General features: G+C 41.9%; 6 protein-coding genes, 1 long non-coding RNA gene and 1 other non-coding gene across 11 annotated transcripts; 3 read left to right on the top strand and 5 right to left on the bottom strand.

Annotated features, from left to right (window-relative positions):
* Window positions 1-13143: 13143 nt before the first annotated feature.
* LOC122526909 lies at window positions 13144-24427 on the bottom strand. The gene is made up of 2 exons (XR_006306240.1): window positions 23906-24427; window positions 13144-13277 (listed from the first exon to the last, which is right to left on the bottom strand). It is a non-coding gene; the product is annotated as an uncharacterized LOC122526909 (long non-coding RNA).
* A 5353-nt stretch (window positions 24428-29780) lies between these two features.
* LOC122526907 (cyclin-H) lies at window positions 29781-31649 on the top strand. The gene is made up of 6 exons (XM_043650560.1): window positions 29781-30013; window positions 30416-30640; window positions 30710-30883; window positions 30955-31180; window positions 31251-31362; window positions 31488-31649. The coding sequence occupies exons 1-6, from the start codon at window positions 29897-29899 to the stop codon at window positions 31627-31629; spliced, it is 996 nt and encodes a 331-aa protein (XP_043506495.1). The 5' UTR covers window positions 29781-29896; the 3' UTR covers window positions 31630-31649.
* Window positions 31650-32016: 367 nt separating this feature from the next.
* Window positions 32017-39251, bottom strand: LOC122526908 (homeobox protein ceh-19-like). The gene is made up of 5 exons (XM_043650561.1): window positions 38473-39251; window positions 38275-38394; window positions 34306-34529; window positions 32427-32563; window positions 32017-32368 (listed from the first exon to the last, which is right to left on the bottom strand). Exons 1-5 carry the CDS (start codon window positions 38645-38647, stop codon window positions 32155-32157), a joined length of 870 nt encoding a protein of 289 aa, XP_043506496.1. The 5' UTR covers window positions 38648-39251; the 3' UTR covers window positions 32017-32154.
* Window positions 32774-32846, bottom strand: Trnam-cau. The gene has a single exon. It is a non-coding gene; the product is annotated as a tRNA-Met (tRNA).
* Window positions 39252-40482: 1231 nt separating the features above from the next.
* Window positions 40483-43660, bottom strand: LOC122526935 (UBX domain-containing protein 4). Of its 3 annotated transcripts, XM_043650621.1 has the most exons (8): window positions 43573-43660; window positions 43250-43335; window positions 42936-43070; window positions 42387-42799; window positions 42036-42311; window positions 41665-41964; window positions 41354-41583; window positions 40483-41291 (listed from the first exon to the last, which is right to left on the bottom strand). In XM_043650621.1, the coding sequence occupies exons 2-8, from the start codon at window positions 43329-43331 to the stop codon at window positions 41156-41158; spliced, it is 1572 nt and encodes a 523-aa protein (XP_043506556.1). In that variant the 5' UTR covers window positions 43332-43335; window positions 43573-43660; the 3' UTR covers window positions 40483-41155. The 3 variants fall into 3 exon arrangements, with proteins under 3 accessions (XP_043506556.1, XP_043506557.1, XP_043506555.1); XM_043650622.1 differs by lacking the exon at window positions 43573-43660 and having other exon boundaries at window positions 40483-41282; window positions 43250-43504; XM_043650620.1 differs by lacking the exon at window positions 43573-43660 and having other exon boundaries at window positions 43250-43493.
* Window positions 43661-43972: 312 nt separating this feature from the next.
* LOC122526934 (partitioning defective 3 homolog) lies at window positions 43973-48025 on the top strand. The gene is made up of 2 exons (XM_043650619.1): window positions 43973-47771; window positions 47853-48025. The coding sequence occupies exon 1, from the start codon at window positions 44445-44447 to the stop codon at window positions 47316-47318; it is 2874 nt and encodes a 957-aa protein (XP_043506554.1). The 5' UTR covers window positions 43973-44444; the 3' UTR covers window positions 47319-47771; window positions 47853-48025.
* On the top strand, window positions 47496-48629 carry LOC122526925 (39S ribosomal protein L10, mitochondrial). The gene is made up of 3 exons (XM_043650608.1): window positions 47496-47544; window positions 47853-48359; window positions 48418-48629. The coding sequence occupies exons 1-3, from the start codon at window positions 47496-47498 to the stop codon at window positions 48627-48629; spliced, it is 768 nt and encodes a 255-aa protein (XP_043506543.1).
* On the bottom strand, window positions 48409-54996 carry LOC122526933. 2 transcript variants are annotated; one of them, XM_043650617.1, is made up of 10 exons: window positions 54490-54996; window positions 51154-54407; window positions 50787-51028; window positions 50512-50689; window positions 50296-50447; window positions 50041-50225; window positions 49863-49974; window positions 49609-49791; window positions 49276-49518; window positions 48409-49172 (listed from the first exon to the last, which is right to left on the bottom strand). In XM_043650617.1, the coding sequence occupies exons 2-10, from the start codon at window positions 54284-54286 to the stop codon at window positions 49092-49094; spliced, it is 4509 nt and encodes a 1502-aa protein (XP_043506552.1). In that variant the 5' UTR covers window positions 54287-54407; window positions 54490-54996; the 3' UTR covers window positions 48409-49091. The 2 variants fall into 2 exon arrangements, with proteins under 2 accessions (XP_043506552.1, XP_043506553.1); XM_043650618.1 differs by having other exon boundaries at window positions 50041-50216; window positions 51154-54996.
* Window positions 54997-70144: the final 15148 nt, after the last annotated feature.

Raw genomic sequence — 70144 nt, 5'->3', positions numbered from 1 at the left:
GCTCGACGCCGTGAAAGGTTTCCAAGGCACTCCTACTTAATTGTTGTTTATATCAAGCAATTCTTTCAAGCCTCGTCGGCCCGGTGCGTACACGCATGCGAGAGGAAAGCATGCGTCTCTTTGGATTGTGCGTTTGTAAAAGCTCTCTCTCTCTTTCTCTCTCTCTCTTGCTTTCAGGCGTCGGCAGAGATTCCCTTTTGTCGCGTACGGCCGCATTTTTAACCTTTGAACCCGGTCGCTGACGGTCACCGCCTCTTTTGCATCTCGACGTTTGCAAACGGCCGCACTCTGGCTTCCATAAGATTCACGTTCACAGAAGCGAATGAAGTGTTTTTCCTTTCTCCGCGCCGCGATGCTCGCCCTTTGTCTGCCTCTTTGTTCGCTCGATTCGATATTAAACCTCCTCGTTAAGTTCTCCTTTCCAACTCTACTACGAATGTATACGTGCTTCCAATTATCTTTCCGCGGGATATAAAAGCAAACGTAAAGAACGCTGATTATCTTCTTTGTGCCGATGACAACGAAATTTACTTTCCTCTCCCTTTCGCCCGTTTGAATGAAGCGAGATCATTCGACGAGGAACTACGCGCGTATACTAAATTGACGGATCTGTCTTTCGTAGAGTGAACCTGTAGCAAACCTGTTCTCTCCGAGTACAGGATAAAACAGATTGGCCCAGAAAGATCGAAGAAGCAGATACGCTTTGGAATTCGTCGAAACGGAAGCGCGTTCCTTCTTTCACCGGATTGCCACCGAACAGAGGTGAGAAGAGCCCCCTGCTGCGTGTTGTCGGCTACTCGGCTACCTACCCATTCCGCTGGTGAAGTCCGCCTAAGGCCTCGCATTTATCATCGCGGACCACCTCCGGTGACATTCGTCGCCATTCGAGATTAACGTTAGATCTCACGAGATCGCGAGACAAAGAACCGTGAATCGTACCAGTGCCCACTCCGATGCTCCCGGATATTTTTAACATTGCATGTGAAAAACATCAGCGATCGGGAGGGACGTGTCTTTTTTCAAACGACACGTTCTAACAGCGTTTAATAACATTGTCGCCTCGCTTAAAAAACCTCCGGACGGAACAGAGGCAGAGATTGATGCCCGACAACGTTGTTAATTCTTCGTTTTTCACACCGCTGGTATCGTGTATCGTGCCGTGTACTTACATACACGCGTAATTTCTAATATGCATAAACAAGATTGATGGGTTCCACGTGCACGCCGGAATTCCGATGGGACTTCCGCGCGCGTTGCACACCGCTCGTCCCATGTTCTTTCCCCTCTGAAGGGAAGAACGCGAAGCTCCACCGAGGATCCTATCTATCCGTGGCGGTGCCGCGAGCCTGGAAATTAATCCTTCTTCCAGGATTTTTCATTGTCGACACCGACCGTCTCTCGTTCAGCGAACCCAATAATTACCAGGCGCTCGATCGACTCGACCTAGCCAGTCGAACGACAGACGTTACGTTCTTCTTGTCCTTTTGTTCCATTTCCCGTGCCTGCAGCGCGTCGCCGATTCACGTAAGGATACTCCAGAATAATGGAGGAACTGCGAATGCTCGCCGCGTGATTCGCCGAGTCGAATCCGAGCCCGTAGTTAATTCCAAGGCTCCTTTGGCCACCGTGTCCGCGGGAAAAATGTTATTGCAGTAATTAAACGTCGTTAATGTCGCTTTATTAGAAGCTCCCGGACGGAACGATATTTTAATATACTTTACGTAGAATCCTATATCCGGAGGTGATAGTTAGTCCAGTTCTAGTCTGTTGTTATTTTTAGTCCAGTGGAATTTTCTTCTTGCTCTGTTACTGTGACTTCTTCCGATAATCATCGGCCTTTCTTCAGTCTATACTTTTTGTTGACTAGAGTCTACTTTTAGCGTTACGAAACAGCATACAAATCGTTTCGTGAAAGTCCGGCAGATGTCGAGAACTCTCTACGTTTCTGCGTGCTGTCGAACATGCCTAAATAGGAAATATTATACATAGGCACTGGTCCGTCGATCTCGAAATAGGAGGGTGGTCTTGCGCTTAAAATCCATCGTACGTACAATAACGAACAGCGAGAGGAAAGAGTGCAAGAGCTGCCATTACACCGACATTTTTTCCATCCTTTTAAACGACGAAAGGGAACGGTAATGTCTTCGAACGCGGCGCATGAAATCGTTTCTTTCTCCGGGCGAGGAAGTAATTGCAAAGGCGCGGATCGGCCTCGAAAAGAACGGCGACACGTGGTGGCAGCGATCGAAAACCGCTAACCCCTGTCTGGTAATAAACACAATTACGAATTTAACACGTTCTGTCGATGACCGTAGAATCGAACGTGTACAACGAGCTTTCCTCTCTTTCCTTGCGGGATCGTCCAACAGAGAGATACCATACGCAAATGAACCGCGACGAATCGCGAAAGAATCGAGCCCCCTGTCGCGGTATCGACGAGGAGGAAGAAGAAGAAAAGAAAAGTAGAAAGGAGTGGGGAGAGTAGGGTGGATGCTCTTTCGGAGGTAAATAAAAAAAAAGAAAGAAAGAAAAAATGGAAGAGGAGAAGCAGCAAGTCTGGTAGGTGGCTACGATGGTCCAGCAACGCGAGAACAAAAGGACGACGACTTAGTTCCGCATGGACCTTTCACGAGGCACCTCGAACGGTGACGCTCGTTCTTCATCCTGTTCCCTTTCCTTCTTCTCCTCCTGTTTCGACTCTCCGGGTCTATCATCCCGCGCTTCCGCCGCGAGCCAGACGCGCTGCCCGCAAAGATACGCCGATGATGATGATTAATCGTCCTACCTTTGTCTCGCGATAATGAGATTTTCGTTTGCGCAATGCGTCCACCTGTGAAACCCTCTCCTTTGATCTGACACTCGTCGTCTCGCTCTCTTTTCGCGTTGACCGTGAATTTACCGGCACCATTTATAGCTGCGCTCTATCACCGAGGAATCGTAATTAAAGGGAGCCATTGCACGGAGCTTCATCACTTTCGTCAATAAAGCGGGAAAACACAGGAAACGTTTCGAACTGCAGGTAAAACAGCTCTGAATTTTACAGACGAGGAGAAGTAATTAATAAATCGGTCTATTAATTTCGGATTGATCATTTCGATTTCGCAAAACGAAGACAAAGTATTGAATATTGAAATTAATTACTTTCGCCAACGATAAAAATGAGAACAAAGTGGAAATATTTTGTAGCAGTTAGGTTGCAGAAAAAAACAATTAAATCGTTCCATTATTGGGGTTAACAGTTTCGATTGAAGAAGCGAAAACAAAGACTACCGTGTAAATGTCATGGCGAATAATTTCGAGGCAAAGGCAGCCAAATATCGTCATGATTTATGGATGACCAAGGATAAGCAGGTTGGGGCCGACGATTTGACAAAACGAAACGAAAACAAAGAAAGGAACAATGGAACGAATGATTCCGAGGTAAAATCAAATTCATAGCGCGTGAAACGAGTGAAAGGCGGCAGTTTAGCAGCGACACGTGTACTAGACGAGACGAGACGAAAACGAGAAGTTACTGTTAGGGAAGCAGGCATATGCGTACACAGATACAATGGCGGCGTATAGAGGAGAACGCAAGGGAGCGTGGAACATTTGACTGCGGGCTGTCAGAGTGTCAGCCAAGCCCATCCTCTTTCACAACGTAGGAAATATTGTAATTGCCCGTGCGAAGAGTTTCCTCTGCGACATAGTACGCCACTCGAACGTTATTCGATTCGATTCCCAAGGGGTTCAGAAACCTCGTGACCTTGGCCAAAAGTAACTCCACAGCTACTTAATACAACGTCCTCGTCGTCGTTAACGTCCTCTCATCTCTCATTTGTAACAATTTCAAATACATGTATGTACAGAAACAGTGTCCCAGAACGACAGAAAAACACGAGCGTATAGGAAAGTGTAAAAAATCGACATACTGCGGTGAGAAGATCATTTTCATGTTACTCAGATGGTGGGTGTATCGAGGCAACAAATTGTTTTTAGATTTCTAGCGAAAGCGCGCGTTCTGTTGGTTCCCATAGGCACGAGTGTCTCGGGAGAAATGAGTCGTACAAAAACGGACAGTGAACAAAGGGGGGAGGGGGACGAGAAGAAGAAAGAGAGAACGGGGAGACACGAAGAACACGGAATCCGCTTGTAGAGGCATGTCGCAGGTCCGATTGTTCTCCTCTTCCCGGCCCTTTCCTGAATCGGGGCTCGCGAAGTTAAGAGATTTGCCGACTTGGCGGGCGCGAGCAAAGCGATTCCTTCAGCCTGGCAATCGATTGTCCGATAATATCGGCCTCATTTGTCAACCGTGGCGAGCCGTTTAAATGCAAATAGAGCAAGGCGACCTGACCACTGCGAACGTCCACGAAAATCCGCTGGATGGAAATTAGAATCGTACCTGACAGCCGATCGTTTCGTCTACAGCGTTGCGCAAAAATTACGGGCCGCCTGGATTTCAAAAAAAAAAAAAAAAATATATAAGGTTGATTTTAAGACAGGAGTGATCCGTGAGAGTAATCGAAATCTTAGAAGCCAGCAAATTAGTTAGATTCGTGTTGGAAAGGGATTCTAGCGGCTTTTGTGAAACGTATTTCCTAGAGGAAAGAACGAATTAGTTCTTCCTCCTTTCACACTTGAAGAACCAAAGAGATTTATGGAAAATCTAACCGAGAGATTAACGTGATTTCTTTTTTTCTTCCACGGGATGCTTTATAAAAGAATTTCTGAGCTATTACACGATCTAACTCGACATTTAATTATTACACCCTTCTTTCTCATAATAAATACCAAGATACCGAGAGATAGTTTCTTTCTGCGGAAGAAGACAATTAGGCTTCTCCGCGTCAAATCTCGACACCTGTTCTCTCTCTTTCATCCACTGTGGGTGATCCGACGACGGCGTAGGAACCTGCGCGGGCAGAGGCCGCGGCCATTGATGAATAGCTCCCTATAAAAATAATAAATTATCGCCCCCGGAGGGGGCCTCTCTTTCAAAGTAGAGCCGGCAATTGTTGCTCGGCATGTGTACACGGCTACTGTTAATTACATTGTGCCGGTGCTGTGAGTACCGCTGCGTGGAACACCGTCGTTATTATTCGACTCTGTGATTCAAACGTTCAGCTTAATTATTCTGCGAACAACGTATCGCGTTATCTTCCAGATAACGAATCATCTTTTTGATAGAATCTTTCCTGCGTCTCCTTTTGTTGAAAAGAAAAATAATATCGAATCTCAAATGGAGAGAAAAAAAACACGAAATTTTACTTCAACTGTTACTTCGATTGAACCATGTCAACTGTTAGCCAGAAAAAGAAAAAAAAAAAGAAAAAAACTACGATGACCCGGTCGCTGAAACAGGAAAAGTCGAAAGCGTGACTCTCGGTCCTGTCATCCATCGTTTGTCTTGTCTTCGTCGGTTGCCTCCCGGTTCTATTGTCTTCTATATTCAGAAAGTAGGATCCAAGAAACGGCCGATAGGTATGCAGATTCTGACCTGTTTGAATTTCTGGTCCGTTGCGAATTTCTGGTCTTCTGGAGCACCCTCCGAGGGCGTAAAAAATGTTGAATATGGAAGATGCAAGGCACGATGCAATGACGAAAGTTTTCGTCGTTGATTCGGTAGAATCGTCAAGGCCACGGTGGTTCTTTCGCTGGTTCCTCACCGCGAGGAAAAGAAATTAAGAAGCCTTGCGTAACTCTCTTCATACGTGACACACACGAAGCGCACTCTTTTACGTGCACAGCAAAACACCGGTACCTGTTTTGCGCTAAAAACTTGTACAACGAGCTCCGCGATTCGAGTCCGCCTTCAGGAGGACCATGTCTTTCCCATAATGAAATTATGTATTCGCGAGTTGCCATCGTAATCGTCGCACTTGACTCGAGTATGAAATCTAAGATCCGTTAACTTCTATAAAATTCTACTATCTCTCGGCCCTTCTATCATTTTATATTCGTAGTGTCTCGAACTTTCAAGACCTTTGATTTTTTACAATCAATACTACTAACATTTAGAAATATAGACACGTATATACTATATGATTTCTAAGGGATTGACATCTCGATTGTCACGAGTACGTCACATTCATGATATTTCGAATACCTAGTGTCTCAGATCTCTTTCCATCAAAGACCCCATCAAAGTATCGTCGTCCTCCGTAAGAAAAAAATTGCCAAGTACGTTTCAAGAGGTTCAACTCACCTGTGTAGGTGGATAACGTTGGTATTATCGAAAGTGAAGGACGGAAAAGACGAAGTTGAAGGGAAGATGGGAACGAAAGGAGGAATAGAAACTGGCAACGGCGGTTGCGGCGGCTCGATTGATTGTGTTGCAAGAAGTCAAGACTTGCCTTCCCACCGACGGTACGGGTGGACAGATGGACGCACGGTTACGTGCTACAGGTGCTGACCAAGGAGTCGTCCTCTTCCCTGATCCCGCAGGAACGCGAGCTCCGCGATATCCTCGTGCTGCTCCTATCGGCACCGCCAAAGCGGGGTAAAGGGACGTCACCACTTTTTCTACGTCCCACATTCCGGCCACGTCGGGCATCGCCGAGGATTTTGCTTTCCGTCACTCTTTCGTGCTCCTTTGATCGACGTGTCGATACGCACTCTGCAACCGTTTTCTCTCCTGTCCGAACTATATCTCCATCCAGAAATTAGGGACATCATCTGCAACAATGAATGAAATCCAGGTCATTTTTTTTCTTTCTTTTTCTATTTTTTAGTTGAATTTTCTTGTGCTTTTAAAGGATAAAGATATTAATAAAGAATTTGACCGAGTAAAGAGTAAAGCATTGACTTTTTCATATCAAGCAGAGGTTACTCTTTCTCAATTAAATTTCTTCCAAATTCTAGATTCCTATCATCGCCAGGAAATAACAATTATTCCGAGATTATCGCGGCCAGATTCCGCAATTTCTCTTTCCTAGAAATCTACGAATCCTCAGCTTTTCTCCGCCCGAATCGAAAAAAGACCGAGACGGGGGAATTGATCGTGTCACGAGGCAGGTTAGAGCATGGTCGCACTCGGCTATCTCGACAGGGGGTGAAGTTCAGTCCGCGAGGACACCGAGATGAATTGCAGAACGAAGTCGAGAGCGTGGTGCGGCCACAGAGTAGGAGAGAGAACGAAAGAGGGACGAAGCGACGCGGTAGGACAACGTAGGAAGGAAAGAAGGAGAGCCAACAGAGCGGGATATAAAGGTATTCAGGGTGGCGAAGGTAGCAGCGGCGGCGGCCACATCAAAGCGTCCACCGACTGCTGGGCTTTGGCTCCGACTTTCCGCGCGTGTTCCCGGCTGCGTGTGCGTGCGTTCATGCACGCGCTCACGGCCTTCTCGTGAGAGATCGAGCCGCGGAGGCTGGCTGGGCTTCGACGGAGCTTCGATTCCGGTCGGACCGGTGCGCACTCTTGGCCGCGTGCGTGCGAGATCCCCACGTGCGTGTGCTACGCCCATCTCTGTGTACGCGTGCAAATGTACGTGTGTTCTACACGCGCGCGTTCCCTCCGTGCATTCGTCGTCGGCTGCGCTCGCTACATGGAAAGGATAATGTCGCAGCATCCTTCCAAACACCGTGGAACGACCGTGTCGCCGCGCCACCGTCTCCACAGAACGTTTCTTCCCCTTTTCTTCTTCCCCTTCTTTTTCTTACTCCATCTCTCGTCTCTTCTTTTTATTCATCTTCTCTTAGACTCGGAAGATCGAGCAAAGTCTCACGACTTAGCCAAGAGCCGAGAGACATCCAGGAAGAAGAGCGCATTCAACCGAAACACAATGAATCCGGACGAAATGTTCTTAGTATTATCAACCATCGCGTACTCGTTGATTCTTAGCGACGTTGATTCTGTAACGAGTCGGAAATTGTCGACTGGGCACAAAATTACGGGCAATCCCTGTCACACACGTGAATATTGAACTCACGGTTGGGGAAGGGGGGGGGGGGGAAAAGCAGCCAGTCGTGGCAGCGCTGGCTGAAAAATATTTTGACAGCGAGATTTCTACGGTTGTCAACGCGTATCAGGAAGTACGCGGCCGCGCTCGCTCGCTCGTGAGAGAGCGTCACGGGATAATACATTAAAGCATGGCTAATTTGAATTTCAGGCGAATTGAAAGGCACCGGTGTGTCGCGCTTCGTGTCAAAAAGATTACGGCAACGCGCGGCCAGGGAAGTCGTAACAATAGTAATTTACCGTAATAACTCATCCGCGTATAGAAACACTTCAAATAATGCCAACCGTGGCCGCACGATTGTTGAGAATCCTAGAATTTCCGTGGTGCACTAAGAGCACCGCAGCGCCACCAGAAGCGCCATATTTTCTGCCCTACTAACGATTAATGACGGGGTAAACTCCACCGAAATTGTCACAACTCTTTCACTTATGATTCACACGCGTCTCATCGCCTCTTTCATATTACAAAAATGTTCATTGCTCGGAACAATTTCATTTAATCGTCTGCAAATATCACATGGCGCCTTGTAAAATCACTCGGTTTCTGTTATTATTGGAACTAGCAATTTCGCACCAATTTCCAATTATAATTCCACTCTAACTCACTGCGAGTATAAGATAATTTTGAACTTAGAAACTAATTAGATACATCTCGATCAATGGAAACTGGAGATTAGATAACGAAAATGCAGTCGAACGTAAACTCCATTGTTAATCAATTAGCCTCGTGGTGAACACCGTAGGTAACGATTTATAAGTTTACTCTAACTCGACAGGGGCGAGTGGCTGTCGTTAATTTCACGAAACGTGGAGAAAGAATAGTCAAAGGAACGAAGGAGAGAAAAAAATTAGCAAAAGGATGTAGGAGAAGGTCTGGCGGATAGAGATTGACGAAGATGACACGATCCTGACTACCGCGCTGGGTTACTCCCGATCGTAAAGTAACCGAGGCGCAGAAACCCGACGAAACGTGCAATTGAAGCGTCGAGCGAGCGTGATTACCGTCATCAGCGAAGTTCAAATACCGGTGTAAACGCTTCGCACTTTCGACTCCCTTGGATATGCGATTGTGCGAGATCGTGAGCGGCTTTACACTTTGATCGGGGACCCGTATTACGAGAAATCATTCAGCAACGTCGGTGCCAAGAGGGGGAAAGAAGAAGAGAAATTGAAATCACTTCGCAGTGTAAAATCATTCGCTACGACGTCTCGTCGATGAACCTTGGGGAAAGTACGTACGTACATAGGCGTAGTCTGCTTAATGTTCCATCTTGGAAACCTTGGGCTAATGTTTCTTGACGTGTTGCGGGCATCGATGAGCCCGGCTCGGGGAAAAACAGGTTTCATTGCGCGGCATTATCGAAATTCTAAATTCGAGATTGCATGTTGCGCCGGCGAATAAGCGTTTTCACTCCGTACGTGTTAGTTTAACAAGGATAACGTAATGGATCCGTTAAGAGCGTGGCGATCAACTTAAACGCCGTTCTAAATTACACGAGTTAATTTTTCAGTTACTCTGCTATAATAGCGGCACGATAAGTAATAACGGTAGAAGTGTAAAAGAACCGTTCATTTGCTAAATAGAAGACATTATTGTTTCTCATTTTCTTGTTCTTTTCAGTATAATCGACATTCATCAGGCGGCAATTTTCTATATATATATAGAATTATTATTCGATATTACAGTGTTTTCTTCTAAAATTATCGATGCGCGAAATAGCTACACGTTTGTTCCTCTAGTTAATCGGAAGTGTTAGAAAATTTGTTATATTTTCGGCATAATTGGTCGATGTCTGTTGATATTTGATAAAGGCGTATTTTCAATCTACGATACTGCCTCTGCCATCTGTCCGTAAGCTGACTAACTTTGCGTTTCAGACATGCATCGTGGCGTCCTCTGAAAGATTCATCCTGAAACTTCTTGCCACCAATGATGGGAAAATTATTGACCACGTTGGACTTAAGACCATCTTCAACAGCCTTGTTCTATGCAATTTCTTAAACTTCTTAATGCCTTTGATTAAACACGAGAAAAATTCATTTATGGCAATGTCTTGTAGCAAAATCTTCGCTATGTAATCTCCTTTGTAGTTTTTGTTCGATCATTCGTCATCTAATAGGCCAAGATTCTATCTCGTATCTATATAGTTAATGAACCAATGACTACAAAGTAACAGTGGATGCAGAACACTTTAAAATCAATTAGACAAAGCTGTAATCGAAGTTTTAGCACAGTATGTTTCTTATTTATCCTACAAACGAAGCTCAAATACTCATAGCAATCTATGATTCGAAATGATCAAGCGTTCATTAATCATTTACAGTCATCCACTTGCTCTCGTTCAAATGATTCACATGAGTCACGTAATTGGCGTTTATAAGCTGTTTAATAATATAACGATCAATTTGTCACAATTAGCTACTGTAATGATAGTTTCCGTGAATAATTTATTGTTAATTATTCCCTCAACCGTTGCACGTATATAAATGTATCCAATGTACGTCCATCAGGCGACGACAACTAAATTGACAACTAATGGAAATATTGCACGTGCCCATAATCAGTGGAAAAATTATCCCACCGCCGTCGCGCTGGTGCTAAAGTCTCGGCTGTACTTAAACTTCCCCTCCTTCCTTACCAGCACATCGTAACACAACAGCTCTGCCTGATATTATGTAGTAATTAGGTTATCTCTGCGATCGTCAGTAGCAATTTGCTGCCAGCGTTAATTGTAGTAAAATTTAGTGGCCCCGGAATGGAAAAATTGTAGTCTTTAATGCAAGGCGCCACTACAGATTCCATCTATCCGCGAGCGGATGACAATCTTAAAACATACAAAATCATGCTGTAATAATGTATATATAAAAAAGCTTGACCGATCTTATCCGGTAACTAGCCGTTTAATCTCTCGATCAAAGGTTATGCAATTTCATAGCGTTCCAAAGACTGCGATACATAGACCGGATGATATTTCATCCTGATATTCATACTAAATTAACCACAATGATTAACGTGCGTTAAATACGACGTACATAATACGACCCAGTATATAAACGTAGTATAAAAATATATATACAAAATCGAGGACCGGTTCGTTCATTTTCTCGCGTTTATTTCATTACGTTATGGTAGCCTGGCGAGGCGACTTACACGCTAGCCGGTCCGTCTTTTCTGCTCACGGATTTTCAACGGCAGTTCACCTTGAAAACTACCACCCATGCGATTCTTTAGGCTCGTGCAACACCGCGGCTCACTATGCCGCGTCATGACGATCGAACAAGAAAGAAGAAGAAGAAGAAATAAAAAGGAACTGGCATTACACGAGGTGCGCATAAAGTTCCATGAATTATCGCGTGGCTCGGCGTGCCCCGAGAGCGGGACTTACGTGTTCGGGGAAGCAATGCTCCTGGTATGGCCGCAAGATGGGCTAGAGCTGCCCATCTAACCTATACTTACCGTCACTGAGATAATCTAGCGCTGGTCTAACCCACTGTAATCCGGCGAAGTCGTGTCGAGGACTCCTCGATCTCCTCTTCCTCCTCCATTTCGCTAAGCGTGCTTCTAACACGTGTATTGAGAAAAATTTCGCCAACTAGCATTCTCATACCGGCCAATTGATCCGACCGAATTCAATCGGCACTCGTGAAACCCGTCTGAACTCGTGCTTTTAACGTTGAAGTTTAAAGTCTTGCTGTCCGACGAATATTTCCCATTGCGTTCTGTTTCATGGGATTTCTCAGTAGCTTTTTTGAGAGATGATGCGTTGTAGGATTCAGATTCAATTCGAAAAGCATTTGAAGTTTGTGTATCAGGGACACCCTATAGAGACCTGGTAGTGACCTGTACGGGGTCCGTAGGCCGTGGGTGGTGTGGTATCTTATGGGTGAGGACGGCTCGGCCAATGGGAGTCAAACGTGGGTGGTTGTGTTGGTCCAAGTTTTCTTAACGGCTTTACCTTTGCGTGGGTGTAGGTTGCACGGCTTGCAGGATGCACCATCTTTCAAAATGGTGGCCATGCCCCCTGCGTCTCGCGGATTGATATGGCCGTCGTTTCTCAAATTCGCGACGGTACGAAGATACGAAAGTGATCGATAAATTACTTCTTACGCGTAACGTAGCAGAAATGGTTAATGTTGCGCTCATGGGAGAAAATTGGTTTCTAAGAAGCAATATGGTATCAAGACACGATATGCGCCGTCTCGGCCCGACGATTTGCCAACGAGACTTGTTTACGGTGCAAAAATGGAAAAATATGTTCTCCGACGAGTAATATTCCATTCCGGGAAACACGGCGGTGTTATTACCGTGCTATCGATTATTGATTTTTTTCTGGCGTGAAGCGAAAATTGCAATCACGATGGACGCGACAATGGAGCCAGCACACGAAGACATCAGTCACGAGCACTCAGCGCTCGATCACATTGTTCCACGCTATGCGCATGGTATAAAATTGATGCATTTCTAAATACAAATTGACGTTCAGCAAGCCGAATCGTAAACATTAACGTGTTAGAACAACGTGGTCAGTTCACGTTGATTGCAAAATTACACTTTGCGAACAACAATTTACATACTTTTACGAATATCAATCTATATCAAGCGGAACCGCTTTTTCGTTTTTATTTCGTTATCACTAGGCTAACAATTGTCGCGATCAGATGGTTGATTAGTACCTATCTGGCTGTTTCTCATACATCATGCGCGCAGTTCTACACACAATCGATTAATTTCATCGCTTGGAAAATCAAGATAAATCATCGATCGACGACGAATAGGAAATCCAGGTGAATAACTAAAGATAAAATAACTAGTAATTAAACGGGATCATCCTGAATCGATCGACGTCTATGCGTCGCCACCCCATAGCGAAATACTTCAATCGAGCTGAAACTGGTTTCCAGGAATTTTTTCGAATTTTAATTGCAGCTCGTACGTATCACAGGTAGAGACGAAGAATCAGGGTTCGTTATAGATAGACTCCCTATCTAGTGTGATCATGATGTAATAGGTTCGCGGTGCAGTGTGTAATAGGCATGCCAAGATTAAACCAAATTGCCGTCATTTAGCCGTTGGCGGCCTAAATTTTTTGTCAAATATTCATCACATTCTCCGTGCATCTTCCGTTACTCTAACGTGTAACAAGAAGAAGAACCGGAAGAGACAACGTCGGAAAAATCTTCCAGTCGATAATGATAAATATCGTGGGTACGAGAAACGGACACTCGTTTATTATTAAATAAATCCAAAAACATCGAATCGATATTACAGGTCTCATTGCTTTTTCTTCGTTCGCCGTCAGATCCTGGAGAACGCCGTCATGAACTCATGAATGATGAACACCTGAAACAGAAGGAACGATATCAGCGAAACTCTAATGGTGATCTTATGAAACCAAGTGGCCGAAGGCGCGCGTGCACGCGATTTTTACGCGCACACGAGAGGGAAAAAATGCTACTTCTAATTTTCAATTCCATATTTTACCGCGGACTATCAAGCTAACGGCGAATTGTAATTTATCTAATCTCGATCTACGCTCGACACACGTTCGCTGCAGTACCACTGGTATTCCCTAAGTTTATTCATACGCCAGCTTTATTGCACGCCGACAGAACCGTCGCGCCGGTAAAGTTCGCGGTTCCTCCGCATCGAAAGAAACATTAGAATTAGTCGACATGGTCGTGACTAGCGGCACTATCGATGGAACGTCCTGTAGAAGGTTGCCAACACTTCGACGTTCCCAGGCAAGGTCTTCGCCATGACGGTTCCTTGGAAACAATTACGTGGCTTATAATAACGAACCGTTCTTCTGGAATCGTAGATACATTTGTGTACGTACAATGCACGCACGCACACACAGGAGTAAGCTTTTCTCGAGAATATGTGCAGCAAGTGCGTGCTACAAAGATGGATAGGCTCGTAAATTTATTGGCGGAACGTATCTCTCGTTTTCGCATTCTGCTTTTCTTTTTCATTTCTTTTTGATACCCCGGGGCCCACTAGATGTTTCGAGATTTATCGCTTGACGTCAAAGCAGAAAGGAATTCCATCTAGGGTGATCCAGAATAGAATTTTAGGGGGTTTCGAACTTTCTAAATAGGTTTTCTATTATTTATTTTCGATTATACCTTTTTCCTTCCACTTCACAAAGTACTTCTTTTTAACGACAAAATGATATAATAGCCAGAAAATCAACAAACAGAATTTATAGTACTAAGTGGTCTTCAATTGTTCAGGATTCTACCGATATAGTAGGATCCTAATGATATAGTAGGATTCTATCAAACATAACCTGCCACACGATACGACAAATCGCATTAGGCAAATGTATAACAGAAAACGTCGACTGTCATTTCTTATCTACAATTTCGAACGACCAGCGTTTCAAAACAATCATGGGATCGATAATATGCGACGTGAACTGGAAGTGGACATGAAAGTAAGTACAAGATTAGCATCTACCATGAAACCATGCATCTTTTATGTTTCGACTCTGTATAACCTAAGAATGAAAAAAAAAAGAAGAAGAAAAAATACCACTTTCGACACTATCATAGAATAATCGATTAATTTTTTATGCTCCCACGCCACATTGAGCTGCTATGTAGATACTAGAACGGTCAAAGAAATCCATATACCACGCGGGTCGAACTTTCCTTACGCAGGATCTGTAATAACCCAATAAATCAGAGTAGCCTGCCGGTGCAATTACGTCCCATGGTTGGAACTCGCAAGAACCCAACCCTTCTCGTAAATATTGCCCTCCACAACGGAGCAGTATCTTTTCTGGTCTGCTTTTTCTTTTCTCCCGGGCCTTTTTTCTCGCTGCTCTCACGACCCCGACGTAACCAGAGGAACTTCGCGTACAACGTTCACCGGGGTTGTCGATGATGTCTGTCTTCTCTCTCTCCCTTCCCCGCCGCCCCTCCCGCCGTAACCTCTTCGAATCATCGCCATGTTTCCTTCATTTCGGCATGGTCCTTTTTTCGCTGACCAAAGTGCCGGGGCACATAGTGCAACCATGGGAACCAAACGAGTGGAGAGTTAGACTTTGGGGGGGTTTAATTGCCACCGAGCGATCTGTTAATTCCTAAGTGTCAGCTTGAGAAAGCAGGCTGAGAAAGAAATACGAAGGCATGCAATAAAAGAGCGATTTCGTGGGGTCCCGTACCCCTGACACGGCCACGGATATATCATGAAACGCGCGTTCCGTTGAACATGATAGATTACGAAAATGTCCGGCGATGAGTAAGATACATCGGGTAACACCTCGTATCTAAATGGAAAATGCAATAAATATCGCACGTTATCTGGTCAACCTGTTACCACACTGGTAAATGAAGATCGACAACGTGGCGCTCGCATGTCTATAACTGAAGGTATAACGCCGGTTAAGTGACCAAAATTACAGAGTCATTACGCTGCATTGTGACATTTATTACCATCGGATAATACCGTGTCATTTAACTGCCAATATTACCGTGCATCTTCTTTAGCGTCTCGCTACGTTAACTAACGATTTATCGTGTACCAATATTGGCTGGCTAACGAGAAGAAGATACGCCGCGTCGATTCGACACGCATTATGCATTTTGATCATTCGGACGATGACTTCGAGTTAAGAGTGAGTACATCATCGTTGCCTGGCTAAACACACAAAAGGTAAGGTTGAACATTGTACTTTTCGTCGAGTTCCTCTAACGTCTAACCTAAACCCAACCTAAATTTTCGTTGCATCGACGTTGTTTCGCCGACAAACGAGAATACAATCGAATGGAATCGCTAAAGTACGCGCACCATCAATGCCGGTCAACCTAGCCTCAAATCATACTGCGTACGCCTTCGCTTTTGCACGCGGCAAATAAAACAAGCCGGCAGTCGACATCGAAATTATACGTATAGATGGCATTGATGTATAGCCGAGCGGGTTTTGATAGACCGGACGGCCCTCGCGGCCGAGTATAATCGCGCCGCAGCGCATCGTTTTCTCGCCGTGTCGGGGAAGTCCTCCATTTTGAGTCTGGACTTGGTAACCTCGGCATCATGGTCATAAAAGTAGCTGATTATCAGCGACGTTATTCTATCAAGCCTTCATAAATGAATTTCATCCCTTCATACATCGTTACAATCATCCCTTATACTTCTTCCCTTTTAGACCTTCATCGACAAAAGATACATAGACAAGCAACAGTAGATTTAAGGAGAAGTGTCCGAAAAATATTCAGCAACATAAAAGAAGAACCTAGATTGAACCTTTGATTCCACGATGGAAAAGATGAATAAACAAACGTTGCAACAAGCGTTTTTCACGCTTAGTCCGTCTAGGAAGTAGTTCCAATTAGTTAATGGCTTGATACTTCAATTATTGATATAGCAAAAGGATTGAACGATACTTCAAACGATACATTTTCTGTTGGCGTGCCTAGCACAGATAATGCCACAACGGGTTAACTCCGTGGAGGAACTTCGGCCTCGGGATATAAATCTTCCGCCGACAGATGCGCCGCCCTCAACGTTCACCATCGACCAACCAACCGACCAGAATTTCCAAGGGTAACGCCCTGAAAAACCAGACTCGCCTTGGATGCCCATTGCATTTGCATGTCATTTCGTAAGCGATTGCACCCATCTCAAATCCATCGTAGCACACTCGAGTAACGTAGGGATCCTATCCCTGTACGAAGACTCTGCGCATCGTCTATTTTGTCGCATCATATTAGATACAGAATGATCCTTTCAAGAGTATCGATTTTCATACGGTAGATATGTTAAAAAGTATGGGAAATAGTAATACGTAAGTTCTTTAGCTTGAAATCGTAAAAGTCGTATCTCTTCTCATCCGCTGAGATCGCGTGCTACCTAGGCGTTCACGAATCCACAAGGGAGGAGAAGTTGAATGTATGTATACAGTGGCGTGCGTATTACGTGATGATGCTTCAGCGCATAACGCGAACAGACAGTTTCTTCGATAATTTTTCTGTATCACGGTGTACACACGCATCGCAGCAGCTCGGTTGTCACGAATGGGAACGGAACGAGGCTCAGCCTAACCGCAGGGAATTCACGAATCACGCGATTCTTTCCGGGGTTAATCTCCTCTCACACTTGCGATAATTTCATTAACTTGGTCGGAGAAGACACACAGTGTGAATTTATAAGAAGTCTTACAAAGGAAACGCAGGATGTTCTTCATTATATCCACGAAGAACTACATTTCATTGAAACAGCGTTAAATTCTATTCTCGGGTTCTTCATAGAATTAAAGAATCACATCTGTATCAACGATTGTTATCCCACACAATTTCTTTTTTTACTCGACCCTTCAACCCTGCTATTGTACTTATGATCAAGCCACCGACCAATGAATATTCAAGAGACTCGATCTCTCTTTCTCGAGCAGGTCTTAACTTACGTACACTGTCCGATTTTTCATTATACCGTTCTGTCCGAGATAAAACACGAACGTACAACTTCTTGGCGTCATAATTCTCTCTCCTTCCTCGTCGTGACTGTGTATATTACTTTTGCATCGATCTCTGATTTATACACGCTGCTGCATTTTCATACTCGTGCCTTCCTACTTCTTCCGATTTCTTATATTTCGATGATCGATCTTTTCCATTTTTCTCCGATGTTAAACGACAGCACGGTTCAATAAAATAAATCAACAAAGATATTGGAACGTTGGAGGTAATCTTCACGAATGGCTCCCTGCAACATTTGAACGAGAGGAGCAAACTTTCTTCGGGTGATCACCATTTCACTTCTGCCGGTTTGTATGCAGTCGCGGAATTTTCGTGCGGCGGGCGATCGCTCAGCGGCAGCTTAAGGTCCAGCGTCGGCTTGGAGGTCGTGCATCACCAGAGTCTGGCAGGATAATAGCTCTCTCCTTCGAGAAGTCTTATTGCCGGACCATGCGCCAAGTGATTGATAGGCACCGAACTATAGAGCCGGGCAACGTGATATTTCGAGACTTTATACACGCGGTCGGGAAACCAGTCGAAGACGCATAGCGTAAAAATGCGCGCGGCCTCGCGACTTCCTTCGCATGCGGAAATTTGCGTGAGAAATCAGCCACATTCAAACCGACTCCGCACTTAAATTTGCCTCGACTAGAAACACGAAGTTCTTCTTTGTGTAATCGAAAAATTTGCATGTCGTTCCCTCACAAACGGTCTATCGATGTGATTCTCTAACGTAGACTAGTATTGCATTAAGACACAGCAAGTAGTAATTTTCTCCCTAAAAGAAATTTGTCTTCGAGCGAGTAACGATCCTTTTGTTTCTACCAACGAGTAGAAGAAAAGGGGAAGACACGACACGTGAAATATCAATGTCAAGTGCAATTGTCACAAAAGAATATAATCCGGAGCTGCAATCATTTTGGTAGGAAAGAGTACGAACTTGAAAATATATAATATTGAGTGGATTAGTCAGCTGGTACCTTATTTCGTTCCGTGCGCCAGGTGGAGCCACGCAACAGACTGTGAATCCCACAAACATTTCGCATATCATTATTAAAATTGTATTCAAATATGTAACTTGCAACTACAGTGACAAATTGTGCATATTCGAGAAACGCATCAACGACACTTGACGCATGATTCAAAAGGCAATGAGAAAACGTTGGAATCAGAGAAAACTAACATCTATTTTATCTGACAAAGTAGCATGAAAGCAAATTCTGTTGATTATCTTATTTACAGCGGTTCCGAAGATCTTTACTTTTAGTTTTTAAACTAAAGTTTGAACTAAAATTTGCTTGGTAAAATCAGCTAGTTATCATTGCTATTTCAAGCTGGCACGCGTATCGACCTGGATGTAGGTGTAGGTTCTAAAGCTAGAAGCTATAGCCGGAAACCATTCTTCGACCAACCGCCCTCTTGGTACCCTTTCCGGTGTGGAGACTGTAAATCTTTTCCAGCACGCCAACCGACACGAGGCCCGCCCGAGTCCTCGAAACTGCCCTATTTCCATCGTTCTATCGCCCTTTCTACCATCCAAGTACTTTAGATCGCAACAACGATCAGTGAAAGGTTAGCAGATACCGCGAAGGACTACGCCCTTCGAATGAAACCAAGGTGTTCTTGTCAGTCTAGGGTAAACTATACCGTGGTTAGACTGTTTCGACCGGGTAGTTATGAATATATTATTTTGTTTCGCTTTCGCTTCGATGGATCAGTTAATGTTAGGTATCACGTATCAGTAAGGGCATTTCTAATTACACACAAGACCGAGAGACAGCGTGTCTTATACTCTAATTGCGAAAGTTCACCGAACACTTTCCCGCTTAATGCTAACATGCATGATCGATTAATCGGTCGTTCTTTCGCTAATTTATCGTTAAACGAAGGTATCCAAAGTACAATAGACAGAGCGAATTCGACACTTCAATGGTGAAAATTCATTTCTAACGGTTTCCTCCTGGCTCTCATTACCACTCGACCTCCTTCCACCGTGATTGCATTAGTGGTATCCGATCTGCGGTCACGGAAATAATCGTGCATCAACCCTTCACGGCAAATCAGTCGCATGCCTTGCGGTCGTGCAGTTCGCGAGAAAGCACACAACCCAGAAAACCGAAACGTGCCGAGTCGATTTGTGTCTGACGCCAGACGCCATATAATAGATCAGTCCGTACATACAGACACACCGAAAAGTCTCTTTCCACCGAGTACGCCCCTGCTGCTCTTTGTCTCCTGTTTCTTTAGGGGTTTACGTGGACGTTTGGGTCGCGATGCCTCGCGGTGGCTCTCGCGCGCCTCTTGGCCCGGAGGGGCCCCGAAAACCTAACCTCAAAACGCACACGGATAATTGGGGATAATGTCGGGGTTGCCGAGGCCCCGTAATTGCACGAGGCCAGGCCCTTTCCAGGCTTCCCTTCCTTCCCCATCCCTGAATGCCCCCCTCAACACACAGTTCCTCGTTCTTCGCCACGCTGGGCCCTTTCGCTAGCTGTCTGTCCATCCGTCCGTCCTGCTACGTCCGTCTGTCGACCGCTTTCGCAGAACCCGATAGTACCTAATTCGTCGGTTTGTTTCGTGCTGCCGTGTTATTACGCGGTCCTGGCCCGTGTAGCAGACTTGTGCGATCCGCTCGCCATCCATGATCCACCGCGAAAGAAGATAGTCGGCCGTGACCTCGAAAATGGAGCTCTGAGACACTTACGCTTGGACATCGACGCTGGCCCAACTGCCTCGAGCATCCTTGTTCATTTTAACGCGTTAGCTTCTACTACTTGGTCTAGAGCTAATAGCTTACAGAAATGACTAATCCATCGTATCGAAAGAAAATCGAAGAGTTTTCTGAATTTTTAGAATTATGCAGGTTCTGGAGAATTTGAACTTGATTTCTGATACTACCGATTCTTTAGACACATTGTCAAGCATGAATAACTGTTCTCGTTAATCGAGCTGAAGTAATATATTCCATGGTTAAATGTGCCTCGAAGTAAAAACAAGTTGCCGCATGCAACTGTCGAATCGATAACGTGATTATTATCCTGAAGCATCGAATCCATTGTTTTGTTACGATTAGTACATGGTGCCAAGATTACACTCAACGATCTCGAATTATCTTGTTTCCATCGGATTAAGCTTGATACAATTATCCAATCCGCGAACAAGACGAGGGCAAACATTAAGCCTTCTCTAGTCTACCAAAGGACTACCATCGACACGACTGTAATGCGATTTATTAGCGAGAAAAAACTTTTAATTTGTGCCTTCCGTAAATTTGATTAGTCGTTTCCAATACCCGTGACGCAAGAATAGAAAAAGCGTGAAATGTCAGACAATGGAAAGAGAAGCGAAACCAATTGAACTTTGAAATTTAAAAATTCTTAGCATCGAGTAGAAGCGTGAGGAAAATAGTATTGCATCGATAGTATCGGAAATTGTCTGTGACACCATTTAATAGCGAATGTTACAAATTAACAGATATTCAATTAACTGGAACTTCCGGCAAGCTTGAACCATCGAAGTTAGAAAAACAGAAGTAAACGCTGTGGCTTGTAAAATTTTTTATGATCAGAGATTTCAGAGGACAGCAAATTAAATTATTTGGATTTTTAAGGACTGAAATTATTCGAAGTAATTCAAAACAAAATGAACTTTAATTTCACTATGAAATACAAAATTGTTTCGTAAATCTACTAGATGAGATCTCTCGATTAAAAATTTTCTGAAGTTAACAATTTGTATTAAGAATTCAGCTCGGTAAATTGGATCAAAAATTCTTTCTGTTGTTTGATGCACTTAACGAACAAAATTTTGAATTGATGATCGCCCTTCTTACTGTTTTAGTAGTGATTTAATCATATCGAACACTGAAACGAAATATTGATCAACGAGGTCAGAATCCTAGAAAGCCGAATGTGTCTTCCTTGAAGTGGGACACATCGGCACATTTAGGCTATCATTATCCACATCTGCCGCGGTTGCCCCACAAAATAGAACAGAGTCTGTAATTATCGTCGTCTTAGAGGATGTATGTTCTTTCATTCTTACATCTTGGTCTTTGTTTCTACAGATCGGGGGGTCATCGTATCGTCGTTAGTGCCCTTCTTGCTGGTCTAATTCAAAGGTGCTCATTTGTACGAATGTTTCCTCCAATATTACCGAACTTCTTTCGGATTTCCTAGAACTGGAACATCAGGATGTCCTAGTGCTCCTACTAGATAAATCATTTACTCTGTCCTGAATTCATTCTAGCAACGAGAGAGAGCTAACTTCACGGTACCTGCTAGCCGTCGGATGAGCAAGTATAAGAAATTTCGTTTGATCGCGAATATTTCGACGCGATAATGTTGAAGGCCGGTTCGAAGAAGAAGCTACCGACGCACACTAAGCCGTTTTAGAAGAATAAGCGTCCTTGTGGATGATCAAGGTCACATTTCTGAGACAGAATGAAATCAGAAGATGGAAGGATCGATTCGCCTGCGGGAATATCAAAACCTGTGGATGGGCTTTGGTACATCGATCGTGAACGGGAGTCCGTTCGATAACTAGGAGGATCTTATCTCAAGGGCTCCCAGTTTCGACGGTCCTCGTACCTCGAACTCTTAAAAGGTGTACCCTCGAGGGGCGATCGTGCTTTGAGGGCGCCGCATCGCGCCAACCACGCCTTCTCCACCGTTATTTACCTCCGTCCTTTTCGCCCTTGCAGTTTTATTGCCTCTTTCTTCCCCTTTTTCAACGTTGGTCCAGCAAGCCCGGGAGCGATAGATATCCTCGGCATCAATAAGGATCCGACGGCTTTACTAATTCTACGATCCGCATAGATTTATATCAAGTGGAATGTTATTTTGAGATTATAGTTACAACATTCCTTTTGATAGAAAAGAATTTCGAAGAATTCGCGTTTATGAAGATTCGGATTTAACTGTAATTGCCTGAGCATAAAATGTATTCGAAGAAGCAACAAATAGATGAATAAAATAACAAGTATTTTATGCACGAAGTGAACTGTATTGTGCAAGCATGTATGTATGTAGTTTTCAAGGAAGATAAATCTTCCGTGACAGTGATGCCTGGCCAGCGGCATGTTGAAGGAGTAGAAGAATTTATCTGAAGGACAAAGCAAAACGAAGAAAAATTTGTTCTGCAGTAGTTAGCGGTTAGAATATAAATTGCGTATGCTAATATTTTATCGTCGCTGAATTAACATACACTGAATTAATAGTATATTAATAAGCGTTCCTAGCCAAATTTTATAAAATAAGAGGAATTACTATATCAAACTTAAACATCGAATCAAGAACTATCCAATTCCTCAACACTAACGTGATTCATAACTTAAATATCTCCAAGTAAAACCCAATATTTTAATGAAACCTGTTTTCAACGAATTTTAAGCCCAAACTTTCTTTCACTTACGAAAATCACTATCCAGAATTCATCGAAGGAAAATATTGTGTACCAAAATGGCGGCCATTCACAATCACACTATGCATTTTAATACATGGTGTATCACTCATATGAAAAATTAGTGCCAAGGTAGTCAAGATACACAATTTTTCGGTAACACTAACTGCACTTGGACGTACACACTGTCATTTTAAACTATCACTTTTCATATATGAAGGAAAAAAAAAAACGAAAGAAAAGATATTCGCAACGTGGAGTTGAATGAAACCTTAGTCAAGGTCACCAAAATGGCGGCGATTTAGTTGACTCTTGATAGATCCAAAGATACTGAGATCTTATTCTTGGAATCGAAACAACGTGAATTTAAGAAGAAATAAGGTGACAAAGAAAACAGAAACCGTTGATCCATAGTCCAGAGCGGAGCACACAAGACAGGCAGGTGTAACGCGTAGCGGCAGTAGACACCAACTGATCTCACATAACAACGGCCGATAAAATTGTTGCGTTTCCACCAAAAATTATCCTCTTTTTTTCCTTCGCGGTATAAAAAGTACAAAATTGTGGTAATTTAGCCCCCACCGCCATGGCGGCGATGCTCCGCTCGCTTGGCCACAGGGAGGAGAGATGAGTGAACAAGAGCGTAAGAGATGGGTAGAAGAAATAACAGAGAAAAAGACGAGGATGGGACATATTAGAGACAGAGAGGAAAGAAGAGGAACGGGAAAAGAGGAAAGTAAAACAGAGACCTTTTGCCCGTGAACACGCTGCACTAACAATACGGAACAATTACTGTTCAATGTAGCTGACGTTAATAACAATAGCTGAGATAGCTTCATATGTTCAGCTTATTCTCCCTCCCCCCGCCTTAAAAAATATATTATGAAACATATTTTAAAAACGTATGTCGTATTCGTAGTGTAGCCAGCGTGTGTAACATATATGGGAAATGTAACATGCAAACATTTAACGTAAGATACAATTGCGTCAAATAGAGCAATCGTTGTGAATGTATGAGTATGTAATTGTGAAATCGTTATCGCGTGCACATTGAATCGTTACAGTTAAAAAAAAGAAGCTTTATCAGAGAGAGTACAATACACTTACCAGCATGAAATTTTCTGCATGCGTTATCCACAGCTTGGCGTAGATTCGAAAACACAAAATCACTTTGACACACGTTGAAGGAATTCTTCTAAATGATGTTGGATTTCACTAGCACGGCAACTTGTGCTCTGTACTGCTGCTCGTGTGAACTCGCTCAATGCTTAAGCCACCGAGAAGGGGCATACTATGAAATTAGTATAATCACGATCAAAATTACTCGCACCAGGCAGTGCTGGAACCACCAACCGCCGGTCAAATAACCCGCCCGACCATCGCCAATCAGCGATCGCGAGTTGGCGGCCATCTTGCGCGATACAGTATGCGCATCGACAGCCACAAATTACCACAAAAGTGGATAATCTTTGCTCACGTGGTGTGTACTATAACAGCAAGTATGCATGTATCTCTTGCTCCATCGCTTCATTCCAAAAACTGGGGACAATTTTGGAATATGCTGAATGAAACTACCTATCATGTATTGTTCCCATGAGCAAAAATATATATTTGCACATAAATTAAAAATAGGCATGCACAGGTTCAAATAAGATATCTGTCTTAATTCCGAATAAGGCACGAGTGAATAGTTCTTTCCATTTAAATGGTAATCCGTTCTATTAAGTATCCTTTGACTCTTCTTCACTTAGTGTTGTACAGCACAGCTGCATTATTCTGTCGCATTCAGAGAACTTTTTTTTCCGTGTTCAGTGCACGAGAAAAAGAAACTGCACGCAAGCCGAGACCACGAAACGTAATCGCGCTTCGAACTCTCTCACGCAGGCTGGTACAAGGTTGTCGTCTTCCATTTATGGCGCAACCGTGCACCGTGTAATTATAAGAACAAAATATTTAGACTGCTGCTCTAAAAGCGATTCTTCATGCACGCAGTAAAATAATGGCAGCTTTCACATGGATCTGTTCCAAATTTCTAATTAGTCCTCGTTATTTATCTTCGTTAGCACTGGGAGTACTTTTCACTGAAATTAGTTAATAACTCTAATACACTCTAATGCACATGTAATTTTCTGCGAGCCGTTAGTCGATCCGGTGAATGACACTTAGATAGTTTAAATAGCGTTACATATTTTTCTCATTTGGCTCATCATAAACTAATTAGCGACATCTGATAAGTTGATAACATTTTTCTCTGGCGTCGCCCACGTTGATATATTCTATGCTTATCTGATATGCACATAGATGCAATTGGGTAGGTGTACAATCCATCTTAGTGCACATGCCTCACCCGAAGGGGATTTTTGAAGCGCCGTGTTATGTTTTGTTACGTTACGTCACGTGGACTGGCCCCCTGATTGTAGTCGTTAATTATCGGTGGTTGCGGCTAACCGAAATTAGAGGATTCGAGGTCGCTACTCCTCTCCCGTGTTAAGAGTAAAAATAAAATTACCACTGATCTCTTACGCTGTGCATAAAAAAAACAACGAACACAAACGAGTCCATGTTCGTGAACGTAAGAGAAGAAGCTAGAACCATAAAATGATTACCATAAAACCAATATTATCAACATTACATTTTTGATAGACTTCGAAACATTATGCGACGTTTCCTGAGAATTACGCATAGAGTATGCATACTGTTAACTATGGAGATTTGCATTGCTAAAAGCAGATAAGAAGAAAACCGCAGATAGGGAGGAAGGGCGTAGCATAGCAGATTCCTGCCAGTCCTTCTGCCGTTTTTCGAGACGTATACTATCTGTTATACCCGGGGCACGAATACGAATTAGGACCAAGTCGCAACAGGATCGAGTCCCGCCGATTTCGAGTATGCTGATGCCTTGGGCAACGATAAGTTGCTGCAGTGGGTCTAGCCACTGCTCTGCCCTCTGTAATTATACCGTACACAACCGAACGTTGTCTTGCTCTTTCTTCCTACGTTACTTTCTCCTTCATTTTCCACCATTCCTTGTCTTCACTGGATGCTTCTTATTGTTGAACGCGTGTTTCGTCGACCGTGGTCCCGCCGGGGGCGAAGGTTGCGTTCGAGCAGCCGTCTTCGAGACTCTGCTGTTCCGTTCCACCCTCTTCATCCGTTTCATTTGCTTTGTTCCACTTACTACATTTCTCTTTTATTGTTCAATAATGATTGCGCTACCCGGTCTGTCACTTTTTCACAGGCAACCACGATTCTCACAATTTAAAAGCAAACAAAAAGCAGCGTATCCAGCTACAAGCATCAAAATTATTTATTTACATTATCGATGAGCAATTAATACGAATCTTTAATTAATGATTCGATCCGTTAAATGGATGGTTACGTATATTGTCGATCGAATATCGTTGCTGCGTTCGATTTCGAGCAGACAGATTATTTGCATCTTCGATGCCTGAAGCATAAGCTTCTGTGAATATTTGTACGACGATAATTGGTTCAGGAGCAGCAATCCGTTCGCGCGATCACTTCAATATATATATAGATACACATCTTGAACAGTATTTCGCAGCGCGATCGTAATTTTGCATCGCGACTTAATATTCGTGAAAAAAGCAGGTCGCCTGTGGTTGGTTGCCGTCGGACGATCCACAACAAGTTTCCTTATCCGAGCTTTCTACAGTATTTATTTTATAAATTATAATCACGTTTCTCTGCAACCACTGCAGTTTCTTATATTTTGTTGGCTGAAAGTGGTCATAATCGTGCACACTTCAATAACAGCGATGCCGCAAAGGAATAACGTAAGTACGTCAAGTTGATTCGTTTACCAATTTGCCAAAATAAAATTGTTAACCATTGTGGGTCTTTGTAATAGTCTAAAGCCTACGGCAGCTTTGATAAATTGTAGTAATCTTAGATAAACATGACTCATATGACAGGACATCATCGATGAACTAGCACGTTGGTGCTAGTCTTGGATGCTGAACGTGAGACTATGTTACATACGATATTTGCGTAGATATAAATATGCGTGAATCTTCTATATAAGTGTGTAGAAATGCATCAGCACTTGCAATGAGTCAGTGTACCGCGATTTTCCAGCTATGTGCGCTCGCTGACTGCGAGATTTATGATTTGTTACGTAACAACATTCCGCTGGTATATTTAGTTTCATATACATGATATACATAATCATTTCTCAGACTAGTGAATGCACATTATCCGAGACATCCGATAGTAGATAATGCCGTGTACAGAAGACAGTGATATACTGTCTGTTAACACGAATCCGACGCTCCATTAAATAATTACGCAAACCGAAATATGTCGATTTTTATACATCTTTGCATTTGTACATACTTAATTCCAATAAAAATAATGAAAAATTCTTTTGATATGATATTATAGTTAATGATGTAGTCCGTGTTTTGTTCTTTTATTACATATTTGTATTTCATGCATGCGTTTCAATTAATTTGTAAAATAAATAGATTATAGAACCGTTACTTCTACAACTTCAAAGACTTCAAGAATGTTGTCAGGCTAATAGTGACCAGTGTGTAGTGAGAAAAAGGAAGAATTGCGACAATCAATTTCATATAATATGCAAACAGTCATCGAACAATACACAAGAAGAGAAGGTTTCGGTCAGTGAAGGCTTGCGTGCAAGGTACCTGGCCGATCAGAGACGTAGAGTGTTAGAAGCAGGCGTGATACCGCTTTTTGCAGGTTAACCGACGATACCACGGCATGCTAACGGTCATGCGATACACTGGGTCACGCATACAAAAAGAAATGCACACATATGCAATATTTTTGCATTCATATCCATTGTTCAATGGAACGACTTGAGAATTTCAAGGTAGATATCTCCTCTTCTGCTCGTCCGTTCCTCTTGAATTTCGTTTCTTCCGACAGAAACAACTGCAATTTGATAGAAAGTTCTTCTCGACTGCGGTGAACCATTGGGGTGCGATGGTAATCCACTTTACCCGTCACACCTCGTATATGCCAGACATTGATTTTGCATTATCGTTACCAGTAAACCAAACCGATTGGCTCCCCTTTTCTCCGTGTTCACATAGATACAGAAGATATCTTGGTATATGGATGGTCACGTATAGATGCTTGTCTACAATGTGTTAGTGTTTGTATTTGTACGAAGGGAGCAAGCCTCGGCGCGGAAGGGTGCAGCACGCAAAGTCGAGGGCGGCGGCAACCGCAATATTAGATTAATGGCGGATGTACTTCACTTTCGGTGCCCAATCGTTTCCCGGCGTAGATTTCGTCGGAAATTGAACTTCTCGAATTAAACTTCTCTCATTTGTCAGTCAAAAAAATTGAAAATTGCCTTTAATCACTCGATGTTGATATATACCTCATATGTACGTTTGTGACTTGTATTCCGTTATTTACGTAAGAATTAATTCAAACAGATAGAAACAGTTGTTTTATCTCGTATCTGAGATCACCGCGATACAAGATGCAGATGCTTGACTAAATTTTAAGAGATCCACACGACAACGTATCGTCGCATAGCATAAAGAAGCATAAATCAATGTACAAAAAAATAGAAAGTTATAGCCACCGAGACGTCGAGGCAACGTCTTTGCTTGAACAAGCGGCAGCACCGGGATGGCCTCGAGGGCTGAACGAGGTGGAAGAGCAGAATGGGAGATCCCGAGCCTTGATCGTGATAAGATGCAGCGGCGTCGTCGGTTGACAAAGGGTCGTAGGAACGCCCCCTCAGATCCGACGTGCAACCGCTTGCGGGGGCGTACATATTAAAATTGGACCCCCACCTCTGACCCTCTATCAACCATTCGCCGATCTTGTTTATTACTGGCATGTACAATCACGTTACCAGAAAATATGATCCCTTTTATCGAAAACTCTAACCTCTGTTCACCAGCTCGTATCTTTGTACCGTAACTTCGTTGAACACTGCGATTTCAGAACATCATACTCTGAAGGCATTCTGTTGTTAAAATACATACACCAACTTCAATGCGTATTATATTGCATCACACTTATGTATTCATTTCGTTGTTGTCTGTGCTTTTATGCTAATTATCTTGCAATCTTATGCATTTATGCGCTTCCTTTATAATAATAAAAAATAATATGTATTCTATGTAAACAGTTTGTAACATTGTATGTTAAATTATTTACTAAAACGTTACTAACCTATAAAGCGTTAGTAAATGTATAACCCTATATCTTTCATATACAATAGTATACATACACAAAATATCATGTACTTTCATTGTATCATTAAATAGTTTGAAATATTATACATTAACCTATAATGTATTATCAAATATTCTAGCATGACAGCATCTTTTCTGAACAATAATACCCTCTAAATTCGATAGGGAAATATAAATGCAGATACATGGATAACAAGTCGAGATTCAAAACTGCCACGAGAATATTCGTTATACATACATATATATATTCTCTATACTTTACTCTTATTGTCATTCTTACTCTTCAATATCGTTAAAATGATCGAATAAATATATACAGATTGAATAAAATAATGAGTGCAGAAAATTAGATTGTTACCTGTTAATCGTTTCACATCCTATCATTTGTTGCACACCGTGCATATACATGTGTATATGTGTATATATATATATATATACGAACGCCAACGGTTAACTGTAACGGTCAACTATAGTTATTAATTTTACCTACATGTTGAATTGCGGCGATATTATTGCGAAAAAATATTGTTCTTTACTTATTAGAAAATATAAGTGAGTAGTCTCATCTTCTATGGGTGTTTCTAAATCGAGTTGGATCCCTTCTTTCTTGGCGAACAAAACTTTTCCTGCGGAAACGTTAACACAGCGTCTGGCATCCATCTTGTAGTGTGTGACCGTATCGACGTACAAATTGAATAGGCGAAGTTGCTTAGTGCTGCCCTCTGAACTATACCGGCTGAAACACGGTAAGAAATCTTGTATACTTGGTACTTGCTTTTGCCGCATAATTTTATAGTACGAACGTCAAACAATCTTTGAGCGTTAGTTTAAATTTATTAAATTATCGGTGCCGATTTTTGAATACATTTGTCGAAAGTGAAACAAATAAGTGATGTTTCCGCAGAGTTCACAGAGAAGATATTGGATATTTAGCGATGAAAACGATTTAACAGCGTTAAGAGAGAAAACAAATACAGAATTTATTCAAAAACATGGCGCAAGTATGACGGTGAGTTATGTTATTTAAAGTAGTAAATTAACGATGTATTTTGATTTTCAAACCTTTGTCTTGCGATTGATCATTGAATATTATTGTAATAAATTAATGAAATTTATAGGTTATGTAAATATTTAACTCTATTAGTAATCGTACTTAAATATGTCAATATATATTGTTTTATAGAAATTTTTAATTTGTTTTTCATTCATTTTTTGTGTTTGTGTTTCATTCATTATATTATTTATTCATTATTATATTATTCATTTCTTATTATTTGTTATTATATTATTTTGTAATTTGGGTGGGTACAAATTGTTATTTTGTTAAATTATATGAAATTTTATTGTTATTTTATTATATGAAAATTTATTATTATTTTCTTAAATTATATAAAATATATATTTTAAAAAGCCAGAGCAAAGGGCAGAGCATTTTCTATCCCACACAGAGGAACGTACATTACTTCGTTTCTATGAAACACAATTAAGAGACTTTTGTCGTCGTTTTACACCTTCAATGCCACGTCCTACCGTAGCAACTGCATTGCATTATTTCAAAAGATTCTATCTCAGAAACAGTGTTATGGATTATCATCCCAAAGAGATATTAGTCACATGTGTCTACTTGGCTTGTAAAGTAATACTTCCTCCAAATAATTTATTTATGAATTGCCACAATACAGTTTGTTACAGTAGTTCATTTTAGGTAGAAGAGTTCAATGTATCTATATATCAGTTTGTGGCTAATATTAAAGGAGATAGAGAAAAGGCATCAGATATTATACTTAATAATGAATTGCTCCTTATGCAGCAATTGAATTATAATTTAACAGTGCATAATCCATTCAGACCTGTAGAGGGTTTCATGATAGATATCAAGGTATATATTTAATACCTTTATATCAGTACAAATCAGTGAAATCTAGACAAATTTAGTTGATGTATTTTTAGACAAGATATACTTCTTTGGAAAATCCAGAAAGATTGAGGCCATATATCGATGAGTTTTTTGAAAAAATATTTTTAACTGATAGTGTTTTACTATATACCCCAAGTCAAGTTGCATTAGCTGCTACATTACATGCTGCATCTAGGGCATCTGCTAATTTGGATAATTATGTAACTGATATTTTGTTTTCCAAAGAACATTTAGGGAGTATAATAGAAGCAGTAAGAAGTAAATATCCTCTCTCATTTATGCTATTTTATATTTTCTACAATACGTTTTAATATAATATGTATTATAGAAATAAGATCTATGGCAAAATGTGTAGAATCACCTTCAAGGGAAGTGATAAGACCTTTAGAAAAAAAATTAGAAAAATGTAGAAATCAGGAAAATAATCCTGACAGTGAAATGTAAGTATAGTCATAAGTTTTAAATTATAATGTAAATTTTATTTAAGTAAGCATTAAATTCTATTATAGTAAGTATTAACGAGATATTGTATTATTATATTTTATTCTATATTGTATTATTATAGTTATAAACAAAGAATGCAAGAAATGTTGGATGAAGAAGATTTGCAGGACAATGAAAAATATGCTAAAATTATACAAGATCAAGCAGCTCATGATGAGAAGATCTTGGGTGTCAGCAAAGTTCTGTCTCCTTCAACTTTATAATAAAATAATATTTTGAATGATATTGATATCATTTTTTATACCTTTAGCCACTGTATAATCAATAAATAATTTATTAGTTTATACCTTTTGTAGTAATATTCATGGAAGGATTACAATATTTATTAATACTAAAATATCTATCACTTAAAAATGTATTCGTCAGTTTTTTGTTATAAAACTTATTTTCTATATATATTGTAGCTTTCTAAATAAATGCGAATGGTAAGCTTTTTGTTCTATCTTACTTCTTTTTTGTACATCTAATTATACAATTGTAGATATTTAGTGTTTGTTAAATATGAATCATGTTTTTGAGGTGATATGTTCTCAGTACAAATTTTAATTTCATTTTGGTATCATTAGCCATTGACATAATAAAAAAATTAACTCATCCTTTAGAACATTCAAAAACACATATCACACATCTCAATTTATAAGAATTTGATCCTGCACGATAATCAGTGTTGCACATAACTTTTTTATTAACTGATTTTATGTAATGTAAACACTAGATTCTTTTTATGTCTAAGAATCTTGATGCCTAAAATCTAATCTTTGATTTAAATGATATGTCGGATTACTCGTGGAGATATTTTGAAAAATCGGGGTCTGCTGACCTATTGTTAAATTACTTGGCAATGGCTGCATAATAGGCAAAGCAGATGGTAAAGGAACAGTTGCTAAATGCTGTGGAAAAATCGGTGCTCCTGGTTGCAATTGCGTTGGATAATTAAAAAACCTGCACAAAAATTTCCTCTTTAAATAGAGTCACATTTATATTGAATATTGATATTTACCACAGACGATCCTCGACGAAAATTGGTCTGGGCGCAGGAATACCCAAACTAGAATAGTATTGTTGCGCCAGGAGCTCCACATCATTTGTGTACTTTCGTTTCCATTTCGTACGTCTATTTTGAAACCAAATTTTAATCTGTAAATACAAGAAATAACACAAAAATTAAAAAATGCAGATATCAGTGACTATTATTCGTGTTATAATTAGTCGAAGTAGCCTGTTGAGAAAAAATACTGATACAAGAAATCTTATCAATTAAGAAAAGTCAAAAAATATGTATATGTCAAGACCAAGCATTTTTAAATTCTTTTTAAAGAGTTTTTTCACATTTAGAACTAAAAATATTGCCCTGGGTGAGGATCGAACTCACGACCTTAAGATTATGAGACTTACGCGCTGCCTTCTGCGCTACCAAGGCATTTGTGAAGCTTTACAACAGTATATTTGACCGTGCAACTTTTGCAAGCTTGTGCTTTTTGTAATATATAAATAATAAAACTTTATTATTTATATATTGCATATTGTATAAATAATAAACTTTGTTCACTTGTGCAAGAATTCAATAATTTTCAAGGAATCTCGTGAACTGAAAAAAACACAAACTCAAGTTTTCATGCGGAGAACTGGATCAGTTCTGATTAGGATGAAAAGATGAAACATGTGAGGCAGCTCGGGAAAAAAATAATGTCACCATCTTGGACATGATTTCTACAGAATTTTCTAAAGGGGAACGCCTAAACCGGATTCAGAACAGTAATATATCCTAATTAAAAAATCGACGCCTCTTCGGTCCGTCGCCTCGAAGCATCCGTTGCCCTAAGATTCTTCGTTCTTGCGGCATGTTGGAAACGTACACACGAATCGGAGGAACAGTAAAGCAAGAAGAAGGGGACTCCCCGAGCTGGCTCGTTAACTACGAGAAATATTGTGACAGTTATGTCTGCGCCACAACACGTCTCCTTCTTCCCTGTGATCCGTCCTCTGATCATCCTTCCCTTTTGCTGTGATCGCGAAGATAATTATCTAAGTCATTCGGGGCGCTCCGCGATATTTCTACCGCTCTGGGAATTATCGTAACTCGCAACATTGCTAACTTGGACGATTGCTACTCGACCAGATAGAAAATATTTCGGGTATTATCATAAATTAATTAGTTTAAAGCGATGCCACGTTCCATCCTATAAAGCAAATGGAAGAATTATGCAAGTGCTGCAATCCATTTCTACAACTTCGCGCAGTTAACCGGAGGATTATCTAGATCTTCGTTGAAAGCCGAGCACTTTGGATTGCGAGGATAATATTAGAAGTTGGAAACTGAATTACATGAAAAACTGAGCAAAACAGGGAGTTGTTTGAACGTTTATGACACGCAAAAAGGATAGAATTTCTAGGTAGAGTACAATTTTTACGCACGATGATTAATTGAAGATTTCTGCGAAAGGAAAGAGCTCTCGTTTTGCGCTCTCGTCTCCTGCTTGCGAGAAGAAAGGGCGTATAAGTGCTAATTGGTCCTAAAGGGCAATCTTCCCCTATGGCGCCACGATCTGGCGCCTAAACATATGGTAGCCTTCAAAGCTATAATTCAGTGCCCAGTTGATTTTGAGGAGCTTGGGGTACATGGAACTTAAACTATTTCAGGTGCCCTAGCCTACGGAAGTCGCTATCGCAATTTATTGTACGCTGTACGTCTTGTCCGAAGCAACTTCCGTAAAATGTGTTTCCCTTTAATCACAAGGGAATCTTGCTTAGCCTCGGTTCTTCTCATTATTATGAATTATAATGAGACAATTGTTTTCCTACGTGAAGCCGTTAGATAGATCAGTTTTCGTTCCGCTACTGTTCGAAATGAATAATGATACAAATTACATAATACGTACCTGAGTTTCAGTCAGCTTCAGACTTTTACTGAGCTGCAATCTCTTCGCCACGCTTAGGTATTTGTTCCTCTCGAATTCTGCTTCTAATGACTTAATTTGTGCCGCGGTGAACGCCGTACGAGGTCTTTTCTTTCTTTCGTCATCGCTAATGGCGCTGTCACTTTTTTCTTGAGCTTCTTTATCTGCACTTGTGGAATTGGCACCGCTGCTGCTAGTACACGCCTCTGGTAACACCGTGAAAAAGATTATACTCTTCCTACGCCGCGATGTACATCGGGCAAGAAATGATAATTAAACATTTCCTTATCGTGTAATCATCGAATAATTGCGCAATGCCGACCGTGTTACTTCAATGCGATTAAGTGGAATGAAAACGCGTCGTGATTAAATGAGCTCTAATAACACGCGTCTCACGCGAGATTAAACAGCAGGCTACCGCAAATTATAATCTATAACATTGTATTCGATGTTTGATCGCGGGTAAACGGGACTAGATTTAAACAACTGACGCGATGACAAAAGCCTATCATTAATTGTAAAACGGTGGTTTATGTACCGTGACGTAGCCTGTTCTCGTTTTAATTGCTTTTAAATGAGATTGAGAGACCATAGGCGATATCTTTTTAACTTCACCAAGCCCAATTACCCCTGTAAGATTTCTTTTCTCATCAATCTCGCTACTTTTTCCCCCGTCGAACTTGTTTATATTTATATTTATCCCAGGCTTACAGGCCGCTGGTACAAGACGTCGCGCCTCGCACTTGAGGAATGTCTTTGGGGTCTCTTTTAGTCGACTGGTAACAGGACCGCGCTCTAAGCAGCGGAGATCATCTTCTAATTATCTGCCCATTCGTCATCCGACGAAAAACCGTGGCAGCACGACGCCCCACCGTCGAATACGTATGTCTGTTACTTCGTAAAAAANTTAAAAAAAAAAAAAAAAAAAAAAAAAAAAGAAAAAGAAGTATTCTCGCAACACAGCGATACCATTCGTGTCATCACGCGCACATTCTGTATCCTATTTTATCACTTTCAGAAACACGTTATACCAAGATTAATACAAAATCCCTTAAATCCCTCGAATAATAGGATCAAATACTCGGTTGTTCGTGTCGTTAGAATATAATTAGCATCTCATCTGTATTGAATGTCTTGGGACAAGCATTTTGAAGAGATAGGAACTCATCTATCACTGTATCAAAGGTGGAGAGAATCGGTTATTTTGGCGTCGATAAATCGATGACAAGAGCTTCCTCGTTTGCAAGAAGAATGGATCGGCCCGAGCGACCCTTGTAGTCGGAGGTGCAATAAATATCCCGAAAAAAGTATTTGCGTCGTGGTTACCGGGACCACGAAGTGTCGTTTACCGGCTACTAATTGTCAGATGGCGACGTAATTGTCGCGTTTCTCGCGCGTTTTTCGAGACTTCTCTTCGCTCCGGTACTACAGGGATCGTCGGCTAAAACCGTACCGCCTCTAATTCACTCGACGCGAAACGCGTCGTGCGATGTGCACGCTTGTGCACGTGTAAATTCAGGAAGGATTCCAACTCGAATGCTGGGAAACACTACGTGCAGATAATAATATCAAACAGTACAAGTTTCACGTGTTTACATTTTAGATCTGAATGGTTGCATCTGTTGCATTAGCACAGTGTTTGCGGACGTTGCAATTAAGGAGGAGTTAAATCCATCTTACATGTTTATCTTTCTAACAACCTTTCCTCTGAAAAGAAGTTTTTCGGAAACTTTTTTCTAACGGAGGTTTTTCATCTTTCGATGAAAGAAGAGCGTGACATTCTTTGCCGGAAAAGATTCGAACGAACCAGCGGAAAATATTTTCGGAGGGTGCGCGGCTCATTTGTCGTCGACTTTCTGACTCGGTTGCATTGACGAACGAGCTCCGCGAAGAAGAAGAAGAAGAAGAGAGAAGAAAGGGTTGGTGTGAAAGGCAACGGTGCAAAAAGGAGCCTAAGACACGAAGAAAGCTGACGGAGGAAGCCAACGAAGAGTACTGTGAGCCGAAATAGAATACCACGCCCTCTAGTTTACCTAATTGCTGCGAGCCACGGTGAACTTGTCTCCTAATTATTCTGTGATGAATGGCGAGAGCACGGGTAGAAATGCGCGATAAAGCGTGGCTAATTTTCATTCGTTCGGAGTTGCACGATTTCACACTCGTGGTCAACTAGCAAGATAATTAATCCACGCATGTGAGTCGTACCGATTGGACGTTTCAGAATAGACAAATCACTAGATCTTCTTTTATGATTGAAGAGACTGCTTTTTTAAATTAATGTCATAAAATGCAAAAATTTCAACGAAAGATGTCTCGGTTTATATCCCAAGAAATTAAATAATTTTGAGTCTTAGATCATAGTTTGGCAATCAACGAAGATGATATGTGACAGACAGTTGTAAGATACTTTATACATTTGGAAGAGGTAACCAAATCAGAAAATGAATGGCTTCTTAAGAATCAGAGAAATTAACTCGTAAAAAAGAAGAGTAGGGATGATTTTACTCGTTCACGAGGCAGCTTTCGCAAAGATTTACGTGTCTCGTTGATCGCTTTGTAGTTGGATACGACGTCCCACATATCTCAGTCAAAACACACAGCACAAACAAGAATTGTCCTTTCCTTAGATCTCGGATTTATCGCGGTGACCATTACATTGCGTAAATCACGCAAGACAAGAGTGGACCTTGGTGGAAATTAGTAGTCGAGAATTTAAAACTTTTGTTAAAATAAAATTGAGTTCAGCCAACTATCGGTTGCTCTTCGTAGCAATTATGGTTCTCACAGGATAACTCTCTAATCCGAGAAGGAATTCTTGTACGACTGATAAATTAAAATAAATCAAGAACGTCTCATTAACGTAAAATGGGAATCAAACCGAGTGAACTCATGAATTATCACAGAATGATATCTGTTGGTATCTTTTTCTCATTCTGTACGGTACAGGAGCACGAAGACACATTTTGCTGCATTTCCATGGCAGAATTAGCAGGAGACAGATAAATAGTGAACGAGGAGCAGAAACATTGAGTGGGCGTGGACCCTGCAGGAAGTAATGGATCAAACTCACGGGCAACGGTCCTCCGCGTAAACTTACGAATTTGTTACCACGTGAAGGAAGCATATGGATTCTGCAACAATTACTCCCTTTCACGTTGGTAACAATATCCGAATTAAGTGGAAACAATTACCTATTATTACGTAGCGTGTAATAATCGCGACGTTGGAAGACACAAAATAATGATGGTGTTTCACATTCGTATCAGAATATTTGCGTCGCCGTACATTGTCACGGATTTTACGACATGCTTTATGAATTATTTACTTAGAGTTTTAATAAGAAATTTCCAGATGATGAGTAGCAATTAAAATGTAAACGATAGGTAATGTAACGAATGATTAGGATTTTGAAAGAATGATGTGGTGTGTTTGCGAATGATTTACACGATACTATTTTAGTATTCGCAATATTTGCTTCTCAACAATTGAGATGTCTTCCTTGATCGTACAATTTGAGGAAATATAAATACTCAACAGATATGATACGATGTTTTAAATGCCTTTCAACTGAAATAACTTGATTGTTTGTCGTTCGTCGAATTGAAACATCTCAACGAGCTTTTATCCCTTGTTTTCACTTGATATACCTTTATTAACCAAGTAATTTGACAAGACAAATACAAGTGTGCGGCACCTGTATAATTTGTTGATTATACACCGTATAATCTTGCGAAACAGAGACTATTATTAAATTGAACATTGTAAGCACCGTTTTATGTGTTCTTTCAATATATAATTTTATTTCGATGCATTTAATTCATAGATGAATTTAATTTTAATATGAATATTAACGAAATTTCTTTGTTTTAGTAGAATTGTTTTACTAAATTTGAATTAATTTTCATTGCAAATCAACTGTAATGTAATTTTAAGAATTTCAAGTCAGCTTACCGTAACACATTTCTGACTCCGGGGTCGAACAAACCAAATCACCATCATTGAATTCAATTTCTTCTGTTACGGACATAGAAGAATCTGGCGCTACCAATTTTCGTTCCTCCGAATCATTTGCTATTTAAATGAATTTCATTTTTTTAAATTCCTCCATTAATTTTCATGAAATGGAAAATAATTGTTTTATTCACTTACATTCGTGAGTATGCAAATACGTCTCGGTCTGAACCGATATACGAATTTCCTCTTCGACAGGTTTCTTGCTTGGCGCTAAAAGACTTTCGATACTGAAAGAGCATACTTTTGGACTTTCAACCAATTCCATCGATCCTCTGTTGGCTTCTGATGTTTTCACGCGTTCTTCCGACATCCTAAGTCCTCAAATTTCTCGCACTACCATCTAGATTTCCATTCGGTATCTCGATTATAAAACGATCAGATTGATTAGATATCTTCTTCGATACTTCGAGATATCGGTCTGATGTGGCCCTCTGACAGTCGATCTCTCAAAAGTCACTGCACATTTATCCACTATGCTTATCACTATCGCATCACAATCACTATCTGTTTGTACAATGATCTGTGGGTAATTAACGAAACATTTTGAATTTCATTCTACGGAAGATAGAATGATAGATGTAACTGATGAAGTTGCAAGTACGAAATCGATTCAGATCATTCATAGATAGCCGTGATCCGTTCGTGGGATTAGAGTCGAAACCAGCGACTGATTGTCGGGGTTGCTCGCGATGTCCAACAATTTTTTTTTTTTTTTTTGGCAACCAAGTCAAATTCTTCGTTCTTCGAGGCGGTGTCGAAAAGCCACGTGCTCATAACGTCACTGTATGTTCAACCAATCCCAAGAAACTTTGGGCGGTTCTTGGCAAGCACGTGCGTTTCTGGAAGGAGCTCCTAATGATCTCGTACAGCAAGACGGTAGCAGTCACTAAACGGTGGTAATGAGATGTCCATAAATTTCTGTCACCGTCATGAAACGCTATTTAATAATTGTCTTGACAGAAGACGAATGCAATTTGATATGAATTTTCAATCTGCTGCGTCTGTATCTGATATGATTCTAGGAATACCTTGATCTTATCGAACGTCATTCCTTCAACTAGGAAGATACGAATGATCAGTTTCTTTTTAATATTCTAATAATTGGATGATAGTACAGTGAATTAATATTCAAACAAGAAAAGTAGAAAGAATGAAAGAATAAATGCAAAGAGTATATAACGCGCACCTACACGTAGCTATAAATTATACGCGCGATAATCGGAATGAAAAATTGAGTGTCTTCAGTGTATTATTAGATCTTTGTCAAAAGTCTACAGAAGTCTGAATTTCAATGACTTCGTAACGAAATTTTATGATGCAATATGTCTGTGTAGTGAGGCCAGTGTACAATCATTCATACGTTTAATGAGATTATTAGATGCACAATTGCATATATTAATAGGATGGTGATAGGGATGATAGAGTGATACAAGTTAACAGATGTGAAACTTGGCTGCGATTATGCGAACCAGCGAAATACACTGCAGAAATTTGTTTTCAAACTGCAGCTAGCCAAGTTGTGATTCTTCTTGAGTGAATCAAACCAAAGATATTGGCGAACGATTGATTCTGACTCAAATTTATTTATATCCATCATAATTCATGTTAATTCATCCACTTTTTATTTCGATACAATATAAAACAGAAAAAACAAAATAAAATCTTTTGTCTTCGGAGAAATGCATTGCAATGAAGCATAGCAGACATTAAGTCGTTGAAAGGACTTGTAGGTGTGTCTGTAAGCTCACGTTACCTAACGACACTCCTCTCACAGATTTTACAATATGTTATGCTGCCAGAAAGCTGACACTTTTAAAGGAACAAGTCGGCCAAAATGTTTGTTAATTTTACGCTTAATTGGTGCCACAATCGATAGCACCAAGATAGGAAGGAATAAATTATCGATTCCTTTGAATGCGTCAAACGGAGCAGTCGAGACACTTCTCTGGCATTTATGTTCTATCGTTTCCTTGAACATATTTTTGGAATCATATTTCATCACATGAAAAATCGCACGTCATGATTCCATGTTCTCACCGTTGTAATAAACTGTTGTGTATCATCTTACCAGCTACTTGGTGCCATTAACTGTACAGCTTGCGGAATAATCTACATAGGACGTAACAAGAAAACTGACGACTTGTATAAATTTTTTATATATTTTTTTATTATTTATATAATAACAGAATAAAAGCTTTCTATATAATCGATACATTTTGCTCTTTATTGTAAAATAAAATGTAATGTGATTGCTATCCTTAATATAATTCTTGTTACCCGAAAATATATTATAACTTTGATTAATGTGATATAACAAAATAATTTGTATTTCAAAGAAATCTCAAAACATATAATATAACTTAAAACCCACAATAAATTTAATACTCGTACTACAAATATAAGGATGTATATTTCATGTCCTTTTCAGAATGTAAACTTATCTGTCGTATCGCAATTAAATAACTGCGTTTGGTCCTTACATTATTTGTAACAAATTAAAGTTATCATTTTAACGATTTAACATTTAAAATGATACTGGATCGTGAAGAATCAGATATTTCTCTTCAATAAGTATACGACATAAATAAATTTCTTTTTTTGAATAAAATAAGTCGTGATTCGACGTGTCATCATAATTTAATTTAGTAGTAATTTTGATCGTGACGATTGCAGTGCGATAGAACAGAAAGATATAAAAGTTTAACAAAATATATTTTTAAGTGGAGATATTTTTAATTTGTCATTTCTGTATCTAAAGTTCTGATTAATGAAAATTTTGATTAAACTAAATCCCGTTAGAACTTTGATTTATAATAATCTACATTTGTTGCGTTGAATTACCATTCCATGTATTATTCTCATCATTGTCATCTCCACTTGAATGTAGTCTATGTACATTCCCCTCGGTTTTGATGGTTGTATTTCCTTGATTACCCAAATATCTTCTAACCAAACTAAACGACATAAATCATTATCATTCGTTTCTTCTCTTTATTTGCGTAAATAAAAAACCTACCTTGATGAACTAGCAACATTCTGAAGATTCGCTGTAACTGCATTTTCTGCAATGTTCTCTGTATCGTTCTTTTCAACAGAATTACTTGGTTGTTTCGGGATGTTTCTGCGTCCGGTGATATATCCTATTAGGTAGTAGTACACAGCTGTGAAAAGTGCAAAAGTAGACCAAACGAACCGTGGCAAGATACTAACATCTTGCGTAGATGTTACAGTTGTTGTGACGTTCGACTAAAAATTTTAAATCAGGAATTATGAGGAATCTCACACGAATAGGATAAAATGTTTCATTGAAATATGAAATAAAATTACACTTTTCAAAGGCAGGATTAGAATGACTGCTGTAGGAACTAATTCCAATTCTAAGAGAGTTTTATCATCATCTTCATGCATTAATTCCCGTCTTGGAAAAGAGGTTGACATCGCAAATTGACGAAATGGTAAATTAATGTTCTGAACAACGTAAGTACGTAAATCGCGCAAAGTACTTGATGGTTCAAACTGCGCAATGTAAGGATTGCCAGATGGCAATCGGAATTGTATTCTACTGACAGTTGCGGTGGATATCGGTGATTCAGATGATTCTGAATTACATTCTTGCTGTCCATGTTGCTATATTTGACAAGTATATATTTGTACTATATATAAGAAAAATAAGTTTTATATATTTCTTCCATACAAACCTGTTGCATTGCTAATTGTTTTTGTTTCCTTTCTAATTTATCTTGAGCAATTTGTTGCAAAACTTTCTCCCGAGCTGCTGCATCAGCAGCTTTCTCTTTCATTCTCTCTTCATAAGCTTGTTTCACCTCTAGATCTTGCTGCTTTTGCCGCATTTTTTGCATATCGCGACCGATTTTGCGCCGTTCTATTTCTCTTTCTCTATTTTTTCGTTCTTCCTCTTCTATACGTTGTTTTCTTTGTAACTCTATTAGCTGCTGTGCTCTTTTAATTTTTTCCTAGGGATGTACAATATTTTAGTTTTTTTTTTTTTATCATAATAATTTAAATAAGAAATCTTTATGTAATCATACTTCTGGTGTTAATTCTTTGATCGATGTCTCATTTGTATCATTGACTGGCTCTGGTGACTCATTAGTTTTCAAGCTTGTGGATGGTTCTTGTTTAATGTCATTCTTAATTATATTATTACTTTTATCTTCTGATGTAGCTTGAGTTAATGGTACTTCTACACTTGATTTTGTTATGCTATCATTTTTTTTATCTATATCAATTTTTATATTAACATTATTAGCATTGCTGGCAGCAGTAGCTTTTTGTTCTGCATCTATCATATCAAGGGAGGCATTTTTATTTTTTCCTGCTTTTGTTAAAACTAAATCAATCTTAGTAGCTAAATCAGCTGCTGTTGTGCTGCCAGCAATAATTTCCAACGGTGTACCATTATCGCCAATGAAAAACAGGGATGGTACAGGTACCAATTGATCTGGTCAAAAATACTTAGGAAAATATGAAATTTATATGTTATGTATATATCACTATGTATATACTTCTAATTATATATATATATTGTTTTAATAAATCAATTTAAAGATTATCAGAAACATTATATGAAAGGATACAAATCTGAGCAAAAAATCTGTAAGTCTCAGATCCACTTTCCAATCTTATTGCTACAAAATCTTCCTGTTCCAAACGACAAGAAACTTCTGTAGCATTGATTGCTTCTGCAACCCGTGCAGAAGTGTCATCTTTTCCTACAAGTAGATTACAAAGCAATTTGTTTTATTACATTCATAAAACAAATAAGGCATAGTTATTATGATAAAATTTGAAAATAAAGTAAAGTTTATAAGTATATCATAAATTAAATGAAAAACGCATGAAAGCAATAACAGATTGAATAACTCCTTAACCTAACATTATAAATACATACCTTCAATGAATACAACAAAAATTGCTTTTCTAGATTTTGATGTTGCCACTGCCTCATTAATACTACCTTCAAACCACTTCATTTTTCTGCAAAATTAAAAATATCTGTGTTCTATTGTGCTCAGTTGACAATGACGTAATGAAAAAGTGGTTTTAATCACTAGAAATTTTTTTACAACTTGACGTTTCAAAATCTACGTAAGGTTTGGGTAGGTAACTATTGAATTTTATTAACGAACTTAATTCATTGTATTGAGTATGATTGTTTATTTATTTTCGTTCAGTAAAATGTATAATAAAATAACTAAAACAAGTATCTGTAACCTTTCATAATCTTGTATGAATTTGCGAAAATAAGTCTTGTGAAATGCAAGTCAGTATCAGATAAAGTTATTCGTGACTTAAGAATAGTCTTATTGTTAAATCGATGAGAATGCGGCTAGTTGTAAAACAACCTTTAGGTATAAAGATTAGACAAGAACCAATGGATATGAACCATTGATCTAGTGTGACTAGTGTGTAAATAAGGATGTAAGTTAGTGAGTGGAAAAGATAAAATTTATCCATGAACCATTTATTACCACTGTCTCAAGATTAACAGAATTGAACAATGGCTCATTTTGTAAAAAAAGGTAAGTATTAATGCCATTTCTTCTCTTATTAAGCTTATTAAAGTTGAGATGAATGTTGGAAATAGTAGCGGTGAGTTATTCTGTTGGCCACACTGTTTGTATCGCCATGTTCCTTGCTTTTCGTTGATTTGTCAGAAGGAATAGTGGAATAAAATAAGGTAATGGCGAGTGCGTCTGTTCCGCATATTTGATGTTGTGATAAAGTTGGGCGTACGCGTCCGCCTTATCAGTCGTGACAAAGTCTTTTTATTACGAGTATGTCTACTTAATTTACATATATATATACATAGTTTTTAAAGATATAACCGACAATAAAAGGAATAAAGTGTCCAGTGTACGATGTCGGTGATTCATTAGCGGAATATGGAAGTGTACGATAGATAATAAAAGATAATCGTATTGTACGAAAGAAAATTTACAATTTTATATATATATATATTTTGCAACACACATGTTTCTTTCATCGTATTCACTTCCTAAACTTTGAGAAAGAATTTTAAGCATACTATTACATTAGAAATAATCGATAAACGTATAACAAGATAATATGAAATCAGAACGAGCATGAAGGTAACTGTGTGTTTCGACAACGTCAGAGTGGTGGTCCCTTGTGGGGATGGAACCCTACTGGTTAAAGATTTAATGCATGAGGCTATTCTAAGGTATAAAAAGGCAACCGGGAAAAATGATAATGCATTAACTGTAAGTAGTTTGTCCTCCTTAACTGGAGGTGGTCTATTAGATCCAGATGATAGGTTATGTGATGTAGCCGATGACAGAGAGCAGATTGTTGCTCATTTTGTGAATACTGATGTCACACATGCTGGTGGTGATGGAGCAAGTTCAGTTGGAACAAATAGTCCTGATTTTTGTCATCCAGAAAGCAAAGAGCAATCTTACGCAATTGATACACATTCCTCTATTCCTATAAGTGGTATTAAAAGGGAAAGCACCAAAAGATTGTCGATGCATGCACTGTCAAACAGGGAACCTTATTTAACCACATATTCTGCTCAGTCACTTCCCAGAGAGTCTCGGCGTAGAGAACCACTGGGACAAGATGCCAAAGTGTCATTTAAATATGCAAATGCTAATGTAGAACCAGGAGATCAAGGAGAGATTCGAGAAATTGTGATAAAGAATGAAGCAGGGCCACTGGGGCTTCATGTGGTGCCATGTTATGATTTGTTGGGTAATGATCAAGGCCTTAGAGTCGAAGGTATTGAACCAAATGGCAGAATTGCTAAAGATGGGCAAATTGACCTGCATGATAAAATCATTAAAATAAATGGTCACAATCTATTGCATATTCCATTTTCTAAAGTGCAAGATATCTTTCGTACCTGTATGACAGAATCATGCTTGCAAATTTCTGTAGTAAAACATAAGAAACCACATGAAAAATCATTGCATAAAAATCATGGCAATACTAGTGGAGGATCAGAAAGAGAAATTGATGACAGTGTTAAAAGACTTCAATGTAGTAATTACAATTTGCTGCAGACAGCCAATACCCGTAAAATTGGACGTATGATAGAGATAGAATTGACAAAAGGTAGCAATGGCCTTGGATTTAGTGTCACGACACGTGACAATCCTGCAGGAGGTCATTGTCCTATATATATTAAGAATATATTACCAAAAGGTGCTGCAGTTGAAGATGGTAGATTAAGGCCTGGAGATAGACTGTTAGAAGTAAACAATAAAGAAATGACTGGTAAAAGTCAAGCAGAAGTGGTTTCACTTCTCAGAAGTATTTCACCTGGTGGAAAGGTAAGAATGGTGGTATCACGTCAAGAAGAAATTTCCTCCAGTATTTCAGATCCTCATTCTCATAATACTTCTACAAATCAAGCCTCAGAAACTACAGATAATTCAAAATATTGGAATACATTGAATACATCGCCTATAAAAAAGAATACTGAAATGCAGGATAAACTTAATACCCATAATTATGATAATTGCACATTTAAACCAGTGAAATCTCCATCAGAAGATATTGTTTTATCACCGCGTAAAAATCGTATGATATTAACTTTAGACATACCAGTACATGATTCAGAAAAAGCAGGATTAGGTGTTAGTGTTAAGGGGAAGACTACTAACACAGATGAAAACACTAACATGGATCTAGGAATTTTTATTAAAAGTGTTATTCATGGAGGTGCAGCCTCCAGAGATGGAAGATTGAGGACCAATGATCAATTGCTCAATATTAATGGAGTATCATTATTAGGATTATCAAACTCGGATGCAATGGAGACATTGAGAAGAGCAATGCTCAGTACAAACAGTCCTGTAACTGGAGTGATCACTCTTACAATAGCCAGGAGGATATCTTCCTATGATAAAAACTTATCAGAAAATCTGTCCTCTCAATGTAAATTGGAATCGGCTAACAGTATATATATTTCTGACTCCACGAAAGCCAGTGAGGGCAGAGTAAAGGAAAAGAATAGCTTGAACTCTCAGACGGACATTTTAGATAACGGCGGTTTACTGTCTTGTGTGACCGCCTCTCCATGGAATCCAGTTATCGATAGATTAACCGAGCAGTATAATAAGAATAGTTTAAGAAATGAAAGTTATTGCATCGCTACCAATAAGACGTGGATAGAACCTGCAGGCAACGTGAAGAAGATAACGATAGGACAGCGCGATGATCGCACGGAACCAGTATTGCTAGAAGACTCCAATGATCCACAGTGCAATGAAACTAAACGAAACACAGACGATAAAGATAGTCAGTATTCCGGAGATCCGACTTACGATAGTCAATTATCCTTGGAGGAATTTAGTTCCAATAAATTTTCCCGCGACGGTTTAGGTAGGCAGAGTATGTCAGAGAAACGTCACGCTGCTTTAGATGCCAAGAACACAGATACTTATAAGAGAAATAAAAAATTACGGGAAGGACGTGAGAATAAGAATCAGGAACAAGCGAATCAGAAACATTCGAATCAATCGTTCGATTCGGAAGATCCAACCAAAAGAGGATATAAATCGGACACTTACGATAAGAATAAAAATAAAAGCAGCACTATCGAAGGTAGTACGGCAAGTGAAAGCAGTATGAAACGATACGAGAAGTCCGTGGATCCTGCTCAATCGGATTATGTATACACTATACATGGTTGTAATAATAAGTATACTTCACCGAGGAAGCATTGGCTTGTCGATGATGTACATGGCGAAATAACAAGTAGCAATAATTTTAAAGACGGTCGCGAGGGTTTTCCAAATAGTCGGGGGGACGTGAAACAAGCGTCTCTCAATTCTGCTTTAGATGATCGATACAAACGTTCACGAAAGAAAGGTGGCATACGTTCGATGCTTCGATTAGGGAAGAATAGAAAATCGCTCAATTTCGGTGATAGTATAGAAGCTCATCACGAATCCAGTAATTATTGTAGCGGAACGATTAATTATATCGCATAATACACAAAAGGGATAGATACGTATAACGTAGATACGGAATTAAATATAAATGTACTTGTCCATAACACCTAGAAAACACGTATTATACACGAAATATACATATTTTAACACTCATTGCACGTGCGCTCATATACATACATACACACACATACACACACATATAATATGTACTTAAATATGTATGATTTGTCCAAAGTGCCTTACATCATTGCAAAAGATTTATTCTGTATATATTTATAATTTTTATAATTGTCTTTAATTCGTATCGATCATGTATCTATTTTTAAAATAAAATTATGCACTTAATACAAGTAATGTGTAACTAATAATTTATCGATATCCATTAGATTTCTAAAAATTTGATAACACTGAAAATTTTGTAAATTTTAATTTATATTCAAAGAAAGCAGCGTTCGATACAAACAGCGTGTTGCCAAAGTTAAGTGAATTACGGTAGGTACATTAATTAAATAAATTGCGAAGAAATTTATCTTTGTTACAAGTATGATACATGTTCTCTTTTTTCTGTTTTAGCACTTCAGTTAACTCCAAATCAATTACTGTACCAACAGAAGCGTTATCGGGGCAAGATAAACATTAAAAAACCAAAAATATATTTTAAGAAAAAGGTACTAAACGAATTGCTAACTCCGTTCTTTATCAATCCCAACAAGGATAAATCTCTGGAGCAATTTTGTATAGAGTCAGGAGAGAAAGAAATCGAGAAACCGCTTGGACCTTACGATCAAATCATAGCGAGGGAAGTTCGTAATTGGTTTGATAATTCTAAAATGGTTGTTTGCTTGCACGTGAACAGTATAAAAGAGCTGGATGTATTCGATATTAAGGTTGCATTATTCAAAGAAAATATGCATTATAAGTATTATGGGACTCATATTATAAACAATGTTATTAAAAATTCACCTTACGAAGCTCTTGCCCCGTTAGTTAGCAAGTGCACTTCGTTTGTGTTTAGTCCTGTAATAAATACGATTACATTAGGAAAGATTATCAAGAAAAGCAAGAAAATGTTCATAATAGGTACGTAATATGAAGTATGTAATCACAGAACGATTTTTCTAGCTAATTCTTTTTGTAGGTGGAGTGTTGGAAGGATTGGTCTTGAATTCCAGTGATTTTCTGAAATACGGACAAATGGATATGGTGTCAGTACAGTTGGGTTTGGTTCAAGTATTGCAGAATGCGGGAGGCCTTAACCTGAATCAACAACTCACACATCATCAGACGATGTTGGTGTCACGGCTAAAACAGATCGGTACAAATGAAACAATCTCTGACGATAAGAAATAAACAATCAGTGCCTGTATAATTGTAAAACTACCTGTATCTACATATAATTTATTATATGTTCATGCGCACGAAGCTTTGAGTAAAGTAATATTTATTCTCCCCGTGTTCCCTACATTAAAAAATATGAACGATCGTTGGAAACTGAGGTATTTGCCTCTTTATTATTTTTTAAATACTTCCAATTCCATAAAGGACGGTTCCGCGATAAGGTTAATCGTTGAGCAAACAGCCTATGTGACGTATACGTATGTAACTTATCAGTATCAGCTTTATCGGTTATTAAACTCGTTAATAAATACATATCGAGCCATTAGACGCATTGACTAGTGGTTTGCTCCGATACATCAGAACCGTGATAATGGTGTAAAAATATTTTGGCTCATGATGCACTGCTTTCTCTTTGTTGCATTGTATGCGCCGTTGTTCGTACGTCGTTGCAGTAATTGTATCTTCTGACGGTTCTCAGTGACAGTAATTGCAACGGGGATGACACTTGACTCCATTTTCTCCGCATCTACAGCCTCCGGATGTGTCCCCCTTTCCCTGCGAACAACCAAAATACGATCAATAAAGAAATAAAACAATCAAGTTATTATTACACGTATTAACATTTCAATATCGACGTTATTACGTATCGATTACTCACTCCTGGGCCCCAACGCGGGCCTCTCGTTACCCAGCATATTTCAGTTTTGCACATTGAACAGCGTAACCAATCGCAACCCCATTTTTTCATTAAGACAACTGCACAGGTGGGACACGCGAGTGCCTCACCCCTGTCCACCATTTCCTCGAGCATCTCCGCAGTTCTTCGCGATTCTTGATCCGTTTCTTTCGATAATCTTAGTTCTTGTTGGTACTGCTTGCAATTTTTTCCAGCGTGAATGGCCTACGGGAAAAGTATTTTTTAAACATTTGTATTAATGTAATGTATTATTTGAATTTCACTTTTTATTAATATTTGTTAATGTTTTCCAACCTGACAAGTAAGACAATTGTTTGCATTGCATACAGGGCAAAGAAAATTGTTCACATCGTCGTCGTAGATGCACCAACCAGGGCAGTCTGGAGTTTTACAGTGGAACGCGTTATTTCCAGCATTATTTTCCGCTTGAGCGATCGATTTCGCTAAATGTTGCTGATAGACTTCAGGTTCGACGAGCTGAATGATCGTATTGTGATTAAATTTTTGGTGAGTACTTACATTTATTAAAATCTTAGCGATTAACTTACTGCTTTTATTTCACGTTCTTGGAGAGTAGATTCACAGGTATACTGCGAGTCTCTGTAAGGACATTTCACTTCGGCTTCTTCGCAGTATCGAATTGTATTGGCAATACACGATCTAGGGAAAATTGTTCGTTATTAATGTAATGAAACGTATTGTAATTTTATTTCAAATTTAGTCTACCTGCAAAACATATGTAAGCAATCCCTTAAAATCACTCCTTCGCGAGGGCCGTATGTAACGAAGCATACGGGACATTCGATCGGTTCGGAGTTCGGTATAACGTCGCAGTTTTCTAAAGAAATTAATTCCTCGTACCTGTCCATCTTTACTTCCACTGTCGTACTCTCTTCTATCTCCTGCAAGTTCTTTTTTTGCAGTTTGTAGAAAAGATTTTTACTTAGGATATAGAAAAGTATTACAACAATGATTTAATACCTGAGGTTCTTCGACTTCTTCCTGATCTTCTTCTACAATCTGCACAACTTCCGTAGACGCATCATCGTTCACACCGTCGTTCATCATATTTGACACTTTCTCACCTGCACTACTAGCTTTTCCTACATGCATCGCATTTTCAAGTCTTAATTCTGCAAGCAATTGATTGTTAAATTCACTGTTACACGTTTATCATTTGCTTATTATAACTATTACCTGGAGCTACGAGATATAAAAATACCGGTGAACCATTGACAGCCTGTAATTCATTCAGAGTCGCCTCATCGCGATTCGCTAAATTTTTGCCAATAATCCATCGCTGCACGTTCATCGGTATCTCGAATTCTGTGTGTATCTTTGCTTTCAACTCGGCCACCGTCATTCCGCTCGGCAACTGTTATTATATTTGGGCTCAGTAGTACAATATCTAATATCGTCATATGGATTGGCAAACCTTCGCTACCTTGATTTGAGTAGGTAACGCTATTTACCTGAAGAGGTATCGGTCCCTGGTGAGCAAGTTTGTCTTCAATGTACATATTGACTTTAATCAACTGATCTTTGAGACGGGCTGATCGTTGTCGAATCACGGAACAATGGATCTTAAGCCGGGCTAGCTCCTTCGCCAAACCAGCTGCTTGTTGATGGTAACCAGATGCAATTGCCGCCTCTAACTTTCTCAGTAATCGGTTTATGGCCAGTGTGTTCATATTCTTTTCCGCTGAATTGTCATCTGCGACAAACAGAGAGGACACGAACGTTAAAATAGTAACAGGCAGAGGGACAAATTACATTAGACAAATGACTCATTCGAAACATCCCGCAACTATCTGGAACAACCGACTTAGTCGAAGTTACCTTCTTCGCTACTCTCGAACGTGTCTTCTTTCATAGTGAATTTCTGTTCAACTGTCGGTCGTGTTCTCGACACTTTATCGGTACTATCAATTTTCGTAACGCTATTTCGCGAGGAACTAGTAAGTTGTTTGGGCGAGGGTGGAACACGCGCATTCGCGTAGATCGATTGCTCGATCACATTGGCGTAAGTGTTTTCGTTGAGCGCGGATGTTCTCGTCGTTTTTGTCGCCTCGATCTCGGCGAAATCCCGCGGTCTTATCAGCTGAAACGTATTTTTCACCAGTCCAGAACCACCTACGCTCTTCCCGGACGTTTTATAGAGGATATTTTCTTGCTTCCATCCGGAGGTGGACGGTTGTTCTACAGATGTAGATGGCTGATTTAATCGTCGTATATTTCCACTGGTTTGCACAGAACACGACACCTTCTGTTTGTCCAGCTCGTAATCGTTTTGTAACGCTATATTCCCGACCTTCGTTACAGCGGAAACGAAATACGTAGTCTTGCTAGGGGCAGCCGCTGCCTCTTTCTCCAAAGCCGGTTTCTCAGTCACGTCGGTGTTACGTGTCACAATCTTCCCGGGCTTCGAACGCTTTGGTAACGAGTGTTTCATTTCCTTCAACATCTCCTTTAAATCCGTTGTAATTGGATCCTCGATGGTGTTCAATAACGGCGACCTGGTCTTAGCCGATTTCGTTTTCACGTTCTGATCGGCCGGGCGAGAGGCATCCTCGGCGGGTATCGATTTTTCTGACAGCGCGCCGCTCTTTGTCTTAGCGTCTTTCTCCGCTTCCACCAGGATATCGAGCACTTTAGTTACCTTACTTGATATTCCGACTTCCTCCTCCTCGAGAACTTTATTTCTCTGATTATTGTCTGTAGCGTTCGCGCCGGTTGTCCTGCGATCAATAAATTTCAAATCTTTCATACGTAGTTGCTTGTCGATCTCGTCGAATATATCCGAGAATTCTTTTTGAACACCATCGATACGTCGCTTGTCCAGCTTCTTTGGTTCCTCAAAGATGTTCGATGCTGCCTGTTCCTTAGTTTCCACAGAGCCACGAGTAAACAAGGATCTCCGTTGATCCTCGTTACTCGCTTTTCTCTCCTTCTCCTTCCTTTCGTCGGAGATCTCCTGTCTGCATCGAATTTTCTCCTGTATTACAGCCACAGCGCTATCCCTCCGAGCCGCCTGATCGTTCATTCGATTCGCAGCCAGTTGGCTCTGCAAGAACGATATTCTGTTGGAAGTTTCATTCGCCAGCCGATCGTTCTGCTCCTTGGCCGAACTAGCCTTTGCACCCGAAACTTTTGCACCCATCTCCGATCGGGTTTCCGATCGATTTCTAGCTACCTTCTGTTGCGGTGGGAAGTACTTGGATATATCCTTGTCAATGTGACTGGCCTGTCCGCTGGTGGATTGAGTGGAAGATCTCGAATGGTCCTTCCAATCGTTGGCGTACTCGAAAGCCTTCGCGTTCCTCACCACGTCTCGTTCAAATTTCACCGGCTGCGGATCTCTCGTTGCGTTCTTCGCGAAGAAATTGGCGTTCACCGTGACCTTGGTGATGTTGCTGATGGCGTTGAACTTGGAAATCAGAGCCCGCGTGCCACGCCTGGGCGACGAACTTTCCATCGCCGACGTGACGATGTCTTGAACAAGCTCCTCGTTCATCTCGTTCCTTTTCTCGAAAGCGTCCACGAATTTCGACGATTTCAACAGCATCGAGGCTCTCGCTCGTGCCTGTTCCTCTTGAACGATCGCCGCGGCTTCTTTGTCAAGCTCGCTGATGTTCGTCAGGATCGACAGGCCGGATCTTCGTTTTGCTTCCCGCTTTCTGTCCTCCGCTTGACCGCCGCGGTGAAAGAAGCTCAGCCTAGACAAAGACGCATCCACGGAGTAGCCCGTGGAAGAGGACGTGTTCGTAGCAGCGCATTCTTCTTTTAATTCGATCGTCGAGCTTGTTGGGCCTCGGAGGACATCGCCCCTCCTCGACGTTCCGGAATCTCGAGAATGTTCGAAGACGCTCCGTTTGTACCAAGGTCGTGGCATGGCTGTGCTCAGAGTTCCAATGCCAGGCGGCACAGTCTGGTTCGTCTCGTGAAGAACGGCAATGTCCGACGAGCCAGTGCTCGTATCCCTCGCGTTCTTCTCCTTCGTCACTCGTTTCAATTCCCTTTTCGGCAGCAGAACGCCCCCTTGAAGGACCAGCGTGTCGTTGCTCAGAGTTTGCACGTCCTCGTTGGTGTCTGCTCGCGTTTCCACATCCATTCCGCCATCTGTAATCTGTTCCTCGCACGTTTTCTCAAACGAATTACTACCATCGACGATCTTCTCCGGTGGTTTCGGCGCGCGTCGCTTTCGCCTGCTGCTGTTCCTCGGCGTCGTTTCCCGTGCATCTACCTCCGTTGCTTTGATCGAAGCGACTGGTGGATTCGGCGCTCGTCGTTTCCCTTTCACGTGTACCCTCCTGCGGGCGGAGTTCACGCTGTAATGAGCTTTCCGTTCGTCCAACCTCTTTAGCGATTCCAACAGCTGCCGATCGGGAAGCGGTAAATTTCCACAAGAGTTGAAGGTAGTCGACGGTTGCAGCGAGTATCTCGCAGTAATGTCCCTTCTGTGAGAGTGAGCGTTCGCAGGTAGCGTGCAAGCAACATCCGCCAGATCGTTCTCTTTGTTGCCAATCTTTGTAACCTTCGAAGCTCCAGCCGCGAACGGGCCAACTTCGGCCGCTTGCTCTATTATGTCCAACGATAATCCATTGCATTCGCTCAAGGTGCCAGCGTGAAAGGCGAAACTGCGAACGGTGGTCGTACTGTAAAACGTGTCTACGCTCTCGGCGCTCGACGAGACGCTCCGTTGCCGGCCGTTCTCATTCTCTTCTCGGTATTTGTCTCCGGTGGTCTTTCGCCTCTTCTCCGCGGTGGACTCTCGATTACCGGACCGTTTGAACCACTTAAACAGGGAGAATCTCGCGTTGCCACGTCCCGCGTCGTGAACGTTGCGCGGCTCCTGGCCTAAGAAGGACGCCTCCGTCGGGACAACGTCCGACGTTCTTCCTTCCCGGTCGCTGATCCGCACGCCATTGGAGAATGTGCTCGCCTCGATGCTGCATGCGGCTCGCTGTACCATTCTTACTCACCGCATATTTCCTCTCGCAGCCAGCTCCGCCCCACTGCTCATCCGCGGCTCTGCGGATAGTTCTTTATTTAGATTCACTCGAATGTGGTTTTAACTTCCTTCCAGTTCGTCTCTATAGATAAAGGGAAACTCGTGCAACTCGAGTCGAAGAATCGCGTCTTCTGGCACACACACACACACGCATACATACATACATACATACACACACGATACACGGCTCTCGATTTCACGTTAGAATCCGCAATCCCGTTTTCTCTCGAGGGGTCTTAATCCAATCTGTCCCCGAGCTCTCTATCCATCCTCTGATGCCTCTCTAGTTTCTCGTTGTTTTTAGTCTGTCCTCGGCGACGCGAGGCAAAAGGGAAATTCAACAGACAACGAAACGGTTGCCGGCTACGGGCGGAAACTTGCGCGGAACATCGTGTTCCGATCGAGTTACGCGTTTCCACGGCGTGTACGTGCGAGGAATGTATCGCGGAACGGTAAATCGACTGACGAATTTCGCTGCGAAACCGTTCGGCGACGCTGCCGAACACGCACGACAAAGATGCTCTCACACTTCACTATTAATAGACGGGCCTTCTCCTGCCCGTCGGTTATTTTCAAGTCCACTCTTGCTGTCTGCGCGCCCGCTGTCCGAAATCAAAACAGAGAAATACGGCCGTACGTACGCGCGCGTCTTTCAATCGCCAGCGCTAGCCTTTCGTTCGCGACGTATTCTTACGTTCGTTGCGTTCGCAGAAACTTCGATTCTTTCTACGGCTCTTATTTCAGCTGCGACGATACTCGCTTTATACTCGAAGGGAATGAAATGAACCTACGAGACGCGAACTAGTATTATACTAACTTTTGAAAAGTTACCTGAACGACTAACATTGCGATATAGATTGATTTAAATTTTTGTCACGCTTGTTAGCTTTTCGACTGATCCTGAAATAAGGTTACGGTGTAAATCACGATTGACGCGAGTACTTAATAAACCGTGCGCCGGATTTATATACAAACAGCTTAAACTGTCCGATTTACACCGTCGCTGAGATTTGTACCACGGTATATGCAAACTCCGCTTTCGCCCACGGTATTATTTTGGGATTTGACTAATCCCGTGAGAGGGCATGGACCAGCGCGATGATGATCAGCGTCTCGTTTTTGAACCAGCCGATACCGACTCGCCAACGAATGAGTGTCGCCTTTTTTTTTTTTTTTGCAAAATATCCAAACTAGTATACGCGTCATTTGATATCCGATGCTGCTGTTCGTACGTATGTACATATATAAAGCGTGAAATGAACATTTATTACGCGGTTAAGGTTTCAAACGCGGAGCTATCGAGTTTCTCTTCGATTCATCAGTGTCGCATTTTGTTTGCCATTTGCTCGAAAATAACACAAACGTCCGGTTTTGCCGCGATATTTCCTACTTGCCACTTCGGAAAATAAACGACACGTGGGGCTACATTTTTCTCTTATGCAAACATTTTCATACAATTCCAAATAAACTTTCGATCTTGATCAGTCTCACACTTTTACTTTATATTTGATGACCCGCTGCTGCCAGAACATTGTAACAATCTTCCACTTGCTCCCCTCCCCTCCCTGTGAACGTGATTAATCACAGTAAGAAGCTTTGCCAGGGATGGAAGCGTGCCCCGCTGTTAACGAAATTTTTAGGTGATAACGTGGTTTACAGGGACGGAGGGCTCCGTTTCCGTTTGGAAATTAACCGAGCGAGTATTTTTAATTACGTTTACCCGGTAGGAAGAAAGGGCATCAACGAGAGCCAACCAGCACCGGCAGCCAACCTAAGTATGTTTGCTCGAGAGTTTGTACCGCAGCAGTTATATCTCGAAAGCCAAAGCGGTTTCTCTGGAAAACATAACACGCGCGGCCGCGGTCCCGCGTGCAGACGCGCTCGCGTACACATTTACGCTTCGTTCACTCAAACGACGAAGAAACACAATACCGGGGATGGAAGCACGGTGAAAAAGATCCGGCCGTGAAAAAACAAAAAAAAAGGCGACGACGGTGCGTGTTTCCATATTTTATTTAATTACTCGACAACATTCAAAGTCGCTTCCTCGGTGGATCGCGTGGATCCGTGCCCCGCTTCAAGAGGTTCCATTTAAACGAACCGCAAGATACGTGACTCTTCTTGTTGCTCTCGGCGCGCGCCTTTGAAACAGAGAGACGCCCCGCGTTGAACAACCCCGTGCACGCGGGAACCGGGCATTATTCTCGCGCATCCGTGCTCGCATCTTCACGGCGCGTTTAAATCGAACTACAGAGCGTTCCCTCTTATCTTTGCTCCTTACGCTCCACCCTTGTGAACGCCTATCATTCATCGTAATCGATAACAATAGCACGTAGGTTGGCGATGGAACATCGAGCGTTATAGTTATGCATTTCTGATACGGTCTGCTCCCCATCCGCCCGACGCCCCGAAACTGTGACATCCACACTGGAAATTATCATTCGTTCTCGATTTCGTTCGATTATTGCGAGCAACGAGACGGCGAAGAGCGAACGACGTCGCCAAATAAAGTCTTCGAAAAGGCATCCTCCAGAGTGCTCCACGCGATGGAGCCTCCAGACACCATCACAGCCGAATGTTCCCGTGTACGTTCACGAACGAACGACGCCGACGATGCCAACGTGTGCGTGGTCTTAGCTCACTTTTATTGTCGGAAGCCGAACTGGAGCGCAAGAGTCTACTACTACCCTCTTCTCGCTCTTCGCTTCCCTCTTTTCTCCCTCTTTCTTCCTCTTATTCAGGAGTTTATTTCGCGAATCCACCCAACTCCCGTCCCTGGCTTGGCTCGAACCTTCGTTCCACCACGGCACGGGTAGCAACGCCATATCGTGTCCTGAATACAAATCGCGATGTTTCCTTTCGCGAGTTTCCCGAAGACTTTCAGGACGCGATCATTACCATTAATGAAGAAGTCAACGGTGCATCGGGGCTCTTCTCCCTGTCCCTCTTACCATTTCGTTCGAGCACCAAGCACCCTTAGGAAGCACTTGTGGTTGTACCCTCGATCTCTCTCTCTCTCTCTCTCTCTCTCTCTCTCTCTCTCTCTTTCTCTCCCCATGGTTTCTTTCTCGTCTGTCTCCTTGCACTCGAGTTCTCTTTCTTTCGGTATAATTCACCCCGGCGAACGGCGAAGGAAGGAGAAGTTTCGTGGTCGATCGTAATGCATGATTATTCCCTCCGGTATCGGAGCACCGGTTATATCCGCGATTTACAATTTTTATGCCAGATTCCCAGCAGAGCGCCACAAGTCGCGGCCAGCCACGACTTGTGTCGTTGAACTTTCGAAAGGTCGGTGCTGCGGCGCCGTGCCATTGCTTAAAATTTAGTTACTCGTTGGATCCGGCCGATGTTTTATTCAGGTACGTGCTCTGGACCGACGTCGTGCTTACCCGGGTAACAGGGATACAAATTAATCGGTATCCAGGACAATTTTTGTGCTCCCTTCGCTCTCTGACTCCTCACCCTTTGCAACGCCGTGGCGGAAAGTTTCCCGTCATGTAGAACGGGATGTCGATCGTGGCTGGTTGATGTCGCTTCATTTAGAACAACACTCTGTCCTTTCGAGCCTTTAAATTAAAATTAAAGCGGATGTGCTCGATCGCTTTGCTAATTTGCTTCTGTAAGAAACGCCAAACGAGCGACGATCTTAAAAAAACGTCATTAAACAGAACGATAAAGTAAAAAAGGATCGTATTGGTCTGACATACGATCCTCGTCTACGATAAACATGATGTTGTTTGATCAATTTTGTTTCTTTTTATTCGATGGTTCTATTGTCGTTTTCCCCTAATGTCTACGGTGATTTAACTCCGTGCATATTTTGCGAAATTTTACTTCGTGACGTTACATTAGAATGCGTCAGTTTTACGTGAAATTCTTTCCGCGGGAGATATGCAAACGAACGCAGCCGCTTGATGATTCTGAATTCTGAAACTGTTTGATAAGAGGTGGCGAGGTGTCCGATATGGAAATTTCATCACATTTTCTTCAATGGCGTCTGCTCTAGAACTTGCTGTGAGAGAGGCGTGCACCTGAACAGTTCGATTCCTTTCTATTTTTATTTTACTGCGGCGTATAACGTCGCACCTCAAGCTGTCGCCCGTACGAACGAATATCAGATCAATATTCATATACATTCGTATTCCGTATTTTCAAGCCGCATTAATGGAATTTCATTTTTATCAGAACAATAGGGTGGATCCCTTCACGCAAAAAATTTCTTCGCGCGAGTCGTTCGAGTATCAATTTTCACCTGCGCGTACCAAAAGAATATTTGCTGTTGAAAGATAAGAAACACACCGCGTGTGTTTATTTTTCATCGTCCCCATCTCGATTACGCATTCGTATTCCGCAAATTTCCACGCTTTGCATAACCTCTGCTCTTACAATTATCACGAGTTTCTAAAACTCGTGGAACCGTGCTTGGCGCGTTCGATGGATCTTCGTAACAACGTTATTACAACGTTATAACGGTGTTTCCTGAAGTACGTAGCCGAAGAGAAACGGAAAAGGAAGAGAGGGGGAAGGGGGATCCTTGTACTCGGCGCGCCCGATCTGTTCATCGTCAGGCCAGGAAACAGAAGGATCTGCGATACGTGAGGGAAAGTACTTCTTAGACGGACTTCGACTTGTGTGTGCCGGCCCACTCGAACCCTTTGGCTATCTCCTTAGTTACACCGTTGTTCCGCACGTGAGCAAGATAGTTAGATTGTCTTCTCGAAGTTATCCACTGTTCGCGAAATTAGACCCCCGGCTCCTCTCTTCCCCGTGTCCATACGTACCGCAAGCTGTGAGCGTGTTTCAGCAATATCCGCAGTTGCTTGCCGACGAATACACGGTGGCGTTGTGTCCCGCCGGTCAGCCCCGGCCTGACGAGGATTCGCGAAATAATCGCCGATACGCGCGTGCCAAATTACATTGCCGCTTAAATTTGTTTCGTCGCGCTGCGAAATAAATTATGAAATTGGCCGATGGGGCCCTCTTTATTCCGAGGCGAAATTCGATTTCTCTCGGCCGTTTTAACGTTGTCACATCCGACCGGCAAACCAATTACCTCCTCGATAATCATAAAATTAATCCAAACTCGACCGCCCTCGGCCGAGCTAAAGATCGATGGCCAGACACCCATCCAGACGATTTTCGTTGCATTCCATTGAATTTCCCCCACTCCCCCCCCCTATTCTTTCTCCGTTTGCGAGAAATCGGATGACCTCGGATTCCCCAACAGACATTCCCATTAACCTTACGAAACGTTTTTATCTCGCGAAAGTAACGCGTCACAGGGAACCTTCCAAGCCTGACATTCCAGCGCGATATCGATCACCTTCGATCAGCTATAAAAAAATTGATTTAAATGTATATCTTCCGCTTCAATCTCACGGCGTACGCGCGCGCGATTTAACGCGTTTAACACGGTTGCACGACTGCGGATCAACGAAGTAGTCCTCCCGAATGGTATTAACCGAAACGGACGTACGCAGACGGTCGGATGGTCGTTCATCAGAAACGATAGCAGATCGATCCTGATAATCGAACGAACGCTATGTAGGAGAGGGAGTGAGGGAGGGAATGGCCTGGAGAGAGGGTTCGAATCCCTTCTACGAGTGGCCGATTTAGAGAATGTAATCGCCCCTTATCTTCGTTGTTCGTTCTCTATTTGCCAATGGAAACAGGTCGGCTCCCTATTATCCCCGGTGTTTGTTACCAGTTACCAACAACGATTCTCGACACGTCACGGATAATAATCACCGGCGAAACACGCGCGTTACATCCATGTATCATCGTACACACAAGGACAGTCTACCACGGGTGGTCGATTCGTTGCTATTCGTCTGTCATCAAATTAATTGTTATCCGGTGTATTTGGTAAAATGCGGTCCCCTCGTTGAATCGCCGATGAAACACATAGGTTTGTCGGTGAACGTCGCGTTTGTTTCGCCCCGGAACAATCGACCTGAGAGGCGAACGATTATTAATAACACGTGGCCATATTTGCTGTATATTAATTAGCGCCAAGAGGGCTGAATGGCATATTGTCCTGTCCCGCTGAAAAGGTGGGAATTTGATAAAAGTTAATAATTGAAACGATTCCCCCCGTACGTCGCGTCCTCGTCCGGTGCAATGGAAGGGAAACACTGTAAAATTTAATTAAACAGAATTATAGAACCACCGTTGAGAATATGGTGCATTTTTGGCGATTGTGCAGATTGCACGCCGGGTGCAAATCTCCGGTGCGTCTCGCATTCGTCCCGGGCCGCCCCGGTTCGAAACCGACCGTTTTGCATATGAAATGTCATAGCCGGTCGCAAATGATTATTAGAAGCGGGTACAGGACAGCCGTTACGTGGCAATACGTCCCTTCCAGCACTTCTGGCATGAAATAATTGTATCCTCTTCCTCCAACCACCCACCCACTCCCCTCCCCCTCTTTCCCCACCGTTGCGGTGATCGAACTGAATTAATCAACGTGAATGGACGTGGTAGATTCAATTAAGCTTCTCCGTTTGTCCTTCCCACGAGATCCATCCACTGGTGCTTTTTATCAAGCAGACACGATCGTCCGCTTTCCAATACCGTCAACCGGGCGCGGTTCTATACATTTATCCTTTTATCGTTCTTCGCAGCTATTAATTGCAACCTGCCCCGACATACTACACAACGGGGAAAAATTTTTTCCGCGCGAGCGACTCGCTGCTCCCTCGCAACCGACGCTGCGTCCTCGAACTCGCGCGGTTTTCATTCGACCACCGGGTATATCTCTAGATTTGTTAACGGACGCGACGTACCGTTATTTCGACAACGTTTCAACAATTATCAAACAATCGAGCGAACCGCGAACACGTATTGCTCGCAAGCTTTCGATTGTCAAGGCTCGATTGCATTAAGCTTTCCGGTGGAGAGGAACCCGAGTTTAATCGGTAAATCCTGGCAATTTTGATGCCCGTGAAATAACCTCGGTGTCCCCGGTGGTAATGATATGGACAGGATATCAATACGCTCTGTTACAGACACCGAGCACCGTTGCCTGCCGGCTATCGACCGTAAATTGTGACACGATTAATAATTGAGCGTATTTTTAAAGCAATCCCTTCCCCCGCGTCCGTCCCGTACAAAAGAATAACCTGCCCCCGTTTGTAATAATTTATCAGTCGATCCTCGCTTTGAATCCATTCCTCCCTCCGTATTAATATCAAACAACATATCGTTTATGTTCCTGCGGTTTATATTCGCAGTTTATATCGGCAGTCGTGTCTTTGTCCCAGACACAAACGCGGAAAATCGAAAGGAAAATCGTTGGAAATGTTTTAACTCCTATCTGGAGGAATGCTGCACGTCGGATCGTGTCGTGTCTTTTCCCAACAATTCGTCACTTTGCCGCGCGTAATGACTTTATAAATAATAATGTTTTCCTTACGGTAAAATTAAGGAAGCGAATTCTAACAGTTTCTCTTTTCTTTCTCTCTTCGTTACTTTATGATGCATTTCGAGCCTTCGTTTTCAAATTGGATGACCGTGGGAGCTAAGCTCTTGGTGCTTAAGCGACTATATAACTCTACCGTCTGTACAAGGACAATAGAGTTATAGCGTGTGTCCCGATGCGCGAAGAATTACGATCGGCGTATCTGCGATACCGCAGATGACGCAGTGCTTCATTGAGCAGATGGCCAATTAGAAATCGAATCGAACGTCGGATATTGGTCGAATCATGACCAAGTTTGGGGGCGCACGAGGCCCGGTAGTCGCAGATTAAATCATTGGTTAGGGTTCCGGTTTGGATCTTTGTTGGGCTTGGGTTAGGTATTGGCTGGATCCTGGTTAAGTCTTAGATAGCTTTGGGTTAAGCGTTGGTTACATCTGCGCTCTATAGACAGACATACACAAACATAGGTCCGAATTGGAGCTTACACGTGTATCAACAGTTGTTCCGGTCTACTATTGGCCGAGGTGGAAATGAACGTTACGGCCCGATCTGTTTCCTGCCACCGAAAGTAGTCCAAGTAGTATTTTCAGTTTGAACTGATCGTATCCTCGATTGAAACGTTGATTCACAAATATTCTCCTTGAAAAAGTTTCGCACGAAATGGTCGAGTGTTCGAGGCGTACGTTTCCGATCAACCGTGTCCGCGAACTTATGTATTATACATCTGCCGTCTAGAAAGGTCATCCCACGAAGTCATCGACCAACTCTGAAAATATCTTCTTCGAGGTTAAATAACTACACGACAATCAATCGGAAATATCTCATATCTGCGTAACTCGATAAAAGGTCTCGCGATTCTAATATTACGCGACATAATTCTATATATATTCCACCGGTGGTATCGATCTGCCAGGGAAGAAAAGCAGTGTCACTTAAATTTTTCAAGCAACCATCCTCCCTCTCCACCTAATGGGGTAGCGTGTATTCTAAGCGTGTTTCCACGGGGAGGAGACGTTGACAGTCGCATTAAACATGAACTGGCTCGCTGGGCCAGCTGCTGAATAACAGTGTACACGGTTAAACGAGAGTAAACGGACACACGAGCTACGTTAAATAATACCGCGGCGAAGAAGGAAGAGGGAAAAAGGTCCTGGCGAGCGTGAGAGGGGTGAAGGCGGAAATTTTTCTACCCCTGGATTTTATGTCTCGCCGGGCGTTTGTTCGCTCGTGCCCGGCCACTCCGAGGCATTTTATGGTACGCGTGGTCGCAATCCGGATATTATGCGAGTGCAGCGTCGTCCCGGAAAATCCTGAAACACAGACCACCGCCTCCCGTTCTTCGTTCACCACCGAGCTCGTACGGTTCCTCGAGATACGAGGGAACTCGCGACGTGTTCTTACGCGCCCGGCGATATATATTATCGGTTTACCACGAACGCACCTGCTCTTTGTCGCTGCTCGTAGAAAATTAATTGCGCGACTGTCTTGTCCCATTGTCATTCGCTACGTGTTGTGCCAGGTATGCGTGACCGTCCTCCGTCGTGCGTGACGAAGTGAATTAAAAGATGATTTAGGAATGATCGTGAGGCCGATGAACGACGGATAAACGTGGACAATTAAATTCCAACGGCTGGCTGGGGATATCGTCGTATAGTTCATAACGTTTGATCGATCGGGGAAATCGGTCGCGACGAGCGAACGCCAAAGTCGTAAAAACGAAGAAGTCGAAAAACAGCGGAACACCGGGGGAGATTCGGGGATTGACGACGCTGGACGACTCGTATAATTTCGAGAGCAAAGCAGAAGGGGATTTTTATGCAAAGTGTGTTTGCACGAGAGCTCAGGAATTATAGGATAAGTAGTATTCTAAGCTGAGTGGAAAATGTTTAGTGAGCAGCCGGTGGAAAAATTCAAGCCCGCAGGGATTTTTGACGTTACTAAGGCGAGTAGTTTGTCTGCCCGGTACCCGATGGATTATCTCGTTTCACTGTTGAGCATTTTTCGTTCGAAGTAATGGGCATCATCCATCCCGTAAGTTCCGGATTCTTCCTCAAAAATATTCGAGAACTTCGAGCCGCGAGAGAATTACTGAAATATCGACGGGGCAAAGTTCGCGCAGATACCAACGCAGACACCAAACAAAAAAGAAAAAAGAAAAAAGAAAAAAGGAGAAAAAAAAAAAAGGAGAAAACACTTTTTAACTCATCATTGGACAACCGTATATACCGAATATCGATCAGCAGCCACGATTTTCCGGGTCTCGGTGAATCCTTCTTGCATAATCGGATTTCCAAAGTGTTTCTATTTGTTTATTCCTCGCTGAGGGATAGGGATGGGGGAGGGGGAGAGGAAGGATCGCCTGTGCGACGATCGAACGAGATATACGGGCTTACGAGTGTTTGGCTTCGAGATTGAGGTTGCTTCGGAGGAAGCAGCTGGTAAAAAAAGGAAGGGAAAACCAAGAGACCAGCGGGTGGAAGAGAGAGGAACAGGGACGATGAAAAACATCTTTCTAGATCTCTAGCACGGATTCAGAGAACCGTTTCGTGGAGAACCGAGTTGCTGTTTCCAGCAACGAAATCGCGGGGGCGGGATCGATTTTCAATCCAATCCAGTGCAGAGAATGCAATGTGTAAACCGTGGTAGAAAGTGCAATATACTTTCATGAGTGGCCACCTATGATCACCCAGAATGTCGAGGAAAAGGGAGGGAACAACGCGGATAGTACGTTGGTTATGCAGCTGGCAGGTCGGAGCGCTTGAAAAATCGAATATTCGAACAAACCCTTGTTCTCCCAGCCACGGGGAGCCGGTATAAACTCATAATCCCACATTTTTTCTTCTCTTGACCCCTTGTTGTCCCTTCCATCTCTCTCCCTTTTTCGCCCGTTTCGCTGTCCCTCTTTCACTTTGACCGCGGCAACGGTTCCCTTTATTTCACCGAATAAACGTTTCCTCCCTTTTTCCACCGTGATCCAGCGCGCGCATCGATCTCCGGATTTTCTCCGTCGGATCACCGCTATATCGCGTCTCTCGCGTCTTCCCATCAGTCGTTAGACGAAGATCCAGAGATCGATACGTGTTCCATTTGACGAGGCGAGGAAATTGAACGCGACCAGAACGTTCAAGAATTCCACTCTCCGCGGCTCTTCGTGCGCGCGCTGAAAACACGCGCTCGCCGAGAAAACGAGAGCTGCTCCGATGAAAATTCTTTCACGTAGATTCAGTCCGACGTGCGTGCTACGTATATATCCACGCGTTTCTCTGTTCATATAGCCGCGAGTTTTACCGAATAGCGAGACGATTATATCGGCGCGAAGGTCCCAGGTGGAGCGGAGAGATGGAATTAAAAATTCCACGGTCCGAAAAACTCCGGCCGCTGTGTGTCAGCCGTTGCTTTCGCTTAAAAAATTCCGATAAATATTTTACAAAATTTTGTATAAACGGCGAAGTCGGCGAAGGAAGAAAAGAAAAAGAAATAAAGGAAAAAGATCCACGGACTTCGGTTCCATTCATCGAGACGCACGAACAGAGAATTGCCTTCAGTTCTTCGTCGTGCGATACACCAACAATCCTTTCTTCACCGAAGAATCCTTTTCTCCAAGATTGGGAATCACTTTCGCGAAATCTGAAAATCTAGAGGACCGCCTCGGGTGACGAGCGAGTGGGTCGGACCAGGGGCAGATTTATTTTCACCGGAGAATCCTTTTCTCTTGACTTGGCCTGCCTCAAAGGAGATTTCGTTTCGGTTCGACCTGTGGAAATCGGTTCTTCTTTCGTATGAAGGTTCGCTACTCTCTTTCTCTCTCTGTCTCTTTCTTTCTCTCGCACAATTTCTCTTCGGCTGGATCCGAAATTACGACGAGGTGGCTGGCGTCTAGCACGTGGTTGAGCGTGTCTGCGTGCCAGGCTGCATTAGGCTGGGTACACACGCCATCCGTCGAAGTTCCACGGGATAATGAAAGAGAGAAGGTCGCGGAGACAGCCGGAGCGAGAATAAAGTATGGATTGCTTTTAACGGGTTCGCGAAGAATGGCTGGGCGGCAGGGGATGGGAGGCGAGCTGAGATAGCGGCTTCTAGAGGTGATAAAGCGAGAGAGAACGAGCGAGAAGAAGGGTTTTAGGAAGGTGAATCCGTGGAAAAAGGGTGGTACGTACGTACGATGGTTACGCGAAAGAAAGAAGAAACACGTACGATAGCGAGCACACAGGGGATGGAAGAGGTTACACACAAACGCAGACGGACAAAGAGGGGAGGGTAGGATGGTTCAGCAACTGCGCTCGCTCCGGAGTCTCGATAAAACATTCAGTTCGAAAAATGCTGCTCCATAAAAATTCCATTCACTATTATGCCACGCAATCTTCGGCTGGATATCGGTTATTGCAACCACCAGCCATATCGTGGCCAGATTTACGTACGGGTGCTTATAATACCTCGCCACCCCGAGTGCTGATTTGCCACTTGCACTTTCCTCTACGTTCCAATGCTTTAACGCGTTTCGCCGATCGATTCTATCGATGCAACTTTACGTGTTTCAGTTACCCGGCTCTTTTCTTTCCTTTTTTTTCCTTTTTCCCTTTTTTTCTTTTTTTTTTTCTTTTTTCTTTTTTTCTTTTTCATCCGGATTCTGCAGCGTATCGATTTGGTCGACATTAAAGAGCAGCGAATTCGTTTCTCATTTAGCGGAGAGTGAGGCTTCTGATGGAAACTTAACTTTGCGCGATGAGTGATATCCGACTAGTAAATCGCTCTCTTTTACGCTTCGATTTCATCAAAGAACGTTCTCTCTGCTAATTAAATTTCGTCGTTTTTTTTTTCTTTTTTTTTGTTTTATTCCACTTTTCCGACTATATCGCATCTCGAGCGAAGTGTAGCATAACCTTAACCTTACAGCGTTTCATTAATCTTCTAGCATCCTAATCTCCTTTTTTTTAATTCCATTAATTCAACTCGACGAACACGAACGAATATATCTTTGTTAAATAATAACCTTCCTTCTGCTTTTAAATTCTTCCATCCTTCTCAAACTCGACCAATATTTTAATATAATATTATATTAAACAATACGGGGGGCTTTAGAGAGGAGTAACGGCAGAATATCTAATTAATTTTCTGCCGCTTCCATTTTTCCCTCTACTTCCTAACTGAAACAGCGAAAGTCAAACAATTCTCTCTCTCTCTCTCTCTCTCTCTCTCTCTCTCTCTCTCTCTCTCTCTTTCGACCAATATTTTAATACAAAAATAATACGACGACTACAGAGGAAGAACACAGAATCATTTTTATTATCAAAATTACCTTTATACTAGACCTCGTGCAACGTTCACCGGTAATATCGCGATATATAACAAGTAATCTTGATATATATTTCTAAAAGGTCTAGCACTCAATTACGTCATATTAAAAATCGTTTACCCGTAAAGTGACGTCGGAAAATCGGAGACTCGAAACAGAGAGACCCAGGCATCGTGTTCTCTCTTTCTCCTGCGACTCTCCGCGTGCGAAACAAAACGCGGCAGAAGGAGCAAATTGCAACGCCGCGGCGTTGTTGGAGAAACAGAAGAAAGCAATAATTCTCTGTCGGCGGGGTTTGAACGAAAGCACAGCACAATGAATCTCTTGCAACGGGGTGGCCCGATTCCCCGGAGATTATACACCATACAGGGTGAATGCAAGTTTTTTACGACGTGCACGGAAGAGCCTAGAGGGCAGACATTTAACCGGCCGAAGCGCGAGCGCGGAGTTGGCCATACCCACGTCTCGTTTATATACGAGAAGGAGAAACGACACGGGTCAGCTGTACATTTTTCGCGTCGCGACGCTCCGAGAACTCGCCTGGTGGTTCTGCCTCCTCTTTCTCTTTGGCGTCGGTCGCAGCGGGTTATGATCCGCCGCGAGGTCGACCGGAAAAATGAAAATTCCAGTATGTGCCGGCCTCTATTATGTTTGCCTGTGCCACGAACGGTATGGCCACCATACGCCGTGTCGGCTAAAAAGAACGCTCCGACCGTCGTACACGTATTCTTTCTACCCTCGTTCTGCCCTCACCGTCGTTGTTTTGTACGTTTCTCACGGCACCGTTCCTTCCAGACGAATCCAGCGACATCGTCTTCCAGGGGGATCTGTCGCTCCGTCGCTGTGTGCACGCGGGATTCGCTCTGTGTATTCAGGGACGAGGAAACATTGAAAAGGGGGTTGCCTCGATGGCAGTTGATACAATAAGGCGTCGCGTCTCGCCGGCAACGAAATATTTCCTTCCATTCGACTACGGTTATTGCGACTCTTCGATATTTTAGAATATCGAGCCGGGGAGGATGGTGTTATATATCGAGGGGAGAGTATGGTATTGTATCGTTGATGTTTAGGGGAGATTGGAAATTATTTCATATGCATGAGATGGTTTTATTGGGCGTCGGCCGAGTTTATCTTTTACTACCGCGGCTATTGAATTCGTATCGCCGTTCCAGAAATCTCACCGTTCTAATATGTTGCCGTGAATAATAAATCCTGTTCCTGATTGCCGAAATTATTCCTAGATACATTGATAATAATAGTTCATAATAGCGTGGCACGCGGCAAATAATTTGTTGTTACACCGTGTCGCAGAGCCGAAATTCATTTACGCGGAGTTTCGCTTGTCGGGGAATATTCTAGTGACTCTCATTGTCAGGCTGTTCAGTCGATTTGAATGGCATTAAAAATGCCTGTCGACTTTTGTCCGGATAATTTATGAAATTTCGTATAATATATTCATCGTAGAGCCACTGCATTGTCCGATTTTAAGTCATTTGGAAATTTTAAACAGAATAACGCCGCTCCGACGAGCGTGATAAAACGTATAAAGATCGCGCAGGAAAATACGGATTGAATTATTCGTGATAAATCTGCGATATTTCGTAAGCGACGAGTGATATTACCTCAATTGTTCGATCGGTGTTCGATCGTGATTCGATGGTTTCACAATTTGATCTCAAAATTCCTTTTCGACAAGGAAACAGTGTTTTTGGTAAATGTGACTTGTTACATCCTTCGTGAATCCCGGCTTTAATTACTTCTCGTAATACTCGTGAATATTAAATGGCGAATAATATATGTAGATTGTTTACGCTCATTACAGCGAATTTAATCATTGTAAAGATCCATTAATTCAATTTTATGTACATGTGTATCACTTAATACGATTATCTATTACAAAATTCCCTCGTGGATTCGCCGGCGCAGGCCAAAAACACGCATTACAGTTGAATCATAATTAATAAGCAGCGATTGAGCGTATCGCTTGATCCGACCGGATGAAACGCGTTTAAACAATTCATCGTTGCGGTCAGTCAAATCGATTGACAGTTCGTTAAATCTTTCCATTAACCGCCGATGGCTGATCAATCGGGCCCTGTTTCTCGCGTGATTGCGAGCATCATGGAAGCAACAGTCGATTGCTTTCTCAGCGAGGCGTAGGATTCACGATTCAAGCGCAGATTCTTTTTTCACCTCCTCGCCGTCTCGTCAACCGTCGTTGATTAATAATCCTGAGAAATTTGACCCGTCGACGGGGCGTCGTTCAATCGACGTCCCGATGTCTCAGGCATAATCAATTTCCCGTTGCTGGCCTGTGAAAGACGTCGCGTAATTTTTTATCACCCACGCGACTTGACGCTAAAATTGCTAGTCGCGCTCTCAACGTTAAAATTGCCAAATCGATGCGAGAAAGTTCGCGACATTTTGTCAGAAAGGTTCCTCTCGATAAATTTTCACGAAGATTCGAACGATTCAAATTTTATCTCGTTTTACCTCGCGTTTGAACTTCTCTGGCGACGAGATCAATTTCACACTCGGATTGTCGGTAATTTTAGCGTTGGATCCACGCGTTTTCTCTTCGTTCAGCCGATACCTGTGCGGTAATGGACCAACAATCGAGAAGTTTGATCGAAAAAAGAGAGACTCGAGGTTCACTCTCATTCTCATTCCACACTCGCGAAATACGGCGAGTTTACTCGTCCCTCCGCAGAGTCAGGAACGCTCGCTCGTCCGTTTATCCGGCGAAAAAGAAGCGCTGTCACCTCGTTAGAATAGCGAGGGAAATAATACTTTTTCATCGAGCACGCTAGCATTTAACTGGTATGCTCGCTCGTGCGTGGAAACCAGCCATACACCGATGGAAATGAAATTAAAGATGAGGAGGCCGCGGATCGAAACGCGCCTCCTCGTGCAGGGATCGGGAATGAATTCGCAGAACCCATTTACCGTTCTCCCCTGATATTTCTGTTTACAATTGCAAGCACGCCGCTCTGTATAAATGTTAATAGCTTTGAAAGTGAAAATTATTTGTCCAGCGTCGTTAATTGCAGCGTAATAGCGCCACAGGAGCGGTACGTACTAAATTCAGTAGAAAAGGTCGACGCGT

Source organism: Frieseomelitta varia, unplaced genomic scaffold, assembly GCF_011392965.1.
Source record: "Frieseomelitta varia isolate USP_RPSP 00005682 unplaced genomic scaffold, Fvar_1.2 scaffold_203, whole genome shotgun sequence".
Classification (NCBI taxonomy): domain Eukaryota; kingdom Metazoa; phylum Arthropoda; class Insecta; order Hymenoptera; family Apidae; genus Frieseomelitta; species Frieseomelitta varia.
The sequence above is the reverse complement of the archived record's forward strand: the minus strand, read 5'-3'. Positions and strand labels throughout refer to the sequence as shown.

What these genes read in the sequence shown, in the direction of transcription:
- LOC122526933 (XM_043650617.1), bottom strand. Translation starts at nt 54,286, where the DNA reads ATGGTACAGCGAGCCGCATGCAGCATCGAGGCGAGCACATTCTCCAAT. An exon ending in TTTATATCTCGTAGCTCCAG is followed by an intron (nt 50,448 to 50,511) that starts GTAATAGTTATA and finishes AATTGCTTGCAG; the next exon opens with AATTAAGACTTGAAAATGCG. An exon ending in ACAATTGTCTTACTTGTCAG is followed by an intron (nt 49,519 to 49,608) that starts GTTGGAAAACAT and finishes CTTTTCCCGTAG; the next exon opens with GCCATTCACGCTGGAAAAAA.
- LOC122526907 (XM_043650560.1), top strand. Translation starts at nt 29,897, where the DNA reads ATGTTTCCGCAGAGTTCACAGAGAAGATATTGGATATTTAGCGATGAA. An exon ending in GTGTCTACTTGGCTTGTAAA is followed by an intron (nt 30,641 to 30,709) that starts GTAATACTTCCT and finishes AGTTCATTTTAG; the next exon opens with GTAGAAGAGTTCAATGTATC. An exon ending in TATAATAGAAGCAGTAAGAA is followed by an intron (nt 31,181 to 31,250) that starts GTAAATATCCTC and finishes TATGTATTATAG; the next exon opens with AAATAAGATCTATGGCAAAA.
- LOC122526908 (XM_043650561.1), bottom strand. Translation starts at nt 38,647, where the DNA reads ATGTCGGAAGAACGCGTGAAAACATCAGAAGCCAACAGAGGATCGATG. An exon ending in GGAGTCAGAAATGTGTTACG is followed by an intron (nt 34,530 to 38,274) that starts GTAAGCTGACTT and finishes CGGTGTTACCAG; the next exon opens with AGGCGTGTACTAGCAGCAGC. An exon ending in TGAAGCTGACTGAAACTCAG is followed by an intron (nt 32,564 to 34,305) that starts GTACGTATTATG and finishes TTGTATTTACAG; the next exon opens with ATTAAAATTTGGTTTCAAAA.
- LOC122526935 (XM_043650621.1), bottom strand. Translation starts at nt 43,331, where the DNA reads ATGAAGTGGTTTGAAGGTAGTATTAATGAGGCAGTGGCAACATCAAAA. An exon ending in TTTTGTTGTATTCATTGAAG is followed by an intron (nt 43,071 to 43,249) that starts GTATGTATTTAT and finishes ATCTACTTGTAG; the next exon opens with GAAAAGATGACACTTCTGCA. An exon ending in AATGTTGCTAGTTCATCAAG is followed by an intron (nt 41,292 to 41,353) that starts GTAGGTTTTTTA and finishes TATGTCGTTTAG; the next exon opens with TTTGGTTAGAAGATATTTGG.
- LOC122526934 (XM_043650619.1), top strand. Translation starts at nt 44,445, where the DNA reads ATGAAGGTAACTGTGTGTTTCGACAACGTCAGAGTGGTGGTCCCTTGT.
- LOC122526925 (XM_043650608.1), top strand. Translation starts at nt 47,496, where the DNA reads ATGTATGATTTGTCCAAAGTGCCTTACATCATTGCAAAAGATTTATTC. An exon ending in CATTGCAAAAGATTTATTCT is followed by an intron (nt 47,545 to 47,852) that starts GTATATATTTAT and finishes TTTCTGTTTTAG; the next exon opens with CACTTCAGTTAACTCCAAAT. An exon ending in CAAGAAAATGTTCATAATAG is followed by an intron (nt 48,360 to 48,417) that starts GTACGTAATATG and finishes TTCTTTTTGTAG; the next exon opens with GTGGAGTGTTGGAAGGATTG.